Below are 72,089 nucleotides of genomic sequence, written 5' to 3' on the forward strand. Positions count from 1 at the left end.
GACCAGAAACTGAACTGGACCAGCTGTATAAATACTGTGGCTACAAGAGCAGGTCAGAGGCTGGGAATCCTGCGGAGAGTAACTCACCTCCTGACTCCCCAAATCCTGTCCACCATCTACAAGGCACCAGTCAGGACTATGATGGAATACTCCCCACTTGCCTGGATGAGTGCAGCTCCCACAACACTCAAGAAGCTCGACACCATCCAGGACAAAGCAGCCCCGCTTGATCGGCACCCCATCCGCAAACATTCACTCCCTCCACCACCGACGCACAGTAGCAGCAGTGTGTGTACCATCTACAAGATGCACTGCAGCAACTCACCAAGGCTCCTTCGACAGTGCCGCCCAAACCCACGACCTCTCCCATCTAGAAGGACAAGGGCAGCAGACACATGGGGAACACCCACCACCTGGAAGTTCCTCTCCGAGCCCCTCACCATCCCGACTTGGAAATATATCGGCCTTTCCTTCACTGTCGCTGGGTCCAAATCCTGGAACTCCCTCCCTAACAGCACCGTGGGTGTACCTACACCACACGGACAAAATCCTGGAACTCCCTCCCTAACAGCGCCGTGGGTGTACCTACACCACACAGGACAAAATCCTGGAACTCCCTCCCTAACAGCGCCGTGGGCGTACCTACACCACAGGGACAAAATCCTGGAACTCCCTCCCTAACAGCGCCGTGGGTGTACCTACACCACATGGACAAAATCCTGGAACTCCCTCCCTAACAGCGCCGTGGGTGTACCTACACCACACGGGGGACAAAATCCTGGAACTCCCTCCCTAACAGCGCTGTGGGTGTACCTACACCACATGGACAAAATCCTGGAACTCCCTCCCTAACAGCGCCGTGGGTGTACCTACACCACACGGGGGACAAAATCCTGGAACTCCCTCCCTAACAGCACCGTGGGTGTACCTACACCACACGGGACAAAATCCTGGAACTCCCTCCCTAACAGTGCCGTGGGTGTACCTACACCACACGGGACAAAATCCTGGAACTCCCTCCCTAACAGCGCCGTGGGTGTACCTACACCACACAGGGACAAAATCCTGGAACACCCTCCCTAACAGCGCCATGGGTGTACCTACACCACACGGGACAAAATCCTGGAACTCCCTCCCTAACAGCGCCGTGGGTGTACCTACACCACACGGGGACTGCAGCGGCTCAAGAAGGCGGCTCACCCACCACCTTCTCAAGGGGGCAATTAGGGATGGGCAATAAATTCTGGGGCCCGGACAGAGACGCCCACGTTCCGTGAACCAATTATTAAAAAGGCGCCAATGGGGAATGCCGCTATCGAGAATCTCGGTCCCAGTTCCGGTACACGTGGTCTCCCAGAAGATGTAGTTCCTGGGATCGTGTGGCAGAAACTTATGGATCTGGATGGAACTGGACATATGCAAACGATCACTTGTCATCCCACAAGGAATGGGCCTGGCCGAGGCGGGAAGTACAACATGGGAAGTCTGGGATGGAAAAGCCACAGGGAAGACAATCCGGAATCTCCACTTCCCGGTTCTCTTTTGGGTAACGTAAGGACCAGCATTGGAGGAGGTGATCAGCGCCATTGGAGCTGTGCGTGAGAGGCTGTCTGCAGACACCGCTGCAGCTCATGCATCCAAACCTAGAGAGGAAGGTACCTTAGAGAATGAAAACCTGGAGCGTCACCAGCTCCTGGCGTGGAAAACTCAGCCTTTCACCGGAGGGTAAGATGGCGAACAGGAGGGAAGACGGCAGAGACACATGTTCAGCTTCGAGAAAGAATGTGGCAAAGACTGAACTGAGAGAGACCAGTCAGTGCACAGATATCTCCCTGAGAGACAGAGAGAGGACTGAGAGACACCAGTCTGCGAACAGATATCTCCCTGAGAGAGAGGGGACTGAGAGACACCAGTCAGTGTACAGATATCTCCCTGAGAGAGAGGGACTGAGAGACACCAGTCAGTGTACAGATATCTTCCAGAGAGAGAGGGACTGAGAGACATCAGTCAGTGTACAGATATCTCCCTGAGAGAGAGGGACTGAGAGACACCAGTCAGTGTACAGATATCTCCCTGAGAGAGAGCTGGACTGAGAGACACCAGTCAGTGTACAGATGTCTCCCTGAGAGAGCGGGACTGAGAGACATCAGTCAGTGTACAGATATCTCCCCGAGAGAGAGGGGACTGAGAGACACCAGTCAGTGTACAGATATCTCCCTGAGAGAGAGAGAGAGGGACTGAGAGACACCAGTCAGTGTACAGATAGCTCCCTGAGAGAGAGGGACTGAGAGACACCAGTCAGTGTACAGATATCTCCCTGAGAGAGAGAGGGGACTGAGAGACACCAGTCAGTGTACAGATAGCTCCCTGAGAGAGAGGGGACTGAGAGATACCAGTCAGTGTACAGATATCTCCCTGAGAGAGAGAGGGGACTGAGAGACACCAGTCAGTGTACAGATATCTCCCTGAGAGAGAGAGGGGACTGAGAGACACCAGTCAGTGTACAGATATTGCCCTGAGAGAGAGAGGGACGGAGAGACACCAGTCAGTGTACAGATATCTCCCTGAAAGAGAGGGACTGAGAGACACCTGTCAGTGTACAGATATCTCCCTGAGAGAGAGGGACTGAGAGACACCAGTCAGTGTACAGATATCTCCCTGAGAGAGAGAGGAACTGAGAGACACCAGTCAGTGTACAGATATCTCCCTGGGAGAGAGGGACTGAGAGACACCAGTCAGTGTACAGATATCTCCATGAGAGAGAGGGACTGAGAGACACCAGTCAGTGTAAAGATATCTCCCTGAGAGAGAGAGGGACTGAGAGACACCAGTCAGTGTACAGATACCACCCTGAGAGAGAGGGGACTGAGAGACACCAGTCAGTGTACAGATATCTCCCTGAGAGAGAGGGGACTGAGAGACACCAGTCAGTGTACAGATATCTCCCTGAGAGAGAGGGACTGAGAGACACCAGTCAGTGTACAGATATTTCCCTGAGAGAGAGAGGGTCTGAGAGACACCAGTCAGTGTACAGATACCACCCAGAGAGAGAGGGGACTGAGAGACACCAGGCAGTGTACAGATATCTCCCTGTGAGAGAGAGAGGGACTGAGAGACACCAGTCAGTGTACAGATATCTCCCTGTGAGAGAGAGAGGGACTGAGAGACATCAGTCAGTGCACAGATATCTCCCTGAGAGAGAGGGACTGAGAGACACCAGTCAGTGTACAGATATCTCCCTGAGAGACATGGGACTGAGAGACACCAGTCAGTGTACAGATATCTCCCTGAGAGAGAGAGGGGACTGAGAGACACCAGTCATTGTACAGATATCTCCCTGTGAGAGAGAGAGGGACTGAGAGACATCAGTCAGTGCACAGATATCTCCCTGAGAGAGAGGGACTGAGAGACACCAGTCAGTGTACAGATATCTCCCTGAGAGACATGGGACTGAGAGAGACCAGTCAGTGTACAGATATCTCCCTGAGAGAGAGAGAGGGTACTGAGAGACACCAGTCAGTGTACAGATATCTCCCTGTGAGAGAGAGGGACTGAGACACACCAGTCAGTGTACAGATATCTCCCTGTGAAAGAGAGGCCTCAGACAATCTAGCCAGTGTACCTGTCTCTCTTTGAGATAACCACAGTTTGTACTGACGTGTTTAACAGTATAGACATTGTTTCACAGGGGCCTCTATCCAGCTACAGCCTTTTCTGTTTTTAGTTGTTTACTCAGTGAAATGTTCACAAGTTCAGGATAAGAATCAGACATCTCTGCCGCAGTACAATCACTGGAGAATTTAGCACAGCCACAATCTCTGTTCTATTCTTATCTGCTCTCAATGCAAAGGACAAGTTAGCTCTTAACCTTCTGTAACAAGCACAGAGCAGCCTCTATCAGTGTCCCATGCCCTGGCTTTGGTCACATTGTGTACAGTGGGAGTGAACAGGAAGGGGTTTTGGTTCCATTGGGATTGTGTACAGTGGGAGTGAACGGGAAGCATTTTGGGTCCATTGGGATTGTGTACAGTGGGAGTGAATGGGAAGGGGTTTGGGTCCATTGGGATTGTGTACAGTGGGAGTGAACGGGAAGGGGTTTGGGTCCATTGGGATTGTGTACAGTGGGAGAGAATGGGAAGGGGTTTGGGTCCATTGGGATTGTGTACAGTGGGAGTGAACGGGATGGGGTTTGGGTCCATTGGGATTGTGTACAGTGGGAGTGAATGGGAATGGATTTGGGTCCATTGGGATTGTGGACGGTGGGAGTGAACAGAAAGGGGATTGGTCTGGAGAAGGCAGGTGTTTATATATAGAATAGCAGATACCCGGGAGTGAGTTACAGACTGGAATCTAATCGAGGAGTTCGCGGTGGTTTATATACAGAATAACAGATACCTGGGAGTGAGTTACCGACTGGAATCGAATCGAGGGTTTCAGGGTGGTATATACACATATGGAATAATAGATACCCGAGAGTGAATTACAGACTGGAATCTAATCGATCGGTTCAGGGTGTTATATACATAGAATAACAGATACCCGGGAATGAGTTACAGACTGGAATCGATTCGAGGGACTCGGTGTTGTTATGCGTAGAACAACAGATTTCTGGGAGTGAGTTACAGACTGGAATCTAATCGAGGCGCTCGGGGTGTTATATATATAGAATAACAGATACCTGGGAATGAGTTAAAGACTTGAATCTAATCGAGCGGTTCGGGTTGATTATAGATACAGAATAACAGTTTCCCGGGAGTGATTCACCGACTGGAATCTAATTAATTGTTTCGGGGTGGTTTTTGTATAGACTAACAGATACCTGGGAGTGAGTTGCAGATTGGAATCTAATCGAGGGGTTCGGGGGTGATTATATATATAGAATAACAGTTTCCCGGGAGATATTTACAGACTGGAATCAAATTAATGGGTTCGGGATGGTTTAAATATAGAATAACAGGTACCCGGGAGTGAGCTACAGACTGGAATCTAATTGAGGGGTTCGGGGTGGTTTATATATAGAATAACAGATACCCAGGAGTGAGTTACAGACTGGAATTTAATCGATTAGTTCGGGGGGGTTTATATATAGAATAACAGGTACCCGGGAGTGAGTTACAGACTGGAATCTAATCGAGGGGTACGCGGTGGATAATCTACAGAATTACAGATTCCCGGGTGTGAATTACTGACGGGAAACAAATCGAGGGTTTGACGGGTCAATGCATGGAATAACAGATTCCCGGGATTGCGTTGCAGACTGGAATCTAATCAAGGGGTTGAGGTGGTTTATATAGAGAATAAAAGATACCCAGGCCTGAGATACAGACTGGAACATAATCGAGGTTTTCAGGGTGGTTTTATAAGGAATAACAGATACCCGGGAGTGAGTTACAGACTGGAATCTAATCGCGGTGTTCGGGGTGGTTTATATATAGAATAACAGATACCCGGGAGTGCGTTACAGACTGGAATCTAAACGAGGCATTCGGGATGTTTTATATACAGAATAACATATACTGGAGTGTGAGTTACAGACTGGAATCTGATCAAGGGGTTCAGGGTGGTTTATATATAGAATAACAGATACCCGGGAGTGCGTAACAGACTTGAATCTAATCGAGGGGTTCGGGGTGGTTTATATATAGAATAATAGATACACGGGAGTGAATTACAGACTGGAATCTAATCGAGGGGTTCGGGGTGGTTTATAGATAGAATAACAGATACCCAGGAGTGAATTACAGACTGGAATCTAATCGAGGGGTTCGGGGTGGTTTATATATAGAATATCAGATACACGGGAGTGAGTTACAGACTGGAATCTAATCGAGGGGTTTGGGATGGTTTTTACATAGAATAACAGATACCCGGGAGTGAGTTACAGACTGGAATCTAATTGAGGGGTACGGGGAGGTTTATATATAGAATAACAGATACCCGGGAGTGCGTTACAGATTGGAATCTAAACGAGGGGTTCGGGATGTTTTATATACAGAATAACATATACTGGAGTGTGAGTTACAGACTGGAATCTGATCAAGGGGTTCAGGGTGGTTTATATATAGAATAACAGATACCCGGGAGTGCGTAACAGACTTGAATCTAATCGAGGGGTTCGGGGTGGTTTATATATAGAATAACAGATACCAGGGAGTGAGTTACAGACTGGAATCTAATTGAGGGGTTCGGGGTGGTTTATATATAGAATAACAGATACCCGGGAGTGAGTTACAAACTGGAATCTAATCGGGAGGTTCGGGGTGTTTTAAACATAGAAAAACAGGTACCCGGGAGTGAGTTACAGACTGGAATCTAATCGAGGGGTTCGGGGGTTTATATATAGAATAACTGATACCGAGGAGTGAGATACCGACTGGAATCAAATCGAGGGGTTGGCGGGGGGTTTATATATAGCATAACAGACACCCGGGAGTGAGTTACAGACTGGAATCTAATCGAGGGGTTCGGGGGGTTTTATATATAGAATAACAGGTACCCGGGAGTGAGTTACAGACTGGAATCTAATCGCGGGGTACGCTGTGGATAATCTACAGAATTACAGATTCCCAGGTGTAAATTACTGACGGGAAACAAATCGAGGGTTTGAGGGGTCTATGCATGGAATAACAGATTCCCGGGAGTGCGTTGCAGACTGGAATCTAATCGAGGGGTTCGGGGGGTTTTATATATAGAATAACAGATACACGGGAATGAGATACAGACTGGAATCTAATTGAGGGGTACGGGGAGGTTTATATATAGAGTAACAGATACCTGGGAGTGAGTTACAGACTGGAATCTAATCGAGGGGTTCGGGATGGTTTATATATAGAATAACAGACACCCGGGAGTGAGTTACAGACTGGAATCTAATCAAGGTGTTCGGGCGGGTTTATATATAGAGTAACAGTCTCCCAGGAGTGAGTTACAGACTGGAATCTAATCGAGGGGTTCGGGGTGGTTTATATATAGAATAACAGATGCCCGGGAGTGACTTACAGACTGGAATCTAATCGAGGGGTTCGGGATGTTTTATATACAGAATAACATACACTGGAGTGTGAGTTACAGACAGGAATCTAATCGAGGGGTTCGGGGTGGTTTAATATATAGAAAAACAGATACCTGGGATTGAATTACAGACTGTAATCTAATTAATTGGTTTGGGGTGGTTTATGTGTAGACTAACAGATACCTGGGAATGAGTTGCAGGCTGGAATCTGATCGAGTGGTTCAGGGTGGTATATACACATATGGATTAATAGATATCCGGGAGTGAGTTACAGACAGGAATCTAATCGAAGGGTTCGGGCTGTTATATATATCGAATAACTGATAACAAGGAGGGAGTTACAGACTGGAATCTAATCATGGGGTTCGGGATTGTTTATATACAGAATAACAGATACCCGGGAGTGAGTTACAGACTGGAATCTAATCGAGGGTTTGAGATGTTTTATATAGAGAATAAAAGATACCCGGGCGGGAGATGCAGACCGGAATATAATCGAGGTTTTCAGGGTGGTTTTTATAAGGAATAACAGATACCCGGGAGTGAGTTACAGACTGGAATCTAATCGCGGTGTTCGGGGTGGTTTTTAGATAGAAGAACCGATAGCCGGAAGTGAGTTACAGACTGGAATCTAATCGAATAGTTCGGGGTGGTTTATATATAGAATAACAGATATCTGGGAGTGAGTTAAAGACTGGAAACTTATCGAGGGTTTCGGTGTGGTTTACATATAGAATACCTGATACCCGGGGATGAGGTACAGACTGGAATCTAATCGAGGCGTTTGGTTTGGTTTATATAAAGTCTAACACATACCTGGGAGTGAGTTACAGACTGGAAACTAATCGAGCAGTTCGAGGTTGATTATATATATCGAATAACAGTTTCCCGGGAGAGATTTACAGACTGGAATCTAATTAATGTGTTCGGGGTGGTTTATTTGTAGACTAACAGATACCCGGGAGTGAATTACAGACTGGAATCTAATCGAGGGGTTCGGGATTGATTATATATATAGAATAACAGTTTCCCGGGAGTGATTTACAGACTGGAATCTAATTAATGTGTTTGGGGTGGTTTATGTGTGGACTAACAGATACCTGGGAGTGAGTTACAGACTGGGATCTAATCGAGGGGTTCGGGGTGGATTATATATAGAATATCAGACTCCCGGGAGTGAGTTACAGACTGGAATCTAATCGGGAGGTTCGGGGTGGTTTAAATATAATCGAGGGGTACGTGGTGGTTTATCTACAGAATAACAGATTCCCGGGTGTGAATTACTGACGGGAAACAAATCGAGGGTTTGAGGGGTCTATATATGTAATTACAGATACCCGTGAGTGCGTTACAGACTGGAATCTAATCGAGGGGTTGAGATGGTTTATATAGAGAATAAAAGATACCCGGGCCTGAGATGCAGACGGGAATATAATCGAGATTTTCAGGGTGGTTTTCATAAGGAATAACAAATTCCCGGGAGTGAGTTACAGACTGGAATCTAATCGCGGTGTTCGGGGTGGTTTTTAGATAGAAGAACAGATAGCCGGAAGTGAGTTAAAGACTGGAATCTAATCGATTAGTTCGGGGTGTTTATATATAGAATAACAAATACCCGGGAGTGAGTTACAGACTGGAATCTAATCGAGGAGTTCGGGGTGGTTTGTATACAGAATAATAGATGCCCGGAAGTGACTTACAGACTGAAATCTAATTGAGGGATTCGGGATGTTATATATGCAGAATAACATATACTCGAGTGTGAGTTACAGACAGGAATCTAATCGAGGGGTTCCGGGTGGTTTATATATAGAATAACAGATACCCGGGAGTGAGTTACAGACTGGAATCTAATCGAGGGGTTCGGTGTGGTTTATATATATAGAATAACATTTACCCGGGAGTGAGTTACAGACTGGAATCTAATCGAGGGGTTCGGGGTGTTTATATATAGAATAACAGATACCCGGGAGTGAGTTACAGACTGGAATCTAATCGACGGTTTGAGATGTTTTATATAGAGAATAAAAGATACCAGGCGTGAGATGCAGACTGGAATATAATCGAGGCATTCAGGGTGGTTTTTATATAGAATAACAGATACCCGGGAGTGAGTTACAGACTGGAATCTAATCGAGTAGTTCGGGGTGGTTTATATAGAGAATATCAGATTCCCGGGAGTGAGTTACAGACTGGAATCTAATCGAGGTGTTCGGGCTGTTTTATAAATAGAATTACAGATACCCGGGAGTGAATTACAGTCTGGAATCTAATCGAGGTTTCGGGGGGGTTTATATATAGAATAACAGATTCTCAGGTGTGAGTTACAGACTGGAATCTAATCGAGGGGTTCGGGGTGTTTGATGTATAGAATAACAGATACCCAGGAGTGAGTTACAGACTGGAATCTAATCGAGGGTTTCAGGGTGGTTTAAAAATAGAATAACAGATACCCGTAAGTGAGTTACAGACAGGAATATAATTGAGGGGTTTGGGGTGGTTTTTATATGGAATAACAGCTACCCAGCATTGAGTAACAGACTGGAGTCTAATTGTGCAGTTTGGGGCGCTTATAGAATGTCAGATACCTGGGAGTAAGTTACAGACTGGAATCTAATTGAGGGATTCGGGATGCTTTATATATAGAATAACAGAAACGCGGGAGTGAGTTACAAACTGGAATCTAATCGAGGGGTTCGGGCTGGTTTATATATAGAATGAGAGATACCCGGAAGTGATTTACAGACTGGAGTATAATCAATGGACTCAGAGTGGTTTTTATACAGAATAACAGATACCTGGGAGTTTGTTAAAGACTGGAATCTAATGGAGGGGTTTGGGGTGGACCATATAGACAATAACAGATATCCGGGAGTGAGTTACAGACTGGAATTTAATCGACGGGGTCAGTGTGGTTTATATATAGAATAACAGATACCCGGGTGTGAATTCCATTCTTGAATCTAATCGAGGGGTTCGGGGTGGTTTATATATAAAATAACAGATATCCGGGAATGAGTTACAGACTGGAATATAATCGAGGGGTTCAGGGTGGTTAATATATAGAAAATCAGATACCCGGGAGTGAGTTACAGACCGGAATGTAATTGAGGCTATCAGGGTGGTTTATATATAGTATAACATACCTGGGAGTGAGTTACAGACTGGAATTTAATCGAGGGGTTCGGGGGTGTTTTATGTATAGAGTAACAGATACCCGGGAGTGAGTTACAGACTGGAATCTAATCGAGGGTTCGGGATGGTTTATATATAGAATAACTGATACCCGGAAGTGAGTTACAGGCTGGAATATGATCGAGGGTTTCCGGATGGTTTATATATAGAATAACAGATGCTTGGGATTGAGTTACAGACTGGAATCTAATCGAAAGGTTCGGAGTGGTTTATATATAGAATAACAGAAACCCGGGAGTGAGTTACAGACTGGAATCTAATCGAGGGGTTCGGGGTGGTTTATGTATGGAATGACTGATACCCAGAACTGAGTTACTGACTGGAATCTAATCGAGGGTTCAGGGTGTTTTATATATAGAATAACAGATACCCGGAAGTGAGTTACAGACAGGAATCTAATCGAGGAGTTCAGGGGGGTTTATATATAGAATAACAGATACCCAGGAATGAGTTACAGACTGGAATCGAATCGAGGAGCTCGGGGTGGTTTATGTATAGAATAACAGATACCCGGGAGTCAGTTACAGACTGGAATCTAATCGAGGGGTTCGGGGGTGTTTATATATAGAATAACAGATACCTGGACGTGAGTTACAGGCTGGAATATGATCGAGGGTTTCCGGATGGTTTATATATAGAATAACAGATGCTTGGGATTGAGTTACAGACTGGAAACTAATCGAAGGGTTCGGAGTGGTTTATATATAGAATAACAGATACCCGGAAGTGAGTTACAGGCTGGAATATGATCGAGAGTTTCCGGATGGTTTATATATAGAATAACAGATTCCCAGGAGTGAGTTACAGACTGGAATCTAATCGAGGGTTCGGGGGGCTTTAACTATAGAATAACTGATACCCGGTTGTGAGTAACAGACAGGAATCTAATCGAGGGGTTCGGGGTGGTTTATATATAAAATAAGTGATACCCGGGAGTGAGTTACAGACTGGAATCTAATCGAGGGGTTATGGGGGGCTTATTTATAGAATAACAGAAAACAGGGGGTGAATTACAGACTGGAATCTAATCGAGGTGTCCGGCGTGGTTTATATATAGAATAACAGATACCCGGGATTGAGTTACAGACTGGAATCTAATCGAGGTGTTGGTTGGTTTTATATATAGAATAACAGATACCGTGGATTGACTTCAGTCGGGAATCTAATCGAGAGTTTCAGTGGGTTTATAAATAGAATAACATACACCTGGAAGTTACCTACAGACTGGAATCTAAATGAGGTCTTTGTGGGCTTATATTTTGCGAAACTGATGCCTGGTCCATAGCACAGGGAGATTTACTCTGTATCTAACCCCGTGCTGTACCTGTCCTGGGAGTGTTTGATGTCGACAGTGTAGAGGGAGATTTACTCTATATCTAACCCCGTGCTGTACCTGTCCTGGGAGGGTTTGATGGGGACAGTGTAGAGGGAGATTTACTCTGTATCTAACCTCGTGCTGTACCTGTCCTGGGAGTGTTTGATGGGGACAGTGTAGAGGGAGCTTTACTCTGTATCTAACCCCGTGCTGTACCTGTCCTGGGAGTGTTTGATGGGGACGGTGTAGAGGGAGATTTACTCTGTATCTAACCCCGTGCTGTACCTGTCCTGGGAGTGTTTGATGTGGATAGTGTAGAGGGAGATTTACTCTGTATATAACCCTGTGCTGTTCCTGTCCTGGGAGTGTTTGATGGGGTCAGTGTAGACGGAGATTTACTCTGTTTATAACCCCGGGCTGTACCTGTCATGGGAGTGTTTGTTGGGGACAGTGTAGAGGGAGCTTTACTCTGTATCTAACCCCGTGCTGTACCTGTCCTGGGAGTGTTTGATGTGGATAGTGTAGAGGGAGATTTACTCTGTATATAACCCTGTGCTGTTCCTGTCCTGGGAGTGTTTGATGGGGTCAGTGTAGAGGGAGATTTACTCTGTTTATAACCCCGGGCTGTACCTGTCATGGGAGTGTTTGTTGGGGACAGTGTAGAGGGAGATTTACTCTGTATATAACCCTGTGCTGTTCCTGTCCTGGGAGTGTTTGATGGGGACAGTGTAGAGGGAGCTTTACTCTGTATCTAACTCCGTGCTGTAACTGTCCTGGGAGTGTTTGATGGGGTCAGTGTAGACGGAGATTTACTCTGTTTATAACCCCGGGCTGTACCTGTCATGGGAGTGTTTGCTGGCGACAGTGTAGAGGATATTTACTCTGTATCTTACCCCGTGCTGTACCTGTCCTGTGAGTGTCTGCTGGGAAAGTGTAGAGGGAGCTTTACTCTGTATCTAACCCCGTGCTGTACGTGTCCTGGGAGTGTTTGATGGGGACAGTGTAGAGGGAGATTTACTCTGTATCTAACCCCGTGCTGTACCTGTCCTGGGAGTGTTTGTTGGGGATGCTGTAGAGGGAGCTTTACTCTGTATCTAACACCGTGCTGTACCTGTCCTGGGAGTGTTTGATGGGGATGGTTTAGAGGGAGCATTAGTCTGTATATAACCCTGTGCTGCACTTGTCCTGGGAGTGTTTGATGGGGACGGTGTAGAGGGAGATTTACTCTGTATCTAACCCCGTGCTGTACATATGCTGGGAGTGTTTGATGGAGACGGTGTAGAGGAAGATTTACTTTATAACTAACCGCGGGCTGTACCTGTCCTGTGAGTGTCTGCTGGGGACAGTGTAGAGTGAGCTTTAGTCTGCATATAACCCCGTGCTGCTCTTGGCCTGGGAGTGTTTGATGGGGACAGTTTAGAGGGAGCTTTAGTCTGTATATAACCCCTTGCTGTACCTGTCCTGGGAGTGTTTGATGGGGACAGTGTAGAGGGAGCTTTACTCTGTATCTAACCCCGTGCTGTACCTGTCCTGGGAGTGTTTGATGGGGACGGTGTAGAGGATGCTTTACTCTGTATCTTACCCCGTGCTGTACCTGTCCTGGGAGTGTTTGATGGGGACGGTGTAGAGGGAGCTTTAGTCTGCATATAACCCTGTGCTGCACTTGTCCTGGGAGTGTTTGATGGGGACAGTGTAGAGGATGTTTACTCTGTATCTAACCCCATGCTGTACCTGTCCTGTGAGTGTCTGCTGGGGACAGTGTAGAGGAAGCTTTACTCTCTATCTAAACCCGTGCTGTACCTGTCCTGGGAGATTTTGGTGGGGTGAGTTTAGAGAGAGCTTTAGTCTGTATATAACCCCGTGCTGTACCTGTCCTGGGAGTGTTTGTTGGGGACAGTGTAGAGGATATTTACTCTGTATCTTACCCCGTGCTGTACCTGTCCTAGGAGTGTTTGATGGGGACAGTATAGAGAGAGCTTTACACTGTACCTAACCCCGTGCTGTACATATCCTGGGGGTGTTTGATGGAGACGGTGTAGAGGAAGCTTTACTTTTTAACTAACCGCGGGCTGTACCTGTCCTGTGAGTGTCTGCTGGGGACAGTGAAGAGGGAGCTTTACTCTGTATCTAACCCCGTTCTGTAGCTGTCCTGGGAGTGTTTGATGGGGACAGTGTAGAGGGAGATTTACTCTGTATCTAACCCCGTGCTGTACCTGTCCTGGGAGTGTTTGCTGGGGACAGTGTAGAGGGAGCTTTACTCTGTATCTTACCCCGTGCTGTACCTGTCCTGGGAGTGTTTGATGGGGACAGTGTAGAGGGAGATTTACTCTGTATCTAACCCCGTGCTGTACCTGTCCTGGGAGTGTTTGATGGGGACAGTGTAGAGGGAGCTTTACTCTGTATCTAACCCCGTGCTGTACCTGTCCTGTGAGTGTTTGATGGGGACAGTGTAGAGGGAGCTGTACTCTGTATCTAACCCCGTGCTGTACCTGTCCTAGGAGTGTTCGATGGGGACAGTGTAGAGGGAGATTTACTCTGTATCTAACCCCGTGCTGTACCTGTCCTGGGAGTGTTTGATGTGGATAGTGTAGAGGGAGATTTACTCTGTATCTTACCCCGTGCTGTCCCTGTCTTGGGAGTGTTTGATGCGGACAGTGTAGAGGGAGATTTACTCTGTATCTTACCCCGTGCTGTCCCTGTCTTGGGAGTGTTTGATGCGGACAGTGTAGAGGGAGCTTTACTCTGTATATAATCCCTGGCTGTACCTGTCCTGGGAGTGTTTGATGGAGACGGTGTAGAGGAAGCTTTACTCTATATCTAACCGCGGGCTGTACCTGTCCTGTGAGTGTCTGCTGGGAACAGTGTAGAGGGAGCTTTACTCTGTATCTAACCCCGTGCTGCACTTGTCCTGGGAGTGTTTGATGTGGACAGTGTAGAGGGAGCTTTACTCTGTATCTAACCCCGTGCTGTACCTGTCCTGGGAGTGTTTGATGGGGACAGTGGAGAGGGAGATTTACTCTGTATCTAACCCCGTGCTGTACCTGTCCTGGGAGTGTTTGATGGGGACAGTGTAGAGGGAGATTTACTCTGTATCTAACCCCGTGCTGTACCTGTCCTGGGATTGTTTGATGGGGACAGTGTACAGGGAGCTTTAAAATGTATCTAACCCTGTGCTGTCCCAGTCCAGGGACTGTTTGATGGGGATATTGTAGAGGGAGATTTACTCTGTATCTAACCCCGTGCTGTACCTGTCCTGGGAGTGTTTGATGGGGACAGTGTAGAGGGAGATTTACTCTGTATCTAACACCGTGCTGTACCTGTCCTGGGAGTGTTTGATGGGGACGGTGTAGAGGGAGATTTACTCTGTTTATAACCCCGTGCTGCACCTGTCGTGTGAGTGTCTGCTGGGGACAGTGTAGAGGGAGCTTTAGTCTGTATCTAACCCCGTGCTGTACCTGTCCTGGGAGTGTTTGATGGGGACAGTATAGAGAGAGCTTTACACTGTACCTAACCACGTGCTTTTAATATCCTGGGAGTGTTTGATGGAGACGGTGTAGAGGAAGCTTTACTTTATATCTAACCGCGGTCTGTACCTGTCCTGTGAGTGTCTGCTGGGGACAGTGTAGAGGGAGCTTTACTCTGTATCTAACCCCCTGCTGTACCTGTCCTGGGAGTGTTTGATGGGGACAGTGTAGAGGGAGCTTTACTCTGTATCTAACCCCGTGCTGTACCTGTCCTGGGAGTGTTTGATGGGGACAGTGTAGAGGGAGATTTACTCTGTATCTAACCCCGTGCTGTACCTGTCCTGGGAATGTTTGATGGGGACAGTGTAGAGGGAGATTTACTCTGTATCTAACCCCGTGCTGTACCTGTCCTGGGAATGTTTGATGGGAACAGTGTAGAGTGAGATTTACTCTATCTAACCCCGTGCTGTACCTGTCCTGGGAGTGTTTGATGCGGACAGTGTAGAGGGAGCTTTACTCTGTATCTAACCCCGTGCTGTTCCTATCCTGGGAGTGTTTGATGGGGACAGTGCAGAGGGAGATTTACTCTGTATCTATTCCCGTGCTGTACCTTTCCTGGGAGTGTTTAATGGGGACAGTGTAAAGGGACATTTACTCTGTATCTAACCCCGTGCTGTTCCTATCCTGGGAGTGTTTGATGGGGACAGTGTAGAGGGAGCTTTACTCTGTATCTAACCCCGTGCTGTTCCTGTCCTGGGATTGTTTGATGAGGATAGTGTGAATATAACAGTTAGCTAGTAGCACATCGTCTCCTCTCGATAATAATCTCACACTCTGCGAGTTCATTCTGTACCCACAGAACATTTCACCTTCAATCCCAAACATATTTTTTTCCAGTACCTTCTCTGAATTATTGTCTCTCTGTCACATGTGTCCCATCTCACCAATCTGCCTCTGCCCTCCCTGTTGTTTAGTTTGATTCTGGGTTTAAACTGATCTGCAAACCTTGGAATTTTAATCTCTAAGCCCAAGTCTGGGTCATCCATCTGCATCAGGAATTTTAGTTGTCCTGCTACTGACCCGCTGGTCAACACCAGCGTAGACAATGATAACCGGAAAATAATGCGGAGGCTGGAAATCTAAATGGGCAGTAGAAACTGCTGGAAAAACTCAGCAGTTATGACAGTCTCTGGGCAGCAGAAGAGAGAGTTATCGTTTCGAGTCCGTATGACACTTCGTCAGAGCTAAATGGAAGTGACATTGTGGTGAAATTTTGAATATATTTTCAATCCTTCAATATACTTTCTATCCTTCTTAAACCACCGTCTTCTTCTCCCCACCCCACCCTTACTCCGGCCATCTGACTCTCTGACATTGCTGCTCTCCCTCAGCACTGACCCTCCGACAGTGCGGCTCTCCCTCAGTACTGACCCTCCGACAGTGTGGCTCTCCCTCAGTACTGACCCTCCGACAGTGCGGCTCTCCCTCAGTACTGACACTCCGACAGTGAGGCTCTCCCTCAGCACTGACCCTCTGACAGTGCGGCTCTCCCTCAGTACTGACCCTCCGACAGTGTGGCGCTACCTCAGTACTGACACATAGACAGAGCGGCTCTCCCTCAGCACTGAGCCTCCGAAGTGTGGCGCTCCCTCAGTACTGACCCTCCAACATTACGGCGCTCCCTCAGTACTGACCCTCCGACAGTGCGGCTCTCCCTCAGCACTGACCCTCCGAGAGTGTGGCGCTACCTCAGTACTGACACTTAGACAATGCGGCGCTCCCTCAGCACTGACCCTCTGACGGCGTATGATTGATGGGACTTAGGTCCATTGGGATTGTGTACAATGGGAGTGAATGGGAAGGGGTGTGGGTCCATTGGGATTGTGTACAGTGGGAGTGAATGGGAAGGGGTTTATGTCCATTGGGATTGTGTACGGTGGGAGTGAAGGGGAAGGGGTTTGGGCCCATTGGAATTGTGTACAGTGGGAGTGAATGGGAAGGGGCTTGGGTCCATTGGAATTATGTACAGTGGGAGTGGATGGGAAGGGGTTTGTGTCCATTGGGATTGTGTACAGTGGGAGTGAACGGGAAGGGGTTTGGGTCCATTGGGATTGTGTACAGTGGGAGTGAACGGGAAGGGGTTTGGGTCCATTGGGATTGTGTACAGTGGGAGTGAACGGGAAGGGGTTTGGGTCCATTGGGATTGTGTACAGTGGGAGTGAGCGGGAAGGGGTTTGGGTCCATTGGGATTGTGTACAGAGGGCGTGAACGGGAAGGGGTTTGGGTCCATTGGGATTGTGTACAGAGGGCGTGAATGGGAAGGGGTTTGGGTCCATTGGGAGTGTGTACAGTGGGAGTGAACGGGAAGGGGTTTGGGTCCATTGGGATTGTGTACAGTGGGAGTGAACGGGAAGGGGTTTGGGTCCATTGGGATTGTGTACAGTGGGAGTGAACGGGAAGGGGTTTGGGTCCATTGGGATTGTGTACAGTGTGGTTGATGAGGAAGGGGTTTGGGTCCATTGGGATTGTGTACAGTGGGAGTGAACGGGAAGGGGTTTGGGTCCATTGGGATTGTGTACAGTGGGAGTGAAGGGGAAGGGGTTTGTGTCCATTGGGATTGTGTACAGTGTGAGTGAACGGGAAGGGGTTTGGGTCCATTGGGATTAAGTACACTGGGAGTGAACGGAAAGGGGTTTGGGTCCATTGGGATTGTGTGCAGTGGGAGTGAAGGGGAAGGGGTTTGTGTCCATTGGGATTGTGTACAGTGTGAGTGAACGGGAAGGGGTTTGGGTCCTTTGGGATTGTGTACAGTGGGGTTGATGAGGAAGGGGATTGTGTCAATGAGGAATATGTGGAACATCAGATGTAACTTGCCTCTGATCCACTCTCGAAATCTCGGCCTGAACATGAGGCTGATTGGGATCTCTCCCAGCTACACACAGGGATCTGTGGAGAAGCTGAGGCCCTGGGCTGCAGCGGGACAGTATTCGACACATCATTGTGGGTGACCAACGGTAGGCTCACTCACACTCGAGGGTGATGCACAGCGTGACCCTCATACTCACACCTCACTCACCAAAGTCTGTCATGATTTTCACTTCTCCAGAACTAATGAGTCACCCTCTCCCTGCCACTTCCTTCTCTCAGTTATCTCAAACACAGGAGGCAGAGAGAGAGGCTCCCTCTGTAACAGGGTCCCTGACGGAGAGGCTCCCTCTGTAACAGGGTCCCTGACGGAGAGACTCCCTCTGTAACAGGGGTCCCTGACGGAGAGACTCCCTCTTTAACAGGGGTCCCTGATGGAGAGTCTCCCTCTTTAACAGGGGTCCCTGACGGAGAGACTCCCACTTTAACAGGGATCCCTGACGGAGAGACTCCCTCTTTAACAGGAGTCCCTGACGGAGATACTCCCTCTTTAACAGGGGTCCGTGATGGAGAGACTCCCTCTTTAACAGGGGTCCCTGACGGAGAGACTCCCTCTGTAACAGGGGTCCCTGACGGAGAGACTTCCTCTTTAACAGGGGTCCCTGACGGAGAGACTCCCTCTTTAACAGGGTCCCTGATGGAGAGACTCTCTCTTTAACAGGGGTCTTAAAGCATATTTCACTCGAACGCCCGTCCAATTGAAATTGTTCATGGTTTCCGCTGCCACCATGTTATAGTCAGTGAGTTCCAGGTTGTTATCACTCGCTGCTTAAAAATATTCTCCCTCATTTTCCTCTCCCCCTTGCCCGATACTTTAAATCTGTCCCCTCACCCCACCTCCCACTACCAGCCCTTGTACCATCAGCCAATGGGAACAGCTTTACCCTGCCCACCTTATCCAAACCCGTCACCCTCTTGTCCACCTCTCTCAGAGGGTCCCCTCAACCTCCTTCACTCTGAGGGGAGAACAGCCCCAGCTCCTCCACCCGAACCTCACAGATAAAACCCACCCCCTCATCCCCGGGAAATGTCCTGTTAAATCTCCCTCCCCCACCCTCTCGGGGACCCTCACACCCTCTCTACAGTGTGACAACTGGAGCAGGAGGCGGTGCTCGAGTTGGGGCCTAACCAGAGTTTGACCAATGTTCAGCCTGACTTCACTGCTTTGTACTCGATGCCTCGGTGGATGGGACCCAAGATCCCAGACGTTTTGCTGACCCCACTCTCAACATGTCTGCCTTAGAAACTGATGCCCTTGTACACCCCCCCCCCCCAACCTGGGTCCCTGCGCCCCTGCACAGGCCTTCGAACTGGTCCATGAAGTCTCTGTTGCCTCCTCCCCAACCCTTCTCCCAAAACGCATCACCTCCCACTTCCCTGTGTTAAACTGCACCCGCCGCTTGCCAGCCCATCCTGCTGGCTCCCTACGTCCTGTTGCAGATCAGTAAGATCACGTGGACAATATTTGAAAGAAGAGATGGGGGAGTGGGTCTGTGGTTGGGGTTGGGGGGGAAACATGACTCAGTCGTCTTCAGAATAACAACCTCTTTGTGTCATTGTCACCCTCGCAGTTTGTGGGATCTTGCTGTGTGCATCACCTCCCATTTCAAAAGGCAACCAAACCACACAAGTGTATTGTTGTATCTGAAGTGTTTGTGGGTGGTCTGTGGCCATAAAGACTCCTGTATAAAGGCCACACTTGCTTGTTCTGGTGTCTCTGAGTCCTGAGGCTACAGTTTCCTAGTGTCGGTCCGGTCTTGACTGAAAGGGGAGCTGGGAAGGGCCTCCAGACTGGGAAGGAATCTCCACTGAGGTGAGTCAGACAATCAGCACCAGATTCAACATGGACAAGGAGCAGGGAGCATGGAGCAATGAGAGAGAGAGAGAGAGATAGAGTGAGAGTGAAATAAATATAGACAGAGACACAGAGAGACAGTGAGACAGAGAGAGAGAGGCAGAGAGAGAGACAGAGAGACAGAAAGAGAGAGAGAGATCGAGCGAAAGAGTGAGATAGAGAGAGACAGAGAGAGTGACAGAGAGAGAGTGAGATAGAGATAGAGAGAGACAGAGAGAGAGTGTGTGAGATAGTCAGAGAGACAGAAAGAGAGAGAGAGGAAGAGAGAGAGAAAAAGAGAAAGAGAGACAGAGAGAGGTAGAGCAAGACAGAGACAGAGAGAGACAGAGAGAGAGACAGAGAGAGAGACAGAGATAGAGACAGAGATAGAGAGAGCGATAGTTGGAGAGGAATACAGAAACAGAGAGAGAGATGGAGTGAGATAGAAAGAGGCCGAGACAGGCGGAGAGACTGAAGGAAAAGAAAGAAAGTGACAAGTGCAGAGAGAGGGAAAAAGAGGGAGAAAGAGAGAGACAGAGAGAGGCAGGGGGTCTGAGGGACAGACGCAGGCAGAAGGTGCGGAGTGAGAGAGGGAGTGAGAGAATGACAGGGAAAGAGAGAGGGAGAGAGTGAGACAGAGTGTGGGAGAGGGAGGGATAGGTAGACAAGAGCAGAGAGAGAGAGCGAGGGAGACAATGAGAGAGAGAGCAAGTAAGAGAGGGAGAAAGAAAGAGAGAGAGAGAGAGAGCAGGATTGGGAAGGAAAGATGTACACGAGCAGAGAGAGGAAAGAGAGAGCGGGAAAGGCAAAGAGTAAAAGAGAGTAAGAAAGAGAGGAGGAGAGGGAGATGCAAAGAGAAAGGAGGGGAGAGAGAAAAACACAGAACGAGCAAGAGAGAGATAGAGAGAACGGGAGCGTAAGAGGGACAGAAAGGGAGAAGGAAGAAAGAAACACAGAGATTTGGAAAGAAACAGGGAGAGATAGATTAGGGAGAGAAACATGGAGACAGAGAAAGCGAGAAAGAGACAGAGAAACAAAGAGATAGAGACACAGAGATAGACAGCGAGAGAGGGAGAGAGAGAAAGATGGAGAGGAATAAATCGAGACAGAGAGGGAGAGAGAGAGAAGCGAAGAGGGAGATTGAGAGAAAGAGAGACAGATACAGAAAGAGAGAGAGGGAGAGAAAGAGAGAGAGAGAGAGAAAGTAACAGGTACTGAGAAGCTGGAGACAGGAAAATACAGAAATAGTGAAAGAGAGGAAGAGGTACAGCGTGGAGAGGGAGAGGCAGAGGGGCTCGGGTCAGGTTATATATAGAATAACAGATACCCGGGAGTGAGTTACAGACTGGATCTAATCAAGGGGTTTGGGTGGTTTACATATAGAATAACAGATACCCCGGAGCGAGGTACAAACTGGAATCAATTCGAGGGGTTATGGGTTGTTTAAAATGTTGAATTACACAAAACCAGCAGTGAGTCAAAGACAGGAATCTAATTGAGGGGTTCGGGGTGGTTTATATATAGAATAACAGATACCCGGGTGTGAGTTACAGACTGGAACCTAATCGAGGTGTTCGGGGTGGTTTCTATTTATAAAATAACAGAAATCTGGGAGTGAGTTACATACTGGAATCTAATTGAGGGGTTCGGGGTGGTTTATGTATAGAATAACAGCAACCCGGGAGTGAGTTACAGACTGGAATCTCGTCGAGAGTTGGGGTGGTTTATATATAGAATAACAGATACCTGGGCATGAGTTACAGACTGGAATCTAATCGAGGGTTTGGGGTGGTTTATATATAGAATAACAGATACCCGGGAGTGAGTTACAGACTGGAATCTAATCGAGGGGTCCGGGGGGTTTTATATATTGAATAACAGATACCCAGGAGTGAGTTACAGACTGGAATCTAATCGAGGTTTTCGGGATGGTTTATGTACAGGATAGCAAATACCCGCATCAGAGTGGAGTCTAATCGAGGGTTTCGGAGTTGCTTACATATAGAATAAAAGATTGCCGGGAGTGAGTTACAGACTGGAATCTAATCGAGCGGTTTGGTAGTATTTATATATAAAATAACAAATACCCGGGAGTGATTTACAGACAAGGAGTAAATCGAGGGGTTCGTTGTGGATATTCATAGAATAAGAGTTATCTGTGTGAGTTGCAGACTGGAATCTAATTGAGGGGTTCGGAGTGGTTTATATATAGAATAAAATATACCAGGGAGTGAGTTACAGACTGAGAACTAATCGAGGGATTCGGTGTGGTTTATTTCTAGAATAACAGATACCCGGGAGTGATATACAGACTGGAATATAATCAAGGGGTTTGGGTGGTTTACATATAGAATAACAGATAACCCGGAGCGAGCTACAAACTGGAATCAATTCGAGGGGTTAAGAGTTGTTTAAAATGTTGAATTACACAAAACCGGCAGTGAGTCCAAGACTGGAATCTAATTGAGGGGTTCGGGTTGGTTTATGTATAGAATAACAGATAGCCAGGCGTGAGTTACAGACTGGAATCTAATCGAGGGGTTCGGCTGGTTTATATATAGAATAACAGAAACCGTGGAGTGAGTTACAGACTGGAAGCTAATCAAGGGTTTCGGTGGTGTTTATATATAGATACCAGGAAGTGAGTTACAGACTGGAATTTAATCAAGGGGCCTATGTATAAAATAACAGATACCCAAGAGGGTGTTACAGACTGGAATCAAATCGAGGGGTTCAGGGTGGTTTATATATAGAATAACAGATACCCGGGAGTGAGTTACTGACTGGAATCTAATCAAGGGTTTCGGGGGTTTATATATAGAATAACAGTTACCGGCGAGTGAGTTACAGACTGGAATCTAATCGAGGGTTTCGGTGGTGTTTATATATAGAATAACAGATACCAGGAAGTGACTTACAGACTGGAATCTAATCGAGGTTTTCGGTGGTGCTTACATATAGAATAACAGATAGCTGGGAATGGGTTACAGACTGGAATCTAATCGAGGTGTTTGGTATGGTTTATATACAGAATAACAGACACCCGAGAGTGAGTTACAGACTGGAAGCTAATCGAGGGGTTTGGGATGTTTATATATAGAATAACAGATACCCGGGAGTGAGTTACAGAGTGGAATCTAATCGAGGGGTTCGGGGTGGTTTATATATAGAATAACAGATACCCGGGAGTGAGTTACAGACTGGAATCTAATCGAGTGGTTCGGGATGGTTTATATATAGAATAACAGATACCCGGGAGTGAGTTATAGACTGGAAGCTAATCGAGTGGTTCGGGGTGGTTTATATATAGATTAGTAAATACCGGGGAGTGATTTACAGAGTGGAATCTAATCGATGGTTTCGGGGTTTTTATATGTAGAATAACAGATAGCCGCGAATGAGTTACAGACTGGAATCTAAATCGAGGGTTTCGGGGTGGTTAATATATTGAATAACAGATACCCGGGAGTGCGTTACAGACTGGAATCCACTCGAGGGCTTCGGGGTGGTTTATATATTGAATTACAGATACCCGGGAGTGCGTTACAGACTGGAATCCACTCGAGGGCTTCGGGGTGGTTTATATATTGAATTACAGATACCCGGGAGTGCGTTACAGACTGGAATCCACTCGAGGGCTTCGGGGTGGTTTATATATTGAATTACAGATACCCGGGAGTGAGTTACTGACTGGAAACTAATCGAGGGGTTCAGGAGGGTTTATCTCTAGAATAACATATACCCGGGAGTGAGTTACAGGCTGGAAACAAATCGAGTGGTTGGGGATGTTTTTATATAGAATAACAGATTCCCAGGAGTGAGTTACAGACTACAAACTAAACAAGGGGTTTGGGATGGTTTATATATAGCATAACAGATACGCGGGAGTGAGTTATAGACTGGAAGCTAATCGAGTGGTTCGAGGTTTGTATATATAGAATAACAGATAGCTGGGAATGGGTTACAGACTGGAATCTAATCGAGGCTTTCGGTGGGTTAAAATATCGGATAACAGATAACCGAGAGTGAGTTACATACTGGAATCTAATCGAGGTTTTCGGGTTGGTTTATATATAGAATAACAGATAACCGGGAGTGACTAACAGACTGGAATCTAATCGAGGGGTTCGGGGAGATTATGTAGGGAATTACAGATACCCGTAGTGAGTAAGAGACTGGAATATAATCGAGGGGTTCGGGGTGGTTTATATATAGAATAACAGATACCTGGGATTGAGTTACATACTGGAATCTAATCGAGGTTTTCGGGTTGGTTTATATATAGAATAACAGATACCCAGGAGTGAGTGAAAGACTGGAAACTTATCGAGGGGTTTGGGGTGGTTTATATATGGAATAACAGATGCCCGGGAGTGAGTTACAGACTACAAACTAAACGAGGGGTTTGGGATGGTTTATATATAGCATAACAGATACGCGGGAGTGAGTTAAAGACTGGAAGCTAATCGAGTGGTTCGAGGTTTGTATATATAGAATAACAGATAGCTGGGAATGGGTTACAGACTGGAATCTAATCGAGGCTTTCGGTGGGGTAAAATATCGGATAACAGATACCCGGGAGTGAATTACAGACTGGAATCTAATCGAGGTGTTTGGTATGGTTTATATACAGAATAACAGACACCCGAGAGTGAGTTACAGACTGGAAGCTAATCGAGGGGTTCGGAGTGGATTTATAGAGAATAGCAGATACCCGTGAGTGAGTTACAGACTGGAATCTAATCGAGGGGTTCGGAGTGGATTTATATAGAATAGCAGATACCCGTGAGTGAGTTACAGACTGGAATCTAATCGAGGGGTTCGGCGTGGATTTATAACGAATAACAGATACCCGGGAGTGAGTTACAGGCTGGAATCTAATAGAGGGGTTTGGGTTGGTTTATATATAGATTAACAGATACCCGGGAGTGATTTACAGACTGGAATCTAATCAAGGGGGTCGGGGTGGTTTATATACAAAATAACAGATACTCGAGAGTGAGTTACAGACTGGTATCTAATCGAGGGTATCAGATTGTTAACTTATAGAATAACAGATACCCGGGAGTGTGTTACAGACTGGAATCTAATAGAGGGGTTTGGGGTACTTTACATAGAGAATAACAGATACCCGGGTGTCAGTTACACGCTGGAATCTAATTGAGGTGTTCGGGGTGGTTTATATATAGAATAACAGATACCCAGGAGTGAGTTACAGACTGGAATCTAATCGAGGGGTTCGGGGTGGTTTATATATAGAATAACAGATACGCGGGGTTAAAAACAAAAAAAGTGCGGATGCTGGAAATCCAAAACAAAAACAGAATTACCTGGAAAAACTCAGCAGGTCTGGCAGCATCGGCGGAGAAGAAAAGAGTTGACGTTTCGAGTCCGCATGACCCTTCGACAGAACTTGTGTTCGAGTCCAAGAAAGACTTGAAATACAAGCTGGTTTAAGGTGTGTGTGTGGGGGGCGGAGAGATAGAGAGACAAAGAGGTGGGGGGGGGGAGGTGTGGTGTGGTTGTAGGGACAAACAAGCAGTGATAGAAGCAGATCATCAAAAGATGTCAACGACAATAATACAATAGAACACATAGGTGTTAAAATTAAAGTTGGTGATATTATCTAAACGAATGTGCTAATTAAGAATGGATGGTAGGGCACTCAAGGTATAGCTCTAGTGGGTTTTTTTTTATATAATGGAAATAGGTGGGAAAAGGAAAATCTTTATAATTTATTGGAAAAAAAAGGGAAGGGGGAAACAGAAAGGGGGTGGGGATGGGGGAGGGAGCTTACGACCTAAAGTTGTTGAATTCAATATTCAGTCCGGAAGGCTGTAAAGTCCCTAGTTGGAAGATGAGGTGCTGTTCCTCCAGTTTGCGTTGGGCTTCAGTGGAACAATGCAGCAAGCCAAGGACAGACATGTGGGCAAGAGAGCAGGGTGGAGTGTTGAAATGGCAAGCAACAGGGAGGTTTGGGTCATTCTTGTGGACAGACCGCAGGTGTTCTGCAAAGCGGTCGCCCAGTTTAAGTTTGGTCTCTCCAATGTAGAGGAGACCACATTGGGAGCAACGAATGCAGTAGACTAAGTTGGGGGAAATGCAAGTGAAATGCTGCTTCACTTGAAAGGAGTGTTTGGGTCCTTGGACGGTGAGGTGAGAGGAAGTGAAGGGGCAGGTGTTGCATCTTTTGCGTGGGCATGGGGTGGTGCCATAGGAGGGGGTTGAGGAGTAGGGGGTGATGGAGGAGTGGACCAGGGTGTCCCGGAGGGAGCAATCCCTATGGAATGCCGATAAGGGGGGTGAAGGGAAGATGTGTTTGGTGGTGGCATCATGCTGGAGTTGGCGGAAATGGTGGAGGATGATCCTTTGAATGCGGAGGCTGGTGGGGTGATAAGTGAGGACGAGGAGGACCCTATCAGGTTTCTGGGAGGGAGGAGAAGGCGTGAGGGCGGATGCGCGGGAGATCGGCCGGACACGGTTGAGGGCCCTGTCAATGACCGTGGGTGGAAAACCTCGGTTAAGGAAGAAGGAGGACATGTCAGAGGAACTGTTTTTGAATGTAGCATCATCGGAACAGATGCGACGGAGGCGAAGGAACTGAGAGAATGGGATGGAGTCCTTACAGGAAGCGGGATGTGAGGAGCTGTAGTCGAGGTAGCTGTGGGAGTCGGTGGGCTTGTAATGGATATTGATGGACAGTCTATCACCAGAGATTGAGACAGAGAGGTCAAGGAAGGGAAGGGAAGTGTCAGAGATGGAGCACGTGAAAATGATGGAGGGGTGGAGATTGGAAGCAAAATTAATAAATTTTTCCAAGTCCTGACGAGAGCATGAAGCGGCACCGAAGTAATCATCGATGTACCGGAGAAAAAGTTGTGGAAGGGGGCCGGAGTAGGACTGGAACAAGGAATGTTCCACATACCCCATAAAGAGACAGGCATAACTGGGGCCCATGCGGGTACCCATAGCCACACCTTTTATTTGGAGGAAGTGAGAGGAGTTGAAGGAGAAATTGTTCAGTGTGAGAACAAGTTCAGCCAGACGGAGGAGAGTAGTGGTGGATGGGGATTGTTCGGGCCTCTGTTCGAGGAAGAAGCTAAGGGCCCTCAGACCATCCTGGTGGGGGATGGAGGTGTAGAGGGATTGGACGTCCATGGTGAAGAGTAAGCGGTTGGGGCCAGGGAACTGGAAATTGTTGATGTGACGTAAGGTGTCAGAGGAATCACGGATGTAGGTGGGAAGGGACTGGACAAGGGGAGAGAGAAGGGAGTCAAGATAACGAGAAATGAGTTCTGTGGGGCAGGAGCAAGCTGAGACGATCGGTCTACCGGGGCAGTCCTGTTTGTGGATTTTGGGTAGGAGATAGAAGCGGGCCGTCGGAGGTTGGGCGACTATCAGGTTGGAAGCTGTGGGAGGGAGATCCCCAGAGGAGATGAGGTCAGTGACAGTCCTGGAAACAGTGGCTTGATGTTCAGTGGTGGGGTCATGGTCCAGGGAGAGGTAGGAGGAAGTGTCTGCGAGTTGACGCTCAGCCTCTGCGAGGTAGAGGTCAGTGCGCCAGACAACAACAGCACCACCCTTGTCAGCGGGTTTGATGACAATGGCAGGGTTGGACCTGAGAGAATGGAGTGCAGTACGTTCAGAGAGAGACAGGTTAGAATGGGTGAGAGGAGCAGAGAAATTGAGACGACTAATGTCGCGCCGACAGTTCTCAATGAAAAGATCAAGAGAAGGTAAGAATCCAGAGGGAGGGGTCCAGGTGGACGGAGAATATTGGAGGTGGGTAAAAGGATCCGTTGAACTGGGAGAGGACTCCTGCCCAAAGAAGTGAGCCCGGAGACGAAGACGGCAGAAGAAGAGTTCAGTATCATGCCGAGCCCGAAATTCATTGAGGTGAGGGCGTAAGGGTATGAAACTAAGTCCTTTGCTGAGCACTGAACGTTCAGCATCGGAGAGGGGAAGGTCAGGGGGTATAGTGAATACACGGCTGGTGTTGGGATTGGAAGAAAGGGTGGGGACGGAGCAACAGGCAGGGGTGGAGGGTCCTAGATGGGTGTTGGTGTTGATGAGTTGTTGCAGCTTGCGTTCCTTAGCACTTGAGAGAAAGAGAAAAAGTTTCTTGTTGAGGCGTCGGATGAGCCGAAGGATAAAATGAAACTGGGGGCACGCGCAGCTTTGGAAAAGGGTACGGAGGTGCTGCTGGAGGGAGAGGTCGAGTGAGTTCATATGGCGGCGCATGGCACAGAGTGTGGATTTCAGAATGTGACGGGAATAGAAGTCCGAGAAACATTTTATGTCCCGGAGATACCTGTAATCCTGGGTGGGTTCGAAACATGAGGGGTGGAATTTCAGTTGAAATCCACGTGGGGTAAGTCGGAGACGGAGACAGTCACTGAGAAAGGAGATATGGCTGTGAAAGCGGGTTTTAGTTAACACCTTGTCAAACACTAGGAGAGAAATGGAAAGCAATGAAGGTGAGCAAGACAACAGAGAGATACAGAAATCTTGTCGCAGAGAGGAACAGAACTTCTTCAAGGAGGTAGGCATTTCTTGAAGAGCAGTGGCAGTCAATTAAACACAGAGATAAAAACAAAAAAACTGCGGATGCTGGAAATCCAAAACAAAAACAGAATTACCTGGAAAAACTCAGCAGGTCTGGCAGCATCGGCGGAGAAGAAAAGAGTTGACGTTTCGAGTCCTCATGACCCTTCGACAGAACTTGTGTTCTGGTAGACCAATCATCTCAGCTTGCTCCTGCCCCACAGAACTCATTTCTCGTTATCTTGACTCCCTTCTCTCTCCCCTTGTCCAGTCCCTTCCCACCTACATCCGTGATTCCTCTGACACCTTACGTCACATCAACAATTTCCAGTTCCCTGGCCCCAACCGCTTACTCTTCACCATGGACGTCCAATCCCTCTACACCTCCATCCCCCACCAGGATGGTCTGAGGGCCCTTAGCTTCTTCCTCGAACAGAGGCCCGAACAATCCCCATCCACCACTACTCTCCTCCGTCTGGCTGAACTTGTTCTCACACTGAACAATTTCTCCTTCAACTCCTCTCACTTCCTCCAAATAAAAGGTGTGGCGATGGGTACCCGCATGGGCCCCAGTTATGCCTGTTTCTTTATGGGGTATGTGGAACATTCCTTGTTCCAGTCCTACTCCGGCCCCCTTCCACAAGTCTTTCTCCGGTACATCGATGATTACTTCGGTGCTACTTCATGCTCTCGTCAGGACTTGGAAAAATTTATTAATTTTGCTTCCAATCTCCACCCCTCCATCATTTTCATGTGCTCCATCTCTGACACTTCCCTTCCCTTCCTTGACCTCTCTGTCTCAATCTCTGGTGATAGACTGTCCATCAATATCCATTACAAGCCCACCGACTCCCACAGCTACCTCAACTACAGCTCCTCACATCCCGCTTCCTGTAAGGACTCCATCCCATTCTCTCAGTTCCTTCGCCTCCGTCGCATCTGTTCCGATGATGCTACATTCAAAAACAGTTCCTCTGACATGTCCTCCTTCTTCCTTAACCGAGGTTTTCCACCCATGGTCGTTGACAGGGCCCTCAACCGTGTCCGGCCCATCTCCCACGCATCCGCCCTCACGCCTTCTCCTCCCTCCCTGAAACATGATAGGGTCCCCCTTGTCCTCACTTATCACCCCACCAGCCTCCGCATTCAAAGGATCATCCTCCGCCATTTCCGCCAACTCCAGCATGGTGCCACCACCAAACACATCTTCCCTTCACCCCCCTTATCGGCATTCCATAGGGATTGCTCCCTCTGGGACACCCTGGTCCACTCCTCCATCACCCCCTACTCCTCAACCCCCTCCTATGTCACCACCCCATGCCCACACAAAAGATGCAACACCTGCCCCTTCACTTCCTCTCTCCTCACCGTCCAAGGACCCAAACACTCCTTTCAAGTGAAGCAGCATTTCACTTGCATTTCCCCCAACTTAGTCTACTGCATTCGTTGCTCCCAATGTGGTCTCCTCTACATTGGAGAGACCAAACTTAAACTGGGCGACCGCTTTGCAGAACACCTGCGGTCTGTCCGCAAGAATGACCCAAACCTCCCTGTCGCTTGCCATTTTAACTCTCCACCCTGCTCTCTTGCCCACATGTCTGTCCTTGGCTTGCTGCATTGTTCCAGTGAAGCCCAACGCAAACTGGAGGAACAGCACCTCATCTTCCGACTAGGGACTTTACAGCCTTCCGGACTGAATATTGAATTCAACAACTTTAGGTCGTAAGCTCCCTCCCCCATCCCCACCCCCTTTCTGTTTCCCCCTTCCCTTTTTTTTCCAATAAATTATAAAGATTTTCCTTTTCCCACCTATTTCCATTATATTAAAAAGAACCCACTAGAGCTATACCTTGAGTGCCCTACCATCCATTCTTAATTAGCACATTCATTTAGATGATATCACCAACTTTAACTTTAACACCTATGTGTTCTATTGTATTATTGTCGTTGACATCTTTTGATGATCTGCTTCTATCACTGCTTGTTTGTCCCTACAACCACACCACACCACCCCCCCACCTCTTTGTCTCTCTATCTCTCCGCCCCCCACACACACACCTTAAACCAGCTTGTATTTCAAGTCTTTCTTGGACTTGAACACAAGTTCTGTCGAAGGGTCATGAGGACTCGAAACGTCATCTCTTTTGAACAGATACGCGGGAGTGATTTACAGACTGGAATCTAATCGAGGGGTTCGGGGTCGTTTCTATATATAATAACAAATACCTTTGAGTGAGTAACAGACTGGAATCTAATCGAGGTTTTCGGGGTGTTTATATAGAGAATTACAGATACCCGGGAGTGAGTAACAGACTGGAATCAAATCGATGTGTTTGAGGTGGTTTATATACAGAATAACAGATACCCAGAAGTGACTTACAGAGTGGAATATATTCGATGGTTTCGGGTGTGTTTATATATATAATAACAGAAACCCGGGAGTGAGTTACAGACTGGAAACTATTCGAGTGCTTCAGGGTGTTTTATATATTGATTAACAGGTTCCTGGCAGTGAGTTACAGATTGGAATCTAATCGAGGGGTTTGTGGTGTTTTATATATAGAATAAAAGCTACCCGGGAGTGAGTTACAGACTGGAATCTAATGGAAGGGTACGGGGTGGTTTATATATAGAATAACAGATACCCGGGAGTGAGTTACAGACTGGAACCTAAGCGAGGGGCACGGCGTTGTTTATATAAAGAATAACAGATACCCTGGTGTGAGTTACAGACTGGAATCTAATAGAGGGGTTCAGTGAGGTTTATATATAGAATAACAGATACCCGGGAGTGAGTAACAGACTGGAATCTAATCGTGTGATTTTTTTGATTTATACGTAGAATAACAGATACCCGGGAGTGAGTTACAGACTGGAATCTAATCGAGGGGTTTGGGGTGGTTTATATATAGAATAACAGATACCCTGAAGTGAGTTACTGACTGGAAAATAATCGAGGGGTTCGGGGTGGTTTAAATATAGAATAACAGATACCCGGGAGTGAGTTACAGACTGGAATCTAATCGAGGGGTTCGGGGTGGTTTATATATAGAATAACAGATACCCGGGAGTGAGTTACAGACTGGAATCTAATCGAGGGGTTTGGGGTGTTTTATATATAGAATAACAGATACCCGGTAGTGAGTTACAGACTGGAATCTAATCGAGGGGTCGGCGTCGTTTATATATAGAATAACAGATACCCAGAAGTGAGTTACAGACTGGAATCTATCCATTGGTTTCGGGGGTGTTGATATATAGAATAACAGATACCCGGGAGTGAGTTACAGACTGGAAACTAATCGAGTGCTTCTGGGTGGTTTATATATTGAATAACAGGTACCCGGGAGTGAGTTACAGACTGGAATCTAATTGAGGGGTTTGTGGTGTTTTATACACAGAATAAAAGCTACCGGGAGTGAGTTACAGATTGCAATCTAATGGAGGGTTTCGGGGTGGTTTATATATAGAATAACAGAGACCCGGGAGTGTGTTTCAGACTGGAATATAATCGAGGGGGTCGGGGTAGTTTATATATTGCATAACTGATACCCGGGATTGAGTTACAGACTGGAATCTAATCGAGTGGTTCGGGGTGGTTTATATATAGAATAACAGATACCTGGGAGTAAGTTAAAGACTGGAATCTAATCGAGGGGTTCATGGTGGTTTAATATTGAATAACTGATACCCGGGAGTGAGTTACAGACTGGAATCTAATCGAGGGGTTCGGCGTGGATTTATATAGAATAACAGATACCCGGGAGTGAGTTACAGACTGGAATCTAATCGAGGGGTTCGGGGTGGTTTATATATAGAATAACAGATACCTGGGAGTAAGTTAAAGACTGGAATCTAATCGAGGGGTTCAGGGTGGTTTAATATTGAATAACTGATACCCGGGAATGAGTTACAGACTGGAATCTAATCGAGGGGTTCGGCGTGGATTTATATAGAATAACAGATACCCGGGAGTGAGTTACAGACTGGGAAATAATCGAGGGGTTCAGGGTGTTTACATATAGAATAACAGGTACCTGGGAGTGAGTTACAGACTGGAATCTAATCGAGGGGTTCGGGGTGGTTTATATATAGAATAACAGATACCCGGAAGTGAGTTACAGATTGGAAACTAATTGAGGGGTTCAGGGAGGATTATATAAAGAATAACAGATACCCGGGAGTGAGTAACAGACTGGAATCTAATCGTGGGATTTGGTTGATTTTGATGAAGAATAACAGATAACCCTGGAGTGAGTTACAGACTGGAATCTAATCGAGGATTTCGGGTTGTTTACATATAGAATAACAGATACCCGGGAGTGAGTTACAGACTGGAATCCAATCGAGGGCTTCGGGGTGTTTATATAGAGAATTACAGATACCCAGGAGTGAGTAACAGACTGGAATATATTTGAGGGGCTCGAGGTGTTTATATAGGGAATTACGGATACCCGGGAGTGTGTTACAGACTAGAATCTAATCGAGGGTTTCGGGGTAGATTATATATAGAATAACACCTACCCGGGAATGGGTTACAGACTGGAATCTAATCGAGGCGTTCGGGTTGGTTTATATATAGAATAACAGATACCCGGGAGTGTGTAACAGAATGGTATCTAAACAAGGGTTTCGGGGTGTTGATATATTGAGTAACAGATGCCCGGGAATGTGTTACAGAGTGGAATATAATCGATGTGTTTGGGGTGGTTTATATACAGAATAACAGATACCCGGGAGTGAGTTACAGACTGGAATCTAATCGAGGTGTTTGGAGTGCTTTATATACAGAATAACAGGCACCTGGGAGTGAGTTACAGACTGGAATCTAATCGAGCGGTTTGGGGTGTTTTATATATAGAATATAAGCTACCCGGGAGTTAGTTACAGACTGGAATCTAATGGAGGGTTTCGGGGTGGTTCATATATATAATAACGGATACCAGGGAGTAAGTTAAAGACTGGAATCTAATCGAGGGGTTCAGGGTGGTTTAATATTGAATAACTGATACCCGGGAGTGAGTTACAGACTGGAATCTAATCGAGGGGTTCGGCGTGGATTTATATAGAATAACAGATACCCGGGAGTGAGTTACAGAGTGGAATCTAATGGAGGGTTCAGGGTGGTTTATATATAGAATAACAGATACCCGGGAGTGAGGTACAGACTGGGAAATAATCGAGGGCTTCAGGGTGTTTACATATAGAATAACAGGTACCTGGGAGTGAGTTACAGACTGGAATCTAATCGAGGGTTTCGGCGTGGTTTATATATAGAATAACAGATACCCGGAAGTGAGTTACAGATTGGAAACTAATTGAGGGGTTCAGGGAGGATTATATAAAGAATAACAGATACCCGAGAGTGAGTAACAGATTGGAATCTAATCAAGGGACTCAGGAGGTTTTATATGTGGGATAACAGATACCCGGGAGTGAGTTACAGGCTGGACTCTAATCAAGGGACTCAGGGGGTTTTATATGTGGGATAACAGATACCCGGGAGTGAGTTACAGACTGGAATCTAATCGAGGGGTTCGGGGTGGTTTATGTATAGAATAACAGATACCCTGGAGTGAGTTACAGCTGGAATCTAATCGAGGGGTTCGGGGTGGTTTATGTATAGAATAACAGATACCCGGGAGTGAGTTACAGACTGGAATCTAATGGAGTGGTTCGGGGTGGTTTATATATAGAATAACAGATACCCGGGAGTAGGTTACAGGCTGGAAACTAATCGAGTGGTTCAGGGTGGTTTATATATTGAATAACAGTTACCCGCGAGTGAGTGGCAGACTGGAATCTAATGGAGGGGTTCGGGGTGGGTTATATATACAGTAACAGATACCCGGGAGTGTGTTTCAGACTATACTCTAATCGAGGGGGTCCGGGTGGTTTATATATAGAATAACAGATACCCGGGAGTGAGTTACAGACTGGAATCTAATCGAGGGTTTCGGTGTGGTACATATATACAATAACACATACCGGGGAGTGTGTTATAGTCTGGAATCTCTACGAGGGTTTCAGGGGGGCTTTATAAGAAGGTGAGCAGATACCCAGGAGTGAGTTGCAGGCTGGAATATAATTGAGGAGTTCGGGACGGTTTTAAAATAAAGTAACAGATACCTGGGAGTGAGTTACAGACTGGAATCTAAACGAGGGGTTCGGGATGGTTTAGAAATAGAATAACAGATTCCCAGGAGTGAGTTACAGTCTGGAATCTAATCGAGGGGTTCAACGGGTTTATATATAGAATAACAGATACCCGAGAGTGAGTTACAGACTGGAATCTAATCGAGGGGTTCGGGGTGGTTTTTTATATATAGTATAACAGATTCCCAGGAGTGAGTTACAGACTGGAATCTAATCGAGGGGTTCAGCGGGTTTATATATAGAATAACAGATACCCGGGAGTGAGTTACAGACTGGAATCTAATCGAGGGGTTTGGGTTGGTTTATATATGGAATAACAGATACCTGAGAGTGAGTTAGTGACTGGAATTTAATCGAGGGGTTCGGGGTGGTTTATATATAGAATAAGAGATAGCCAGGAGTGAGTTACAGACTGGAATCTAATCTAGGGGTTCGGGGTAGTTTATATATAGAATAAGAGATAGCCAGGAGTAAGTTACAGCCTGGAATCTAATCATGCGTTTTGGGTGGTTTATATATAGAATAAAAGATTCCCGGGAGTTAGTTGCATACTGGAATCTAATCGAGGGTTTCGCGGTGTTTATATATAGAATAGCAGATACCCAGGAGTAAGTTACAGGCTGGAATCTAATCGAGGGTTTCGCGGTGTTTAAACATAGAATAGCAGATACCCGGGAGTGAGTTACAGACTGGACTCTAATGGAGGGGTTCAGCTTGTACATATATAGAATAATACATAACAGGGTGTGTATTACCATCTGGATTCTAATTAAGGGAGTCGGGGTGGTTTATATATAGAATAACAGACGCCTAGGAGTGAGTTACAGACTGGAATCTAATCGAGGGTTTCAGGATGGTTTTTCTAGGGAATAACAGATGCCGGGGAGTGAGTTACAGAATGGAATCTAAATCGAGGGTTTCAAGATGGTTTATATACATAATAACAGATACACAGGAGTGAGTAACAGACTGGTATCTAAATCGAGGGTTTCGGTGTGGTTTATGTATATAATAACAGATACCCAGGAGTGAGTAACAGACTGGAATCTAATCGAGGGGTTTGGGGTGGTTTATAGATGGAATAACAGATACCCGAGAATGAGTTACTGACTGGAATCTAATCGAGGGGTTCAGCGTGGTTTATATATAGAATAACAGATACCCGGGAGTGAGTTACAGACTGGAATCTAATCGAGGGGTTTGGGGTGGTTTATATATGGAATAACAGATACCTGAGAGTGAGTTACTGACTGGAATCTAATCGAGGGGTTAAGGGTGGTTTATATATAGAATAACAGATACCCCAGGAGTGAGTTACAGACTGGAATCTAATCTGGGGTTCGGGGTGGTTTATACATAGAATAACAGATACCCAGGAGTGAATTACAGACTGGAATCTAATCGAGGGGTTTGGGGTGGTTTATATATAGAATAACAGATACCCAGGAGTGAGTTACACACTGGAATCTAATCGAGGTGGGGGGGGGGGTTTATATATAGAATAACAGATACCCAGGAGTGAGTTACAGACTGGAATCTAATCGAGGGGTTAAGGGTGGTTTATATATAGAATAACAGATACCCAGGAATGAGTTACAGACTGGAATCTAATCGAGGGGTTCAGTGGGTTTATATATAGAATAACAGATACCCGGGAGTGAGTTACGGACTGGAATCTAATCGAGGTGTTTGGGGTGGTTTATATATGGAATAACAGATACCCGAGAGTGAGTTACTGACTGGAATCTAATCGAGGGGTTCGGGGTGGTTTATGTATAGAATAACAGATACCCGGCAGTGAGTTACAGACTGGAATCTAATTGAGGGGTTTGGGGTGGTTTATATATGGAATAACTGATACCTGAGAGTGAGTTACTGACTGGAATCTAATCGAGGGGTTAAGGGTGGTTTATATATGGAATAACAGATACCCGAGAATGAGTTACTGACTGGAATCTAATCGAGGGGTTAAGGGTGGTTTATATATAGAATAACAGATACCCAGGAGTGAGTTACAGACCGGAATCTAATCTGGGGTTCGGGGTGGTTTATACATAGAATAGCAGATACCCAGGAGTAAGTTACAGGCTGGAATCTAATCATACGTTTTGGGTGGTTTATATATAGAATAAAAGATACCCGGGAGTTAGTTGCATACTGGAATCTAATCGAGGGGTCCGGGGTGGTTTATATATAGAATAACCAATACCCGGGAGTGAGTTACAGACTGGAGTCTAATCGAGGGTTTCGCGGTGTTTATATATAGAATAGCAGATACCCGGGAATGAATTGCAGACTGGAATCTAATGGAGGGGTTCAGCTTGTACATATATAGAATAATACATAAAAGGGTGTGTGTTACCGTCTGGAATCTAATCAAGGGAGTCGGGGTGGTTTATATATAGAATAACAGATACCCGGGAGGGAGTTAAACACTGAAATCTAATCGAGGGTTTCAGGATGGTTTATATAGAGAATAACAGATGCCGGGGAGTGAGTTACAGACTGGAATCTAAATCGAGGGTTTCGGGGTGGTTTATTTATATAATAACAGATACCCAGGAGTGAGTTACTGGCTGGAATCTAATTGAGGGTTTCAGGAAGTTTTATATGCAGAATAACAGATGCCGGAGATTGAGTTTGAGACTCGAATCTAATCGAGGGTTCGGGGTTTATATGTAAAATAACAGATACCTGGGAGAGGGATACAGACTGGAATCTAATCGAGGGTTTCGGTGGGGTTTATGTATAGAATTACAGATATCCGGGAGTCAGTTACAGACTGGAAGCTAATCGAGAGGTTCGGGGTTGATTATATATAGACTAACAGATACCCGGGATTGAGTTACAGTCTGGAGTCTAACCGAGGGGCTTCGGGGTGGTTTATATAGCGAAAAAGAGGTAAGCGTGAGGGAGTTATAGATTGGAATCTAATCGAGGTGTTTGGGGTGATTTATTTATAGAATAACAGATATCCGGGAGTGAGTTACAGACTGGAATCTAATCGAGGAGTTCGGGGTGGTTTATATATGGAATAACAGATGCCCAGGAGTGACTTACAGACTGGAATCTCATCGAGGGGCTCGGGGTTGTTTATATATAGAATAACAGATACCGGGAGTAAGTTAGAGGCTAGAATCTAATTGAGGGGTTCAGGATAGTTTTTATATAGAACAACAGATAGCCGGGAGTGAGTTATTGACTGGAAGCTAATCGAGGTGTAAGGGGTGGTTTATGTAGAATAACATACCTGGAAGTGTGTTACAGATAGAATCTAATCGAGGGGTTCAGGGGTTTATATATAGAATAACAGATACCCGGGACTGAATTACAGGCTGGAATCTAATCGAGAGGCTCGCGGTGGTTTATATACAGAATAACAGATACCTGGGTGTGAGTTACAGACTGGAATCTAATCGAGGGGTTCGGGGGGTTAATATATAAAATAACAGATACCTGGGAGTGAGTTACTGACTGGAATCTAATCATGGGGGACGTGGTGGGTTATATAAAGAATAACAGATACCCCGGGGTTAGTTACAGACAATACAGGAATATAATGGAGAGATCGGGGTGGTGTATATATTGAATAAAAGATACCCGGGAGTGAGTTATAGACTGGAATCAAATCGAGATGTTCGGTGTGGTTTATGTATTGAATAAGAGGTACCCGGGAGTGAGTTACAGACTGGAATCTCATCGAGCGGTTTGGGTGGTTTATATATAGAATAAAAGACACCCGGGAGTGAGTTACAGACTAGAAACTAATCGAGGGGTTCAGAGTTGTTTATAAATAGAAAAACAGATACTGGGGATTGAGTTACAGACTGGAATCTAAATGAGGGGTTCAGGGTGGTTTATATATAGAATAAAAGATACCCGGGAGTGAGTTACAGACTGGAATCAAATCGAGGGGTTCAGTTGTTTTATATATAGAATAGCAGATGCCGGGGAGTGAGTTACATACTAGAATCTAATTGTGGGTTTCGGTGCTGTTTATAAATAGAATAACAGATACCCAGGAGAGACTTACAGACTGGAATATAATTAAGGGTGTCAGGGTGGTTTATATAGAGAATTAGAGATAGCTACAGAGTGGAATCTAATCGAGTGTTTCGCAGTGTTTATAAATGGAATAACAGATACACGGGAGTGAGTTACAGACTGGAATCTGATCGAGGGGTTCGGGGTGGTTTATATATAGAATAACAGATATCCTGGCGTGAGTTACAAACAGGAATTTTATCGAGGTTTTCAGGGGCTTTATATATAAAATAACAGATACCCGGGAGTGAGTTACAGACTGGAATCTAATCGAGGGTTTCGGGGGTTTATATATAGAATAACAGATACCCAGGAGTGAGTTACAGACTGGAATCTAAATCGAGGGTTTCGTGGTGGTTTATATATATAATAACAGATACCCAGGAGTGAGTTACGGGTTGGAATCTAATTGAGGGGTTCGGGAAGTTTTATATGCAGAATAACAGATGCCTGAGATTGAGTTAGAGTCTCGAATCTAATCGAGGGTTCGGGGTGTTTATATATAAAATAACAGATACCTGGGAGTGGGTTACAGGCTGGAATCTAATCGAGGGTTTCGGTGGGGTTTATATATATAATTACAGGTAACCGGGAGTCAGTTACAGACGGGAAACTAATCGAGGGGTTCGGGGTGGTTTATATATAGAATAACAGATACCTGGGAGTGAGTTACAGACTGGAAGCTAATTGACGGGTTCGGGGTTGATTATATATAGACTAGCAGTTACCCGGGAGTGAGTTACAGACTGGAGTCTAACCGAGGGGATTCGGGGTGGTTTATATAGTGAAAAAGAGGTAAACGTGAGTGAGTTACAGTCTGGAATCTAATCGAGGTGTTTGGGGTGGTTTATATACAGAACAACAGATACCTGGGAGTGAGTTACAGACTGGAATCTAATCGAGGAGTTTGGGGTGGTATATAAATAGAATAACAGATGCCCAGGAGTGACGTACAGACTGGAATCTCATTGAGGCGTTCGGGATTGTTTATATATAGAATAATAGATATCCGGGAGTGAGTTACAGACAGGAATCTTATCGAGGTTTTCGGGGTGATTTATATATAAAATAACAGATACCCGGGAGTGAGTTACAGACTGGAATCTAATCGAGGGTTTCGGGGGTTTATATACTGAATAACAGATACCTGGGAGTGAGTTACAGACTGGAATTTAATCAAGAGGTTTGGATGGTTTACATATAGAATAACAGATACACCGGAGAGAGGTACAAACTGGTAACAATTCGAGGGTTTAAGGTTTGTTTAAAATGTTGAATTACACAAAACCGGCAGTGAGTCAATGATTGGAATCTAATCAAGGGGTTCGGGTTGGTTTATATATAGAATAACAGATACCCGGTAGTGAGTTACAGACTGGAATCTAATCGAGGTGTTCGGAGTGGTTTATATATAGAATAACAGATACCCGGGAGTGAGTTACAAACCGGATTCTAATCGAGGGTTTCGGGGGGGGGGGGGGGGGGGGGGGTTATATATAGAATAACAGATACCCGGGAGTGAGTTACAGACTAGAGTCTAATCGAGGTGTTCGGGGTGTTTTACATATAGAATAACAGTTACCAGGGAATGAGATACGGGATACAGACAGGAATCGAATCGAGGTGTTCTGAATGGTTTATAAATAGAATAACAGATACCTGGGAGTGAGTTACAGACTGGAATCTAATCGAGGTATTTGGGCTGGTCTATATATAGAATAAGAGATACCCGGGGGTTCGTTACAGACTTTAAACTAATGGAGATATCGGGGTGATTTATATATAGAATAACAGATACCCGGGAGTGAATTATAGACTGGAAGCAAATCGAAGGGTAAGGTGTGGTTTATATAGAGAATTACAGATACCCGGGAGTGAGTTATACACTGGAATCTAATCGAGCGCTTCAGGGTGGTTTATATGTAGAATAGAAGATACCCAGGATTGAGCTACAGACTGGAATTTAATCGTAGTCTTTGGGGTGGTTTATATATATAATGACAGATACCCGGGAATGAGTTACAGACTGGAATCTAATCGAGGGGTTCAGGGTGGTTTATATATAGAATAGAAGATACCCGGGATTGAGCTACAGACTGGAATCGGAACGAGGGGTTCGGGGAGGTTTCTATAGAGAATAACAAATAACCGGGAGACAGTTTACTTATAGAATAACAGATACCCGGGAGTGAGTAACTGATTGGACTCTAATTGAGGGATTCGGGGTGGGTTATATATAGAATAACAGATACCAGGGAGTGAGTTACAGACTGAAATCTAATCGATGGGTTCCGGGTGAATTACATATAGAATATCAGATACCCAGTAGTGATTTAGAGACTGGAATCTAATCGAGGGGTTTGGGGTAGTTTATATATAGAATAACAGGTAACCGGGAGAGAGTTACAGATGGGAATATAATTAAGGAGTTCGGGGTGGTTTATATAGTAATTACAGATAGTCGGGTGTGAGTTACAGATTGGAATCCAATCGAGGGTTTCGGGTTGTTAAAAATAGAATAACAGATACCCGGGAGCGAGTTACAGACCAGAATCTAATCGAGGATTTTTGGGGTGTTTTATATACAGAATAACACATACCCGGGGATCAGGTACAGATTGGAATAAATGGAGAGATTGGGGTGGTGCATATATTCAATAAAGCTTACTTGGGAGTGAGTTATAGACTGGCATCTAAAAAGGGGTTCGGGGTGGTTTATATATAGAATAACAGATACCCGGGAGTGAGTTACAGACTGGAATCTAATCGAGGGGTTCGGGGTGGTTTATATATAGAATAACAATACCCGGGAGGGAGTTACAGACTGGAATCTAATCGAGGGGTTCGTGGGGCTTTATATATAGAATAACTGATACCCGGGAGTGTGTTACACACTGGAATGTAATCGAGGGGTTTGGGGTGGTTCATATATAGAATAACAGATACCCGGGGGTGAGTTACAGACTGGAATCTAAACTAGGGGTTCGGGGTGGATTATATTTGGATTAACAGATACCCGAGAGTGAGTTACAGACTGGAATCTAATGGAGAGTTCGGGGTGCTTTATATATAGAATAACAGATACCTGGGAGTGAGTTACAATCTGGAATCTAATCGAGTGGTTCGAGTTGGTTTATATATAGAATAAGAGATACCTGGGAGTGAGTTACTTACTGAAATCTAATCGAGGAGTTCGGGGTGGTTTATAATAACAGATAAACGGGAGTGAGTCAAAGAATGAAGTATAAATGAGGCCTTAGGGGCTGGTTAGATTTAGAAAACCAGATGCTACGCAGTTAGTTACAGACAGGAATCTAATCGAGAGGTACGGGGTGGTTTATATATAGAATAACAGGTAGCCGGGAGTGAGTTACAGGCTGGAATCTAATCGAGGGTTTGTAGTGGTTTTTATAAAATAACAGATTCCTTGGAGTGAGTTACAGACTGCAATCTAATCGAGGGGTTCATGGTGCTTTATATATACAATAACAGATACACAGAAGAGATTTGCAGCTGAAATATAATTAAGGGGTTCGTTGTGGTTTACTTACAGAACAACAGAAACACAGGTGTGCCTTACAGACTTGGATCTAATATAGTCTTTAGGCAGAAATTTGCCTCTACGCCGAAATATGTGCTTCACCTGTCCTGTGAGTGTTTGATGGGGACGGTGTAGAGGGAGTTTAACTCTGTATCTAACCCCGTGCTATACCTGTCCTGAAAGTGTTTGATGTGGATAGTGTAGAGGGAGCTATAGACGGTTTCTAACCACATGCTGTACCTGTCCTGGGAGTGTTTGAGGGGGAAGGTTTAGAGGGAGATTTACTCTGTATCTAACCCTGTGCTGTACCTGTCCTGGGAGTGTTTGATGGAGACAGTGTAGAGGTAGCTTTAGTCTTTATCTAACCCCGTGCTGTACCTGTCCTGGGAGTGTTTGATGGGGACAGTGTAGAGGGAGCTTTACTCTGTATCTAACCCCGTGCTGTACCTGTCCTGGGAGTGTATGATGGGGACGGCGTAGAGGGAGCTTTACTCTGTATCTAACCCCATGCTGTACCTGTCCTGGGAGTGTTTGATGGGGACAGTGTAGAGGGAGCATTACTCTGTATCTAACCCCATGCTGTAACCTGTCCTGGGAGTGTTTGATGGGGACAGTGTAGAGGGAGCATTACTCTGTATCTAACCCCGTGCTGTACCTGTCCATGGAGTGTTTGATGTGGATAGTGTAGAGGGAGCATTACTCTGTATCTAACCCCATGCTGTACCTGTCCAGGGAGTGTTAGATGGGGACAGTGTAGAGGGTGATTTACTCTGTATCTAGCCCGGGGTGTTCCAGTCCTGGGAGTGTTTGATGGGGACAGTGTAGAGGGAGCATTACTCTGTATCTAACCCTGTGCTGTACTTGTCCAGGGTGTATTTGATGGGGACAGTGTAAAGGGAGATATACTCTCTATTTTACCCCATGCTGTACCTGTCCTGGGAATGTTTGATGGGGACAGTGTAGAGAGAGCTTTACTCTGTATCTATCCCTGTGCTGTACCTTTCCAGAGAGTGTTTGATGGGGATAGTGTAGAGGGAGCTGTACACTGTTTCTAACGACTTGCTGTACCTGTCCTGGGAGTGTTTAAGGGGGACGGTGTGGAGGGAGATTTAGTCTGTATCTAACCCCGTGCTGTACCTGTCCAGGGAGTGTTTGATGGGGACAGAGTAGAGGGAGATTTACTCTGTATATAACCCCATGCTGTTCCTGTCCAGGGATTATTAATGGGGATGGTGTAGAGGGAGCTTTACTCTGTATCTAACCCCGTGCTGTACCTGTCCTGGGAGTGTTTGTTGGTGACAGTGTAGAGGGAGATTTACTCTGTATCTAACCCCGTGCTGTACCAGTCCTGCGAGTCTTTGATGAGTCAATGTAGAGGGAGCTTTACTTGTATCCAACCACGTGCTCTACCTGTCCTGGGAGTGTTTGATGGGGACAGTGTAGAGGGAGATTTACTCCGTATCTAACCCCATGCTGTACCTGTCCTGGGAGTGTTTGATGGGGACAGTGTATAAGGAGCTTTACTCTGTATCTAACCCCATGCTGTACCTGTCCTGGGAGTGTTTGATGGGCACGGTGTTGAGGGAGCTTTGCTCTATATCTAAACTCGTGCTGTACCTGTCCTGGGAGTGTTTGATGGGGACAGTGTAGAGGGAGCTTTACTCTGTATCTAACCCCGTGCTGTACCTGTCCTGGGAGTGTTTGATGGGAACAATGTAGAGGGAGATTTATACTGTATCTAACCCCGTGCTGTACCTGTCCTGGGAGTGTTTGATGGGGACGGCGTGGAGGGAGATTTACTCTCTATCTAACCCCGTGCTGTACCAGTCCTGGGAGTGTTTGATGGGGTGGGTGTGTAGGGAGATTTACTCTATATCTCACCTCGTGCTGTACCTGTCCTATGAGTGTTTGATGGGACAGTATAGAGAGAGCTTTACTCTATATCTAACCCCGTGCTGTACCTGGCCTGGGATTGTTTGTTGGGGACGGTGTAGAGGGAGCATTACTCTGTATCTAACCCCGTGCTGTACCTGTCTTGGGAGTGTTTGATGGGCACAGTGTAGAAGGAGATTACTCTCTATCTAACCCCGTGCTGTACCTGTCCTGGGAGTATTTGATGGGGACGCTGGAGAGGGAGATTTACTCCGTATCTAACCCCATGCTGTACCTGTCCTGGGAGTATTTGATGGGGACGCTGGAGAGGGAGATTTACTCCGTATCTAACCCCATGCTGTACCTGTCCTGGGAGTGTTTGATGGGGACAGTGTATAAGGAGCTTTACTCTGTATCTAACCCCGTGCTGTACCTGTCCTGGGAGTGTTTGATGGGCACGGTGTTGAGGGAGCTTTGCTCTATATCTAAACTCGTGCTGTACCTGTCCTGGGAGTGTTTGATGGGGACAGTGTAGAGGCAGCTTTACTCTGTATCTAACCCCGTGCTGTACCTGTCCTGGGAGTGTTTGATGGGCACAGTGTAGAGGGAGATTTACTCTGTATCTATCCCTGTGCTGCACCTGTCCTGGGAGTGTTTGATGGGAACAATGTAGAGGGAGATTTATACTGTATCTAACCCCATGCTGTACCTGTCCTGGGAGTGTTTGATGGGGACGGCGTGGAGGGAGATTTACTCTCTATCTAACCCCGTGCTGTACCAGTCCTGGGAGTGTTTGATGGGGTGGGTGTGTAGGGAGATTTACTCTATATCTCACCTCGTGCTGTACCTGTCCTATGAGTGTTTGATGGGACAGTATAGAGAGAGCTTTACTCTATATCTAACCCCGTGCTGTACCTGGCCTGGGATTGTTTGTTGGGGACGGTGTAGAGGGAGCATTACTCTGTATCTAACCCCGTGCTGTACCTGTCTTGGGAGTGTTTGATGGGCACAGTGTAGAAGGAGATTACTCTCTATCTAACCCCGTGCCGTACCTGTCCTGGGAGTATTTGATGGGGACGCTGGAGAGGGAGATTTACTCCGTATCTAACCCCATGCTGTACCTGTCCTGGGAGTGTTTGATGGGGACGGCGTGGAGGGAGATTTACTCTCTATCTAACCCCGTGCTGTACCAGTCCTGGGAGTGTTTGAAGGGGTGGGTGTGTAGGGAGATTTACTCTATATCTCACCTCGTGCTGTACCTGTCCTATGAGTGTTTGATGGGACAGTATAGAGAGAGCTTTACTCTATATCTAACCCCGTGCTGTACCTGGCCTGGGATTGTTTGTTGCGGACGGTGTAGAGGGAGCATTACTCTGTATCTAACCCCGTGCTGTACCTGTCTTGGGAGTGTTTGATGGGCACAGTGTAGAAGGAGATTACTCTCTATCTAACCCCGTGCCCTACCTGTCCTGGGAGTGTTTGATGGGGACGGTTTAGATGGAGATTCTTTCGTTATCTAACCCCGTGATGTTCCTGTCCTGGGATTGTTTGATGGGGACAGTGTAGAGGGAGATTTACTCTATATCTAACTCGGTGATGTACATGTCCTGGGAGTTTTCGATGGAGACAGTGTAGAGGGAGCTATACTCTGTATCTAACCCCCTGCTGTACCTGTCCTGAAAGTGTTTGATGGGGACAGTGTAGAGGGAGCTTTACTCTGTATCTAACCCCGTGCTGTACCTGTCCTGGGAGTGTTTGATGGGGACGGTGAAGAGGGAGATTTATTCTGTATCTAACCCTGTGCTGTACCTGTCCTGGGAGTGTTTGATGGGCACAGTGTAGAGGGAGCTTTACTCTCTATCTAACCACGTGCTGTATCTGTCCTCGGTTTGTTTGATGGGGACGGCGTGGACGGAGATTTACTCTCTATCTAACCCCGTGCTGTACCTGTTAGGGCGTGTTTGATGGGGGCATTGTGGAGGAAGATTTACTCTCTATCTAACCCCGTGCTGTACCTGTCGTGGGAGTGTTTGATTGGGACAGTATAGAGGGAGCTTTACTCTGTATCTAACCCCATGCTGTACCTGTCCTGGGAGTGTTTGATGGGGACAGTTTAGAGGGAGCTTTACTCTATATCTAACCCCGTGCCGTATCTGTACTGGGAGTGTTTGATGGGGACAGTTTAGAGGGAGCTTTACTCTATATCTAACCCTGTGCTGTACATGTCCTGGAAGTGTTTGAAGGGACGGTGTAGAGGGAGCTTTACTTTGTATCTAACCCCGTGCTGTACCTGTCCTGGGAGTGTTTGATGGGGACAGTGTAGAGGGAGCATTACTCTGTATCTAACCCCGTGCTGTACCTGTCCATGGAGTGTTTGATGTGGATAGGGTAGAGGGAGCATTACTCTGTATCTAACCCCGTGCTGTACCTGTCCAGGGAGTTTTAGATGGGGACAGTGTAGAGGGTGATTTACTCTGTATCTAGCCCGGGGTGTTCCAGTCCTGGGAGTGTTTAATGGGGCAGTGTAGAGGGAGCATTACTCTGTATCTAACCCTGTGCTGTACTTGTCCAGGGAGTATTTGATGGGGACAGTGTAAAGGGAGATATACTCTCTATTTTACCCCATGCTGTACCTGTCCTGGGAGTGTTGGAAGGGGACGGTGTAGAGGGAGCTTTACTCTGTATCTAGCACCGTGCTGTACCTGTCCTGGGAATGTTTGTTGGGGACAGTGTAGAGAGAGAATTACCCTGTATCTATCCCTGTGCTGAACCTTACCAGAGAGTGTTTGATGGGGATAGTGTAGAGGGAGCTATACACTGTTTCTAAGGGGGAAGGTGTGGATGGAGATTTAGTCTGTATCTAACCCCGTGCTGTACCTGTCCAGGGAGTGTTTGATGGGGACAGAGTAGAGGGAGATTTACTCTGTATATAACCCCGTGCTGTACCTGTCCAGGGATTCTTGATGGGGATGGGGTAGAGGGAGCTTTACTCTGTACCTATCACCGTGCTGTACCTGTCCAGGAAGTATTTGATGGGGACGGTGTGGAAGGAGATTTACTCAGTATCTAACCCCGTGCTGCACCTGTCCTGGGTGTGTTTGATGGGGACAGTGTACAGGGAGCTTTACTCTGTATCTAACCCCGTGCTGTACCTGTCCTGGGAGTGTTTGATGGGGACAGTGTAGAGGGAGCTTTACTCTGTATCTAACCCCGTGCTGTACCTGTCCTGGGAGTGTTTGATGGGCACAGTGTAGAGGGAGATTTACACTGTATCTAACCCCATGCTGTACCTGTCCTGGGAGTGTTTGATGGGGACAGCGTGAAGGGAGATTTACTCTCTATCTAACCCCGTGCTGTACCTGTCCTGGAAGTTTTTGATGGGGTGGGTGTGGAGGGAGATTTAATCTCTGTCTAACCCCATGCTGTACCTGTCCTGGGAGTGTTTGATGGGGACAGTGTAGAGGGTGATTTTCTCAATATCTCACCTCGTGCTGTACCTGTCCTATGAGTGTTTGATGGGACAGTGTAGAGGGAGCTTTATTCTGTATCTAACCCCGTGCTGTTCCTGGCTTGGGATTGTTTGTTGGGGACAGTGTAGAGGGAGATTTACTCTGTATCTAACCCCGTGCTGTACCTGTCCTGGGAGGGTTTGATGGGGACGGTGTAGAGGGAGCTTTACTCTGTATCTAACCCCGTGCTGTAGCTGTCCTTGGAGTGTTTGATGGGGACAGTGTAGAGGGAGCATTACTCTGTATCTAACCCCGTGCTGTATCTGTCCTGGGAGTGTTTGATGGGGACAGTGTAGAGGGAGGATAACTCTGAATCTAACCCCGTGCTGGAACTGTCCTGGGAGTGTTTGATGGGGACAGTGTAGAAGGAGATTTACTCTGTATCTAACCGCGTGCTGTACCTGTCCTGGGAGTGTTTGTTGGGGACAGTGTAGAGGGTGATTTACTCTGTATCTAACCCCGTGCTGTTCCTGTCCGGGGAGTGTTTAATGGGGACAGTGTAGAGGGAGCATTACTCTGTATCTAACCCTGTGCTGTACTTGTCCAGGGAGTATTTGATGGGGATAGTGTAGAGGGAGCATTACTCTGTATCTAACCCTATGCTGTACCTGTCCTGGGAGTGTTTGATGGGACAGTGTAGAGGGAGCTTTACTCTGTATCTAACCCTATGCTGTAACTGTCTCGGGAGTGTTTGATGGGACAGTGTAGAGGGAGCTTTACTCTGTATCTAACCCCGTGCTGTTCCTGGCTTGGGATTGTTTGTTGGGGACGGTGTAGAGGGAGCATTACTCTGTATCTAACCCCGTGATGTACCTGTCTTGGGAGTGTTTGATGGGCACAGTGTAGAGGGAGCTTTACTCTGTATCTAACCCCGTGCTGTATCTGTCCTGGGAGTGTTTGATGGGGACAGTGTAGAGGGAGGATAACTCTGAATCTAACCCCGTGCTGGAACTGTCCTGGGAGTGTTTGATGGGGACAGTGTAGAAGGAGATTTACTCTGTATCTAACCCCATGCTGTACCTGTCCTGGGAGTGTTTGATGGGGACGGTTTAGATGGAGATTTTTTCTCTATCTAACCCCGTGCTGTTCCTGTCCAGGGAATGTTTGATGGGGACAGTGTAGAGGGAGCATTACTCTGTATCTAAACCCGTTCTATACCTGTCCTGGGATTGTTTGATGGGGACAGTGTAGAGGGAGCATTACTCTGTATCTAACCCCGTGCTGTACCTGTCCAGGGAGTGTTTGATGTTGATAGTGTAGAGGGAGCATTACTCTGTATCTAACCCCGTGCTGTTTCCTGTCCAGGGAGTGTTAGATTGTGATAGTGCAGAGGGAGCATTACTCTGTATCTAACAACATTCTGTCCCTTTCCTGGGAGTTTTTGTTGGGGACAGTGTAGAGGGTGATTTACTCTGTATCTAACCCCGTGCTGTTCCTGTCCAGGGAGTTTTTAATGGGGCAGTGTAGAGGGAGCATTACTCTGTATCTAACCCTGTGCTGTACTTGTCCAGGGAGTATTTGATGGGTATAGTGTAGAGGGTTCATTTCTCTGTATCTAACCCTATGCTGTACCTGTCCTGGAAGTGTTCGATGGGGACAGTGTAGAGGGAGATATACTCTCTATTTTACCCCATGCTGTACATGTCCTGGGAATGTTTGATGGGGACAGTGTAGAGAGAGCTTTACTCTGTATCTAACCCTGTGCTGTACCTTTCCAGAGATTGTTTGATGGGGATAGTGTAGAGGGAGCTATACACTGTTTCTAACGACTTGCTGTACCTGTCCTGGGAGTGTTTAATGGGGACATGTGGAGGGAGATTTAGTCTGTATCTAACCCCGTGCTGTACCTGTCCAGGGAGTGTTTGATGGGGACAGAGCAGAGGGAGATTTACTCTGTATATAACCCCGTGCAGTACCTGTCCAGGGATTATTGATGGGGATGGTGTAGAGGGAGCTTTACTCTGTACCTAACCCCGTGCTGTACCTGTCCTGGGAGTGTTTGATGGGGACAGTGTAGAGGGAGATTTACTCTGTATCTAACCCCGTGCTGTACCTGTCCTGGGAGTGTTTGATGGGGACAGTGTAGCGGGAGATTTACTCTGTATCTAACACCGTGCTGTACCTGTCCTGGGAGTGTTTGATGTGGATGGTGTAGAGGGAGATTTACTCTGTATCTAACTCCGTGCTGTACCTGTCCTGGGAGTGTTTGATGGGGACGGTGTAGAAGGAGCTTTACTCTGTATCTAACCCCGTGCTGTACCTGTCCTGGGAGTGTTTGTTGGTGACAGTGTAGAGGGAGATTTACTCTTTATCTAACCCCATGCTGTACCAGTCCTGCGAGTCTTTGATGGGTCAATGTAGAGGGAGATATTCTCTCTTTCTAACACCATGGTGTACCTGTCCTGGGAGTGTTGGAAGGGGACAGTGTAGAGGGAGCTTTACTTGTATCCAACCCCGTGCTCTACCTGTCCTGGGAGTGTTTGATGGGGACAGTGTAGAGGGAGCTTTACTCTGAATCAAACCTCGTGCTGTACATGTCCTGCGAATTTTTGATTGAGACGTGTAGAGGGAGCTTTACCCAGTATCTAAACCCGTGCTTTACCTCTGCTGGGAGAATTTGATGGGGACACTGGAGAGGGAGATTTACTCCATATCTAACCCCGTGCTGTACCTGTCCTGGGAGTGTTTGATGGGGACAGTGTAGAGGCAGCTTTACTCTGTTTCTAACCCCGTGCTGCACATGTCCTGGGAGTGTTTGATGGGGACGGCGTGGAGGGAGATTTACTCTCTATCTAACCCCGTGCTGTACCTGTCCTGGGAGTGTTTGATGGGGACAGTGTAGAGGGTGATTTACTCTATATCTCACCTCGTGCTGTACCTGTCCTATGAGTGTTTGATGGGACAGTATAGAGGGAGCATTACTCTATATCGAACCCCGTGCTGTACTTGTCCTGGGAGTGTTTGATGGGCACAGTGTAGAAGGAGATTCCTCTGTATCTAACCCCGTGCAGTCCCTGTCCTGGGAGTGTTTGATGGGGACGGTTTAGATGGAGATTTTTTCTTTATCTAACCCCGTGCTGTTCCTGTCCTGGGTGTGGTTGATGGGGACAGTGTAGAGGGAGCTTTACTCTGTATCTAACCCCGTGCTGTACCTGTCCTGGGAGTGTTTGATGGGGACGGTGTAGAGAGAGTCTTACTCTGTATCTAACCCCGTGCTGTACCTGTCCTGGGAGTGTTTGATGGGGACAGTGTAGAGGGAGATTTACTATGTATCTAACCCCGTGCTGTACCTGTCCTGGGAGTGTTTGATGGGGATGGAGTAGTGAGTGATTTATTCTTTATCTAACCCCGTGTTGTACCTGTCCTGGGAATGTTTGATTGGGACAGTGTAGAGGGAGATTTACTCTGTATCTAACCCCGTGCTGTACCTGTCCTGGGAGTATTTGATGGGGACACTGCAGAGGGAGATTTACTCTGTGTCTAACCCCGTGCTGTACCTGTCTTGGGAGTGTTTGATGGGCACAGTGTAGAGGGAGCTTTACTCTGTATCCAACCCCGTGCTGTACCTGTCCTCAGTTTGTTTGATGGGGACGGCGTGGAGGGAGATTTACTCTCTATCTAACCCTGTGCTGTACCTGTCCTGGGAGTGTTTGATGTGGATAGTGTAGAGGGAGCATTACTCTGTATCTAACCCCTTGCTGTACCTGTCCAGGGAGTGTTAGATGGGGACTGTGTAGAGGGTGATTTACTCTGTATCTAGCCCGGGGTGTTCCAGTCCTGGGAGTGTTTAATGGGGCAGTGTAGAGGGAGCATTACTCTGTATCTAACCCTGTGCTGTACTTGTCCAGGGAGTATTTGATGGGGACAGTGTAAAGGGAGATATACTCTCTATTTTACACATGCTGTACCTGTCCTGGGAATGTTTGATGGGGACAGTGTAGAGAGAGCTTTAATCTGTGTCTAACCCCGTGCTGTACCTGTCCTGGGAATGTTTGATGGGGACAGTGTAGAGAGAGCTTTACTCTGTATCCAACCCCGTGCTGTACCTGTCCTCAGTTTGTTTGATGGGGACGGCGTGGAGGGAGATTTACTCTCTATCTAACCCCGTGCTGTACCTGTCCTGGGAGTGTTTGATGGAGACAGTGTAGAGGGAGCTTTACTCTGAATCAAACCTCGTGCTGTACATGTCCTGCGAGTGTTTGATTGGGACAGTGTAGAGGGAGCTTTACCCTCTATCTAGCCCGTGCTGTACCTGTGCTGGGAGTGTTTGATGGGGACGGTGTTGAGGGAGCTTTGCTCTATATCTAACCCCGTGCTGTACCTGTCCTGGGAGTGTTTGATGGGCCCAGTGTAGGGGGTGAATTACTCTGTATCTTACCCCGTGCTGTACCTGTCCAGCGACTGTTTGATTGGGACGGTGTAGAGGGAGCATTACTCTGTATGTAAACCAATGCTGTACCTGTCCTGGGAGTGATATTTGGGGACAGAGTAGAGTTAGCATTACTCTGTATCTAACCCCGTGCTGTACCTGTCCTGGGAGTGTTTGATGGGGACAGTGTAGAGGGAGATTTACTCTGTATCTAACCCCGTGCTGTACCTGTCCTGGGAGTGTTTGATGGTGACAGTGTATAGCTAACATTACTCTCTATCTAACCCTTTGCTGTACCTGTCCAGGGAGTCTTTGATGGGGATAGTGTAGAGGGAGCTTTACTCTGTATCTAACCCCGTGCTGTACCTATCCTGTGAATGTTTGATGGGGACAGTGTAGAGCGAGCTTTCCTCCGTATCTGACCCTGGGCTGTACCTGCTCTGTTTTCAGAGACATTGACACATTTAATGCCAGCAATAACCCATTGCCTGCGGGCAGAGAATTTTTACAAAGCCCCAACATTCCCCACCCCCCCACTGCTTTTCCCGTCAGCTGCTGTTCCCTGAATATTGGACTCTATTCCAGCACACTCTGTCTGCTTCCAGTCTCCAGAATCAGCATCTCATCTTCCCCTCTGCTGTGCACCAGGCTCTTATGATAGGTCCACCCCCTCTTTAAAGTGGGCTCCCAGATCTAGAGGCCCCCTGTTTAAAATGGGTTGCTGAACCCTATACCCAACCTCACCTATCCCTGCCGTCTAGAATGTCCGAGCCCACCACCCCATCTACCCCTCTGCACCGCTTCACCCCCAAAACACACGACCACACTCATTCCCTCATATCTACCCACCTGCCGGACCCACCCTCACCCCCATGCCACACAATAAGTAACATCCCACATGACTTCACCTTTCCCCACAGCTCCTAATGCCACACATAGATTCCCTTACTCCCCCATTCTACCCTCACAGCTGTGCATTGCACCTCATCCAAGCACAACCTCTCCCCCATGTACCTAACCACATCACCCCACACCCCCTATGACTCCCCAACCCCACACACAATATATCCACTCCGTAAGTGTTCATGAGCACTATAAGATCATTCGGGAGTCTTATTGATGCTCATAAATCTGTTAAAATAAAAATCTATTTCAGTTCCACTGCAACAGGTCCACTTAACGGCTCATGATTCCGTCATAATTGTCAAACTTATTTATTATTCACTTGACAAAAAAAATGGTCATCTTGACAATTCATATATCTTTCAAATTAAACAATCAGCTCATCATCCACATCAATAGAGCCTCGTAATTGCTCATAAGTCTGTCAATGTAAGCAAGCAATTCTGCGATTCTCTTCAAAAATGATCCAAACAACCCTTAAACCTGAAAAAATGAAGGAACAGTATTTCACATCCATTTAAAAGGACTTAAATCCTCTTAACAGCTCATAAATCTGTCAAACTAAACTGAAAATTCTTCTGATCCACTTGTAAAATTAATCATTTTAACAGCTCATAAATCTGTCAAACTAAATTGAAAATTCTTGATATCCACTTTAAAAATTAATAATTTTAACAGCTCATAAATCTGTCAGGATGAATAACTATCCTATTCAAAACTTTTAATCTTCTTTACTCTTTACAAGAAAGAGTCCCCAGCTTTAATAAGGATTCCCTGATGCGGATTTTCACACATTGAAAGGGGTCCCTGATGGTGAGGCTCTGTCTGACACCCTTTGCTTTCTTTTCCAGAATACTCTGACTCGACTGATGGGAGCTGCTGTCGATGCCACCATGCCAAGTGGATTATTCTGCCTCTTATTCCTCTGCATCTTCCGGGGCTCCCTCTGCCAGTGCAACACAGGCAGTGCCAATGAGTGCTCTGGCACCACTTTCATACCAGGGGCCAGGCTGGCGGGGGAGGGCTACGACGTGGTGACCCTGCGCACCAAGGGGGCCTCCGTGATCGATGTTGACACCTGGCTCCACCCAGACGGCACCTGCACCCTCTGCAGAAACCGGCTGCTGGCCAATGCCCGGCAGCGCCTGCCCCTCTCGCTGGTGGACTGGCGGGTCCGTCCGTCCTGCACGCGCTCGCTGTCCAGCCGCCTCTTCCGCTCCGCCGCTGAGCTGGCCAAGTCCGCCACCTCGGCCATCTCCAACGATTGGAAGGCTGACCTCCAGGTACTCATCAAGCACACCACCGCCAACTTCGTGGTGGCTGGTTCCAAGTCCAAGCTGACGACTTTTGGCATGAAGAGATCCAAATCGGACAAGTACAGCTTCACCAGCCACGAGTTCCACTGCCAATACTACCAGTACCGGGTGAAGGACCAGCCCCTCTTGGCTGCCCAGTTTGCGCAATCCCTGGCATTGCTGCCCAACGCCTCACACGAGGGCACCAGGTACCACTACAGGAAGCTGGTGGCCACCTACGGCACCCATTTCATCAGGTCGGTGGTGCTGGGCGGTCTCTTCAAGGACGTGACGGCTATTCAGACCTGTGAGGCGGCGTCCCAGGGCTATACCTCGGAGGAGGTAAAGGACTGCCTGGCAAGGGAGGCCGGCACCCAGACGGGGATAGCGGTCAGAGCCACGGCGAGATTCCAGCGGTGCAAGGAGTTGGCGCGCGCCATGGGGCACGGAGACAGCGTCCACCAGGCCTTCAGGGACCGGAAGACGGAAGTGAAGGGGGGTAATGCCCGGCGGGGAGCGGACCTCTTTTTCTCCGAGGATGGTGCAGCCTTCACCCGCTGGGCAGACAGCCTGCCCGACAGTCCGGGCATGGTGCGGTACGCCCTGGAGCCCCTCCACCACCTGCTGCCCCGCTCCGACCCGCGCCACGTCAACCTGCGGCGCTACATCAGCGACTACATCACAGCCAACGCCCTCTCCCGGCAGTGCGACGGGGGCACCCAGTGCCCCTCCGGCTCGCACCAGGACTGGCGGGACCCCTGCTCCTGCCTGTGCCACCAGGACAGACTGCTGGACCGCCAGTGCTGCCCCAAGGTGAAGGGCATGGGGCGCCTGTCGGTGACGGTCAAGCAAGGGTTCGACCTCTGGGGGGACCGCTTCAGTGCCACCGACGGCTACGTCACTGTCCAATACGGCCAGGTGAAGCTCACCACCTCGGTGGTATCGAACAACAACAACCCGACGTGGAACTCCAGGTTGGACCTGGGGGAGGTGCAGGCAGGAACTGGCCAGATGTTGACCATCGAGGTCTGGGATAGCGACGTGATTGTTACTGATGACCACTTGGGCACGTGTGAGGTAGAACTTTGTTCCGGCCAGCAGGACCTGGTCTGTTACCTCAAGTATGGCAAAGTGACCTATAGCTACACGCTCACTTGCGGACCCCACCTGGGGGGTCCTACCTGCCGGAGTTATGTGCCCCGCCCTGATGGTCCGGCCTTCACCCCTTACCAGTCGCTCACCAACTTTACCCTTCGCCCCATTTCCCCCTGCCCCTCTCCCTCCGAAGACACCCTCCCCCCTGTCGTGTTCCCTTGAGGGTTACCCTTCCGCACCCCCCTCCACCTCCCCTCCCCCCCCCACACACCACCCCCACGTCAGTGACCCTCTCCCCCTCCACCATTCCCATTCCCACATTCCAGTTCCTGACCAGACAGCCTCTGGGAGGATCCATCGGGGGATTGGAATTCCCGGCCTCAACGGCCATGAGCCCTACGGATTTCAGACCCAGCCTGCTCCATGTCCCTGGACTATATGGGATAGAAGACACCTCCCACTGGAGCTGAGATCCACCTAGCTTTGCTTGAAGAGTTTCCTGTAGAATTTGGCGCTACCCTGAGCATTGCTTTGCATTTAGAGGTGGAACTAGTGCATCAAATTGAAACGCTGATTGCCATCAAGCTGCCTGGGGTTGAGTCAGTCACAGGGAGTGCACCTCCCTCCACGCCAATAAATACCCAGTCAGCAACTGCTCTCTCACTGTGTTGAGAGAAGGGGCCACCATCAACCTTGTGTTTCAGGACAACTTCAACCGAGTCCCACGAGGTGCCTGCGCTTTGTGAATTCAGTTCATCTTGTTTCAACCATTGCCCCAAGTCCAAAAGCAGCATTTCTGGAGTGGCACTATATCGTAGCACAGCAGTTCATGCGCTGAACTTTGCTCTGCAAGGGATGCTTGGAAATATTTACAATTAAGGAAGGAGTGCAGTGCACCAGGTGGTGTAGCATCAACAATATAAATCAGGCAGACATGCGCTTGAATCCATGTAATCTTATCTTTGTCAATAAATGCGAGTGAATGGCACGAAGCCTGTCTTGTGTGATCAGTCTGCACACTGCTTGGGAATGGGTTGTACCTGGGTGTGCAAAGTTGAGGCATGTGCAAGGGTTCTCCCATGCAGCTAACGTTGCATAAAGACTGCAGCAAATGAAAAAACACAAACACGACGAACTCAGAGGTCGGAAGCAGCCCATGTGCAATGCAAATTTCCACTGGAAAAGAGGAAAATATCATTGGTCTGTAGGTAAGGCTGCGGAGACAGTACAAGAAGTGTCTCAGTGTGATAGATGGAGTGTAAGGCAATGGGACCTCCATCTCCAAACCCACCCCGTCAGCACAGACTATACGACAGTGCACCGCTCCCTCAGTACTGAACTTCCAATATTGCAGTTCTCCCACAGCACTGACCCTCCGACAGTGTGGCCTTCCCTCAGCACTGACCCTCCGACAGTGCGGCTCTCCCTCAGCAATGAACCTCCGACAGTGCAGCTCTCCCACACTACTGACCCTCCGACAGTGCGGTGCTCCGTCAGTACTGACCCTCACACAGTGCGGCCCTCCCGCAGTACTGACCCTCTGACAGTGTGGCTCTCCCTCAGCACTGACCATCCGACAAGGGTGGCTCTCCATCACTACTGACCCACTGACAGTGCGGCACTCCCTCATTACTGACCCTTCCACAGGGCAGCGCTCCCAAGGGGTTTGGGTCCATCGGGATTGTGTACAGTGGGAGATAACGGGAAGGGGTTTGGGTCCATTGGGATTGTGTACAGTGGGAGTGAACGGGAAGGGGTTTGGGTCCATTGGGATTGTGTACAGTGGGAGCGAACAAGAAGGGGTTTGGGTGCATTTGGATCGTGCATAGTGGGAGTGAACGGGAAGGGGTTTGGGTACAAAGGGATTGTGTACATGTGGTAGTGAATGGGAAGAGGTTTGTGTCCATTGGGATTGTGTACAGTGGGAGTAAATGGGAAAGGGTTTGGTTCCATTGGGATTGTGTACAGTGGGAGTGAATGGGAAGTGGTTTAGGTCCATTGGGATTGTGTGCAGTGGGAATGCAGGGGAAAGGTTTTGGTTCCATTGGGATTGTGTACAGTGGGAGTGAATGGAAAGGGGATTGGGTACAATGGGATTGTGTACAGTGGGAGTGAATGGGAAGGGGTTTGCGTCCATTGGGATTGTGTACAGTGGGATTGAAGGGGAAGAGGTTTTGGTCCATTGGGATTGTGTACAGTGGGAATGAACGGGAAGGGGTTTGGGTCCATTGGGATTGTGTACAGTGGGAGTGAACGGGAACGGGTTTGGGTCCATTGGGATTGCGTACAGTGGGAGTGAACGGGAAGGGGTTTCGGTCTGATGGGATTGTGTACAGTGGGAGTGAACAGGAAGGAGTTTCGGTCCATTGTGTTTGTGTAGAGTGAGAATGAACGGGAAGGGGTTTTGGTCTACTGGGATTGTGTACAGTGGGAGTGAAAAAGAAGGGTTTGGGGTCCATTGGGATTGTGTACAGTGGGAGAGAACGGGAAGGTATTTGGGGCCATTGGGATTGTGTACAATCGGTGTGAATGGGAGGGATTTTGTGTCAATTGGGATGGTGTACAGTGGGAGAGAACGGGAAGGTATTTGGGGCCATTGGGATTGTGTAGAGTGGGAGTGAATGGGAGGGGTTTAGGGTCATTTGGGATTGTGTACAGTGGGAGTGAATGGGAAGGGGTTTCAGACCATTGGGATTTTGTACAGTGGGCAAGACCAAGAAGGGTTTTTGGTCCATTGGGATTGTGTACAGTGGGAGTGAATAGGAAGGAGTTTGGTTCCAATGGGATTGTCTAAAGTTGGAGTGAACAGGAAGGGGTTTGAGTCCATTGTTATTGTGTACAGTAGGAGTGAACAGGAAGGGGTTTGTGGTCATTGGGATTGTGTACAGTGGGCGTGAACAAGAAGGGTTTTGAGTCCATTGGGATTGTGTACAGTGGGAGTGAATTGGTAGGTGTTTCGAACTGTTGGGATTGTGTACAGTGGGAGTGAACGGGAAGGGGTTTGGGTCCATTGGGATTGTGTACAGTGGGAGTGAATGGGAAGGGGTTTCGGTCTGTTGGGATTGTGTACAGTGGGAGTGAACGGGAAGGAGTTTGGGTCCATTGGGATTGTGTAGAGTGATAATGAATGGGAAGGGGTTTTGGTCCATTGGGATTGTGTACAGTGTGAGTGAAGGGATGTGGTCTGGGTCCATTGGGATTGTGTACAGTGGGAGTGAAAAAAAAGGGTTTTGGGTCCATTGGGATTGTGTACAGTGGGAGTGAAAGGAAAGGGGATTGGGTACAATGGGATTGTGTACAGTGGGAGTGAACGGGAAGTTGTTTGGGTACATTGGGATTGTGTATAGTGGAATGAACAAGAAGGGATTTGGGTATGATAGGATTGTGTGCAGTGGGAATGAACGGGAAGTTGTTTGGGTACAATGGGATTGTGTAAAGTGGGAGTGAATGGGAAGTGGTTTGCGTCCATTGGGATTGTGTACAGTGGGAGTGAACGGGAAGGGATTTGGGTCCATTGGGATGGTGTACAGTGGGAGTGAACGGGAAGGGTGTTGGATGCATTGGGATTGTGTACACTGGGAGAGAATGGGAAGGTATTTGGGGCCATTGGGATTGTGTTCAGTGGGTGTGAATGGGAGGGGTTTTGGGTCAATTGGGATTGTGTACAGTGGGAGTGAAAGGGATTGCGTTTGAGACCATTGGGATTGTGTACAGTGGGCGTGAACAAGAAGGAATTTGGGTCCATTGGGAATGTTTACAGTGGGATTGAATAGGAAGGAGTTTGGTTCCTTTGGGACTGTCTAAAGTTGGAGTGAACAGGAAGGGGTTTGAGTTCATTGTTATTGTGTACAGTAGGAGTGAACAGGAAGGGGTTTGTGGTCTTTGGGATTGTGTACAGTGGGAGTGAACGGTAAGTGGTTTGTGTCCATTGGGATTGTGTAGAGTGAGAATGAACGGGAAGGGATTTTGGTCCATTGGGATTGTGTACAGTTGGAGTGAACGGGAAGTGTTTTGGGTACATTGGGATTGTGTACTGAGGGAGTGAAAAAGAAGGGTTTTGGGTCAATTGTGATTGTGTACAGTGGGAGTGAATGGAAAGGGGTTTGGGAACAAAGGGATTGTGCACAGTGGGAGTGAACGGGAAGTTGTTTGGGTACATTGGGATTGTGTATAGTGGAATGAACAAGAAGGGATTTGAGTATGATAGGATTGCGTGCAGTGGGAATGAACAGGAAGGGGTTTGCGTCCATTGGGATTGTGTACAGTGGGATTGAACAGGAAGGGGTTTTGGTCCATTGGGATTGTCTACAGTGGGAGTGAACGGGAAGAGGATTTGGTCCATTGGGATTGTGTACAGTGGGAGTGAACGGGAAGGGATTTGGGTCAATTCGGATGGTGTACAGTGGGAGTGAGCAGGAAGGGGATTGGGTCCATTGGGATTGTGTACAGTGGGTGTGAATGGGAGGGGAATTGGGTCAATTGGGATTGTGTACAGTGGGAGTGAATGAGAAAGGGTTTGAGTCCATTGTTATTGTGTACAGTAGGAGTGAACAGGAAGGGGTTTGTGGTCATTGGGATTGTGTACAGAGGGAGTGAACGGGAAGCGGTGTGGGTCCATTGGGAATGTGTACAGTGGGAGTGAATGGAAAGGGGATTGGGAACAATGGGATTGTGCACAGTGGGAGTGCACGGGCAGTTGTTTGGGTACATTTGGATTGTGTATAGTGGAATAAACAAGAAGGGATTTGGGTATGATAGGATTGTGAGCAGTGGGAATGAACGGGAAGGGGTATGGGTACAATGGGATTGTATACAGACGGAGTGACCGGGAAGGGGTTTGCATCCATTGGGATTGTGTACAGTGGGAGTGAACTGGAAGGGATATGGGTCCATTCTGATGGTGTACAGAGGGAGTGAATGAGAAAGGTTTTGGGACCATTGGGATTGTGTACAGTGGGCGTGAACAAGAAGGGTTTTGGGTCCATTGGGATTGTGTACAGTGGTAGTGAATAGGAAGGAGTTTGGTTCCTTTGGGATTGTCTAAAGCTGGAGTGAACAGGAAGAGGTTTGAGTCCATTGTTATTGTGTACAGTAGGAGTGAACCGGAAGGGGTTTGTGGTCATTGGGATTGTGTACAGTGGGAGTGAACGGGAAGGGGTGTGGGTCCATTGGGATTGTGTACAGTGGGAGTGAACGGGAAGGGATTTGGGTCAATTGCGATTGTGTACAGAGGGAGTGAATTAGAAAGGGTTTGAGACAATTGGGATTGTGTACAGTGGGCATGAACAAGAAGGGTTTTGGGTCCATTGGGATTGTGTACAGTGGTAGTGAATAGGAAGGAGTTTGGTTCCATTGGGATTATCTAAAGTTGGAGTGAACAGGAAGGGGTTTGAGTCCATTGGTATTGTGTACAGTAGGAGTGAACAGGAAGGGGATTGTGGTCATTGGGATTGTGTACAGTGGGAGTGAACGGGAAGGGGTGTGGGACCATTGGGATTGTGTACAGTGGGAGTGAATGGGAAGTGGTTTCGGTCTGTTTGGGATTGTGTACAGTGGGAGTGAACGGGAAGGAGTTTGGGTCCATTGGGATTGTGTAGAGTGAGAATGAACGGGAAGGGGTTTTGGTCCATTGGGATTGTGTACAGTGGGAGTGAACGGGAAGTGGTTTGGGTCCATTGGGATTGTGTACAGTGGGAATGAAAAAGAAGGGTTTTGGGTCCATTGGGATTGTGTACAGTGGGAGTGAATGGAAAGGAGATTGGGAACAATGGGATTGTGCACAGTGGGAGTGAACGGGCAGTTGTTTGGGTACATTGGGATTGTTATACTGGAATGAACAAGAAGGGATTTGGGTATGATAGGATTGTGTGCAGTGGGAATGAACGGGAAGGGGTATGGGTACAATGGTATTGTGTACAGTCGGAGTGAACGGGAAGGGGTTTGCGTCCATTGGGATTGTGTACAGTGGGAATAAACGGGAAGGAGTTTGGGTCCATTGGGATTGTGTAGAGTGAGAAGGAACGTGAAGGGGTTTTGGTCCATTGGGATTGCGTACAGTGGGAGTGAACAGGAACGGATCTGGTTCCATTCTGATGGTGTACAGAGGGAGTGAATGAGAAAGGGTTTGAGACCATTGGGATTGTGTACAGTGGGCGTGAACAAGAAGGATTTTGGGTCCATTGGGATTGTGTACAGTGGTAGTGAATAGGAAGGAGTTTGGTTCCATTGGGATTGTCTAAAGTTGGAGTGAACAGGAAGGGGTTTCAGTCCATTGTTATTGTGTACAGTAGGAGTGAACAGGGAGGGGTTTGTGGTCATTGGGATTGTGTACAGTGGGAGTGAACGGGAAGGGGTGTGGGTCCATTGGGATTGTGTACAGTGGGAGTGAACGGGAAGGGATTTGGGTCAATTGGGATGGTGTAGAGTGGGAGTGAGCAGGAAGGGGTTTGGGTCCATTGGGATTGTGTACAGTGGTAGTGAGCCGGAAGGGGTTTGGGTCCATTGGGATTGTGTACAGTGGGAGTGAACGGGAAGGGGGTTGGATCCATTGGGTTTGTGTACAGTGGGTGTGAATGGGAGGGGTTGTGGGTCAATTGGGATTGTGTACAGAGGGAGTGAATGAGAAAGGGTTTGAGACCATTGGGATTGTGTACAGTGGGAGTGAGCAGGAAGGTGTTTTGGTCCATTGGGATTTTGTACAGTTGGAGTGAACGGGAAGGAGTGTGCGTCCATTGGGATTGTGTACAGTGGGAATGAACGGGAAGAGGATTTGGTCCATTGGGATTGTGTACAGTGGGAGTGAACGGGAAGGGATTTGGGTCAATTGGGATGGTGTACAGTGGGAGTGAGCAGGAAGGGGATTGGGTCCATTGGGATTGTGTACAGTGGGACTGAACGGGAAGGGGGTTGGATCCATTGGGTTTTAAGTACAGTGGGAGAGAATGGGAAGGTATCTGGGGCCATTGGGATTGTGTACAGTGGGTGTGAATGGGAGGGGTTTTTGGGTCAATTGGGATTGTGTACAGAGGGAGTGAATGAGAAAGGGTTTGAGACCATTGGGATTGTGTACAGTGGGCGTGAACAAGAAGGGTTTTGGGTCCTTTGGGATTGTGTACAGTGGTAGTGAATAGGAAGGAGTTTGGTTCCATTGGGATTGTCTAAAGTTGGAGTGAACAGGAAGGGGTTTGAGTCCATTGGTATTGTGTACAGTAGGAGTGAACAGGAAGGGGTTTATGGTCATTGGGATTGTGTACAGTGGGAGTGAACGGGAAGGGGTTTGGGTCAATTGGGATTGTGTACAGTGGGAGTGAACGGGAAGGAGTTTAGGTCCACTGGGATTGTGTAGAGTGAGAATGAACGGGAAGGGTTTTTGGTCCATTGGGATTGTGTAGAGTGGGAGTGAACGGGAAGTGGTTTGGGTCCATTGGGATTGTGTACAGTGGGAATGAAAAAGAAGGGTTTTGGGTCCGTTGGGATTGTTTACAGTGGGAGTGAATGGAAAGGGGATTGGGAACAATGGGATTGTGCACAGTGGGAGTGAACGGGCAGTTGTTTGGCTACATTGGGATTGTGTATAGTGGAATGAACAATAAGGGATTTGGGTATGATAGGATTGTGTGCAGTGGGAATGAACGGGAAGGGGTATGGGTACAATGGGATTGTGTACAGTCGGAGTGAACGGGAAGGGGTTTGCGTCCATTGGGATTGTGTACAGTGGGAATGAACCGGAAGGAGTTTGGGTCCATTGGGATTGTGTAGAGTGAGAATGAACGTGAAGGGGTTTGCATCCATTGGGATTGTGTACAGTGGGAGTGAACGGGAAGGGATTGGGGTCCATTCTGATGGTGTACAGTGGGAGTGAAGCACAGGGGTTTGAGTCCATTGGGATTGTGTACAGTGGGAGTGAACGGGAAGTTGTTTGGGTCCATTGGGATTGTGTACAGTGGTAGTGAGTGGGAAGGGGATTGGGTCCATTGGGATTGTTTACAGTGGGAGTGATCGGGAAGGGGGTTTGGTCCATTGGGATTTTGTATAGTTGGAGTGAACGGGAAGGGGTTTGCTTCAATTGGGATTGTGTACAGTGGGAGTGAATGAGAAAGGGTTTGCGTCCATTGTGATTGTGTACAGTGGGAGTGAACGGGAAGGGATTTGGGTCAATTGGGATGGTGTAAAGTGGGAGTGAGCAGGAAGGGGTTTGGGTCCATTGGGATTGTGTACAGTGGTAGTGAGCCGGAAGGGGTTTGGGTCCATTGGGATTGTGTACAGTGGGAGTGAACGGGAAGGGGGTTGGATCCATTGGGTTTGTGTACAGTGGGTGTGAATGGGAGGGGTTTTGGGTCAATTGGGATTGTGTACAGAGGGAGTGAATGAGAAAGGGTTTGAGACCATTGGGATTGTGTACAGTGGGAGTGAGCAGGAAGGGGTTTTGGTCCATTGGGATTTTGTACAGTTGGAGTGAACGGGAAGGGGTTTGCGTCCATTGGGATTGTGTACAGTGGGAGTGAACGGGAAGAGGATTTGGTCCATTGGGATTGTGTACAGTGGGAGTGAACGGGAAGGGATTTGGGTCAATTGGGATGGTGTACAGTGGGAGTGAGCAGGAAGGGGTTTGGGTCCCATTGGGATTGTGTACAGTGGGACTGAACGGGAAGGGGGTTGGATCCATTGGGTTTTAGTACAGTGGGAGAGAATGGGAAGGTATCTGGGGCCATTGGGATTGTGTACAGTGGGTGTGAATGGGAGGGGTTTTTGGGTCAATTGGGATTGTGTACAGAGGGAGTGAATGAAAGGGTTTGAGACATTGGATTGTGTACAGTGGGCGTGTGAATAAAGGTGTTTGTGATTTTTATTTAACAGTGTAGTGGATTGAAGGAAGGGTTTGGATTCCTTTTGGGATTGAGTCTTGTAAACAGTTGGAGTGAACAGGAAGGGGTTTGGGGCCATTGGATTGTGTACAGTGGGAGTGAAGGGAAGGGTTTGGGTCCATTGGGATTGTGTACAGAGGAGTGAATGAGAAAGGGTTTGGGTCCATTGGGATTGTGTACAGTGGGAGTGAACCAGAAGGGTTTGGGTCCATTGGGATTGTGTACAATGGTACTGAACAGGAAGGGTTTGGTTCCATTTGGATTGTGTACAGTGGGAGTGAATGGGAAGGGGGTTGGGTGCATTGGGATTGTGTACAGTGGGAGTGATCAGGAACGGGTTTGTGGTCATTGGGATTGTGTACAGTGGGAGTGAACGGGAAGGGGTGTGGGTCCATTGGGATTGTGTACAGTGGGAGTGAATGGGAAGAGATTTGGGTCAATTGGGATGGTGTACAGTGGGAGTGAGCAGGAAGGGGTTTGGGTCCATTGGGATTGTGTACAGTGGTAGTGAGCCGGAAGGGTTTTGGTTCCTTTGGGATTGTGTACAGTGGGAGTGAACGGGAAGGGGGTTGGATCCATTGGGTTTGTGTACAGTGGGTGTGAATGGGAGGGGTTTTGGGTCAATTGGGATTGTGTACAGTGGGAGTGAATGAGAAAGCGTTTGAGACCATTGGGATTGTGTACAGTGAGAGTGAGCAGGAAGGTGTTTTGGTCCATTGGGGTTTTGTACAGTTGGAGTGAACAGGAAGGGGTTTGCGTCAATTGGGATTGTGTACAGTGGGATGGAACGGCAAGAGGATTTGGTCCATTGGGATTGTGTACAGTGGGAGTGAACGGGAAGGGATTTGGGTCAATTGGGATGGTGTACAGTGGGAGTGAGCAGGAAGGGCTTTGGGTCCATTGGGATTGTGTACAGTGGTAGTGAGCCGGAAGGGGTTTGGGTCCATTGGGATTTTGTACAGTGGGAGTGAACGGGAAGGGGGTTGGATCCATTGGGTTTGTGTACAGTGGGAGAGAATGGGAAGGTATTTGGGGCCATTGGGATTGTGTACAGTGGGTGTGAATGGGAGGGATTTTGGGTCAATTGGGATTGTGTATAGAGGGAGTGAATGAGAAAGGGTTTGAGACTATTGGGATTGTGTACAGTGGGCGTGAACAAGAAGGGTTTTGGGTCCATTGGGATTGTGTACAGTGGTAGTGAATAGGAAGGCGTTTGGTTCCATTGGTATTGTCTAAAGTTGGAGTGAACAGGAAGGGGTTTGAGTCCATTGGTATTGTGTACAGTTGGAGTGAACAGGAAGGGGTTTGTGGTCATTGGGATTGTGTACAGTGGGAGTGAACGGGAAGGGGTGTGGGTCCATTGGGATTGTGTACAGTGGGAGTGAATGGGAAGGGGTTTCGGACTGTTGGGATTGTGTACAGTGGGAGTGAACGGGAAGGAGTTTGGGTCCATTGGGATTGTGTAGAGTGAGAATGAACGGGAAGGGGTTTGGGTCCATTGGGATTGTGTACAGTGGGAGTGAACGGGAAGGGGGTTGGATCCATTGGGTTTGTGTACAGTGGGTGTGAATGGGAGGGGTTTGGGGTCAATTGGGATTGTGTACAGAGGGAGTGAATGAGAAAGGGTTTGAGAAAATTGGGATTGTGTACAGTGGGAGTGAGAAGGAATGGGTTTTGGTCCATTGGGATTGTGTACAGTGGGAGTGAACGGGAAGTGGTTTGGGACCATTGCGATTGTGCACAGTGGGAATGAAAAAGAAGGGTTTTGGGTCCATTGGGATTGTGTACAGTGGGAGTGAATGGAAAGGAGATTGGGAACAATGGGATTGTGCACAGTGGGAGTGAACGGGCAGTTGTTTGGGTACATTGGGATTGTGTATAGTGGAATGAACAAGAAGGGAGTTGGTATGATAGGATTGTGTGCAGTGGGAATGAAAGGGAAGCAGTATGGGTACAATGGGATTGTGTACAGTCGGAGTGAACGGGAAGGGGTTGGGTCCATTGGGATTGTGTACAGTGGGAGTGAACCGGAAGGAGTTTGGACCATTTGGGATTGTGTAGATTGAGAATGAACGTGAAGGGTTTTGTGTTCATTGGGATTGTGTACAGTGAGTGAACGGGAAGGTATTTTGGGTCCATTTGAGATGTGTACAGTGGGAGTGAGCAGCAAGGTTTTGGGTCCATTGGGATTGTGTACAGTGGGAGTGAACGGGAAGTTGTTTGGGTCCATTGGGATTGTGTACAGTGGTAGTGAGCGGGAAGGCGTTTGGGTCCTTTGGGATTGTGTACAGTGGGAGTGAACGGGAAGGGGGTTTGGTCCATTGGGATTTTGTATAGTTGGAGTGAACGGGAAGGGGTTTTGCGTCAATTGGGATTGTGTACAGTGGGAGTGAACGGGAAGAGGATTTGGTCCTTTGGGATTGTGTACAGTGGGAGTGAACGGGAAGAGGATTTGGTCCATTGGGATTGTGTACAGTGGGAGTGAACGGGAAGGGACTTGGGTCAATTGGGATGGTGTACAGTGGGAGTTAGCAGGAAGGGGTTTGGGTCCATTGGGATTGTGTACAGTGGGAATGAATGGGAAGGGATTTGGGTCAATTGGGATTGTGTACAGTGGGAGTGAGCAGGAAGGGGTTTGTGTCCATTGGGATTGTGTACAGTGGTAGTGAGCCAGAAGGGGTTTGGGTCCATTGGGATTGTGTACAGTGGGAGTGAACGGGAAGTGGGTTGGTTCCATTGGGATTGTGTACAGTGGGTGTGAATGGGAGGGGTTTTGGGTCAATTGGGATTGTGTACAGAGGGAGTGAATGAGAAAGGGTTTGAGACCATAGGGATTGTGTACAGTGGGAGTGAATGGGAAGGTGTTTTGGTCCATTGGGTGTGTCTACAGTGGGAGTGAACAGGAAGGGGTTTGCGTCAATTGGGATTTTGTACAGTGGGAGTGAACGGGAAGGGATTTGAGTCCATTGTTATTGTGTACAGTAGGAGTGAACAGGAAGGGGTTTGAGGTCATTGGGATTGTGTACACTGGGAGTGAACGGGAAGGGGTGTGGGTCCATTGGGATTTTGTACAGTGGGAGTGAATGGGAAGGGATTTGGGTCAATTGGGATGGTGTACAGTGGGAGTGAGCAGGAAGGGGTTTGTGTCCATTGGGATTGTGTACAGTGGTAGTGAGCCGGAAGGGGTTTGGGTCCATTGGGATTGTGTACAGTGGGAGTGAACGGGAAGGGGGTTGGATCCATTGGGTTTGTGTACAGTGGGAGAGAATGTGAAGGCATTTGGGGCCATTGGGATTGTGTACAGTGGGTGTGAATGGGAGGGGTTTTGGGTCAATTGGGATTGTGTACAGAGGGAGTGAATGAGAAAGGGTTTGAGACCATAGGGATTGTGTACAGTGGGAGTGAACGGGAAGGTGTTTTGGTCCATTGGGATTGTCTACAGTGGGAGTGAACAGGAAGGGGTTTGCGTCAATTGGGATTGTGTACAGTGGGAGTGAACGGGAAGTGTTTTGGGTACATTGGGATTGTGTACAGTGGGAGTGAGCCGGAAGGGGTTTGGGTCCATTGGGATTGTGTACAGTGTTAGTTAGCCGGAAGGGGTTTGGGTCCGTTGGGATTGTGTACAGTGGGAGTGAACGGGAAGGGGGTTGGATCCGTTGGGTTTGTGTACAGTGGGAGAGAATGGGAAGGTATTTGGGGCCATTGGGATTGTGTACAGTGGGTGTGAATGGGAGGGGTTTTGGTTCAATTGGGATTGTGTACAGAGGGAGTGAATGAGAAAGGCTTTGAGACTATTGGGATTGTGTACAGTGGGCGTGAACAAGAAGGCTTTTGGGTCCATTGGTATTTTGTACAGTAGGAGTGAACAGGAAGGGGTTTGTGGTCATTGGGATTGTGTACAGTTGGAGTGAACGGGAAGGGGTGTGGGTCCATTGGGATTGTGTACAGTGGGAGTGAATGGGAAGGGGTTTCGGTCTGTTTGGGATTGTGTACATTGGGAGTGAACGGGAAGGAGTTTGGGTCCATTGGGATTGTGTAGAGTGAGAATGAACGGGAAGGGGTTTTGGTCCATTGGGATTGTGTACAGTGGGAGTGAACGGGAAGTGGTTTGGGACCATTGGGATTGTGTACAGTGGGAATGAAAAAGAAGGGTTTTGGGTCCATTGGGTTTGTGTACAGTGGGAGTGAATGGAAAGGAGATTGGGAACAATGGGATTGTGCACAGTGGGAGTGAACGGGCAGTTGTTTGGGTACATTGGGATTGTGTATAGTGGAATGAACAAGAAGGGATTTGGGTATGATAGGATTGTGTGCAGTGGGAATGAACGGGAAGGGGTATGGGTACAATGGGATTGTTTACAGTCGGAGTGAACGGGAAAGGGTTTGCGTCCATTGGGATTGTGTACAGTGGGAATGAACCGGAAGGAGTTTGGGTCCGTTGGGATTGTGTAGAGTGAGAATGAACGTGAAGGGGTTTGCGTCCATTGGGATTGTGTACAGTGGGAGTGAACGGGAAGGGATTTGGGTCCATTCTGATGGTGTACAGTGGGAGTGAGCAGCAAGGGGTTTGGGTCCATTGGGATTGTGTACAGTGGGAGTGAACGGGAAGTTGTTTGGGTCCATTGGGATTGTGTACAGTGGTAGTGAGCGGGAAGGCGTTTGGGTCCTTTGGGATTGTGTACAGTTGGAGTGAACAGGAAGGGGTTTGCGTCCATTGGGATTGTGTACAGTGGGAGTGAACGGGAAGGGATTTATGTCCATTGGGATGGTGTACAGTGGGAGTTAGCAGGAAGGGGTTTGGGTCCATTGGGATTGTGCACAGTGGTAGTGAGCCAGAAGGGGTTTGGGTCCATTGGGATTGTGTACAGTGGTAGTGATTCAGAAGGGGTTTGGGTCCATTGGGATTGTGTACAGTGGGAGTGAACGGGAAGGGGGTTGGATCCATTGGGTTTGTGTACAGTGGGTGTGAATGGGAAGGGTTTTGGGTCAATTGGGATTGTGTACAGAGGGAGTGAATGAGAAAGGGTTTGAGACCATTGGGATTGTGTACAGTGGGAGTGAGCAGGAAGGGGTTTTGGTCCATTGTGATTTTGTACAGTGGGAGTGAACGGGAAGGGATTTGAGTCCATTGCTATTGTGTACAGTAGGAGTGAACAGGAAGGGGTTTGTGGTCATTGGGATTGTGTACAGTGGGAGTGAACGGGAAGGGGTGTGGGTCCATTGGGATTGTGTACAGTGGGAGTGAATGGGAAGGGATTTGGGTCAATTGGGATGGTGTACAGTGGGAGTGAGCAGGAAGGGGTTTGTGTCCATTGGGATTGTGTACAGTGGTAGTGAGCCAGAAGGGGTTTGGGTCCATTGGGATTGTGTACAGTGGGAGTGAACGGGAAGGGGTTTGGATCCATTGGGTTTGTGTACAGTGGGTGTGAATGGGAGGGGTTTTGGGTCAATTGGGATTGTGTACAGAGGGAGTGAATGAGAAAGGTTTTGAGACCATTGGGATTGTGTACAGTGGGAGTGAGCAGGAAGGGGTTTTGGTCCATTGGGATTTTGTACAGTGGGAGTGAACGGGAAGGGATTTGAGTCCATTGTTATTGTGTACAGTAGGAGTGAACAGGAAGGTGTTTGTGGTCATTGGGATTGTGTACAGTGGGAGTGAACGGGAAGGGGTGTGGGTCCATTGGGATTGTGTACAGTGGGAGTGAATGGGAAGGTATTTGGGTCAATTGGGATGGTGTACAGTGGGAGTGAGCAGGAAGGGGTTTGTGTCCATTGGGATTGTGTACAGTGGTAGCGAGCCGGAAGGGGTTTGGGTCAATTGGGATTGTGTACAGTGGGAGTGAACGGGAAGGGGGTTGGATCCATTGGGTTTGTGTACAGTGGGTGTGAATGGGAGGGGTTTTGGGTCAATTGGGATTGTGTACAGAGGGAGTGAATGAGAAAGGGTTTGAGACCATTGGGATTGTGTACAGTGGGAGTGAACAGGAAGGTGTTTTGGTCCATTGGGACTTTGTACAGTTGGAGTGAACGGGAAGGGGTTTGGGTCCATTGGGATTGTGTACAGTGTTAGTTAGCCGGAAGGGGTTTGGGTCCGTTGGGATTGTGTACAGTGGGACTGAGCAGGAAGTGGGTTGGATCCATTGGGTTTGTGTACAGTGGGAGAGAATGGGAAGGCATTTGGGGCCATTGGGATTGTGTACAGTGGTAGTGATTCAGAAGGGGTTTGGGTCCATTGGGATTGTGTACAGTGGGAGTGAACGGGAAGGGGGTTGGATCCATTGGGTTTGTGTACAGTGGGTGTGAATGGGAGGGGTTTTGGGTCAATTGGGATTGTGTACAGAGGGAGTGAATGAGAAAGGGTTTGAGACCATTGGGATTGTGTACAGTGGGAGTGAGCAGGAAGGGGTTTTGGTCCATTGTGATTTTGTACAGTGGGAGTGAACGGGAAGGGATTTGAGTCCATTGTTATTGTGTACAGTAGGAGTGAACAGGAAGGGGTTTGTGGTCATTGGGATTGTGTACAGTGGGAGTGAACGGGAAGGGGTGTGGGTCCATTGGGATTGTGTACAGTGGGAGTGAATGGGAAGGGATTTGGGTCAATTGGGATGGTGTACAGTGGGAGTGAGCAGGAAGGGGTTTGTGTCCATTGGGATTGTGTACAGTGGTAGTGAGCCAGAAGGGGTTTGGGTCCATTGGGATTGTGTACAGTGGGAGTGAACGGGAAGGGGTTTGGATCCATTGGGTTTGTGTACAGTGGGTGTGAATGGGAGGGGTTTTGGGTCAATTGGGATTGTGTACAGAGGGAGTGAATGAGAAAGGTTTTGAGACCATTGGGATTGTGTACAGTGGGAGTGAGCAGGAAGGGGTTTTGGTCCATTGGGATTTTGTACAGTGGGAGTGAACGGGAAGGGATTTGAGTCCATTGTTATTGTGTACAGTAGGAGTGAACAGGAAGGTGTTTGTGGTCATTGGGATTGTGTACAGTGGAGTGAACGGAAAGGGGGTGGTTCCTTTGGGATTGTGTACAGTGGGAGTGAATGGGAAGGTATTTGGGTCCAATGGGATTGTGTACAGTGGGAGTGAGCAGGAAGGGCTTTGTGTCCATTGGGATTGTGTACAGTGGAGTGAGCCGGAAGGGGTTTGGGTTTGGTCAATTGGGATTGTGTACAGTGGAGTGAACGGGAAGGGGGTTGGATCCATTGGGTTTGTGTACAGTGGGTGTGAATGGGAGGGGTTTTTGGTCAATTGGGATTGTGTACAGAGGGAGTGAATGAGAAAGGGTTTGAGACCATTGGGATTGTGTACAGTGGGAGTGAACAGGAAGGTGTTTTGGTCCATTGGGACTTTGTACAGTTGGAGTGAACGGGAAGGGGTTTGGGTCCATTGGGATTGTGTACAGTGTTAGTTAGCCGGAAGGGGTTTGGGTCCGTTGGGATTGTGTACAGTGGGAGTGAGCAGGAAGTGGGTTGGATCCATTGGGTTTGTGTACAGTGGGAGAGAATGGGAAGGCATTTGGGGCCATTGGGATTGTGTACAGTGGGTGTGAATGGGAGGGGTTTTGGTTCAATTGGGATTGTGTACAGAGGGAGTGAATGAGAAAGGCTTTGAGACTATTGGGATTGTGTACAGTGGGCGAGAACAAGAAGGCTTTTGGGTCCATTGGTATTGTGTACAGTAGGAGTGAACAGGAATGGGTTTGTGGTCTTTGGGATTGTGTACAGTGGGAGTGAACGGGAAGGGGTTTGGGTCCATTGGGATTGTGTACAGTGGGAGTGAATGGGAAGGGTCTTTCGGTCTGTTTGGGATTGTGCACATTGGGAGTGAACGGGAAGGAGTTTGGGTCCATTTTGATTGTGTAGAGTGAGAATGAACGGGAAGGGGTTTTGGTCCATTGGGATTGTGTACAGTGGGAGTGAACGGGAAGTGGTTTGGGACCATTGGGATTGTGTACAGTGGGAATGAAAAAGAAGGGTTTTGGGTCCATTGGGTTTGTGTACAGTGGGAGTGAATGGAAAGGAGATTGGGAACAATGGGATTGTGCACAGTGGGAGTGAACGGGCAGTTGTTTGGGTACATTGGGATTGTGTATAGTGGAATGAACAAGAAGGGATTTGGGTATGATAGGATTGTGTGCAGTGGGAATGAACGGGAA

The 72,089-nt window shown here is 47.7% G+C and overlaps 1 protein-coding gene across 1 annotated transcript; it reads left to right on the forward strand.

Annotated features, from left to right (window-relative positions):
- The first annotated feature begins 19,620 nt into the window (after positions 1-19,620).
- On the forward strand, positions 19,621-56,046 carry LOC121274818 (perforin-1-like). The gene is made up of 2 exons (XM_041182181.1): positions 19,621-19,724; positions 53,535-56,046. The coding sequence occupies exon 2, from the start codon at positions 53,553-53,555 to the stop codon at positions 55,293-55,295; it is 1,743 nt and encodes a 580-aa protein (XP_041038115.1). The 5' UTR covers positions 19,621-19,724; positions 53,535-53,552; the 3' UTR covers positions 55,296-56,046.
- The last annotated feature ends 16,043 nt before the right edge of the window (positions 56,047-72,089 follow it).

Source organism: Carcharodon carcharias (assembly GCF_017639515.1).
Source record: "Carcharodon carcharias isolate sCarCar2 chromosome 38 unlocalized genomic scaffold, sCarCar2.pri SUPER_38_unloc_3, whole genome shotgun sequence".
NCBI classification, from domain to species: Eukaryota; Metazoa; Chordata; class Chondrichthyes; order Lamniformes; family Lamnidae; genus Carcharodon; species Carcharodon carcharias.

Excerpts from the sequence above, each read along its gene's own strand:
- LOC121274818 (XM_041182181.1), top strand. The coding sequence starts at position 53,553 with ATGGGAGCTGCTGTCGATGCCACCATGCCAAGTGGATTATTCTGCCTC.